Source organism: Molossus molossus, unplaced genomic scaffold, assembly GCF_014108415.1.
Source record: "Molossus molossus isolate mMolMol1 unplaced genomic scaffold, mMolMol1.p scaffold_m16_p_12, whole genome shotgun sequence".
Lineage (NCBI taxonomy): Eukaryota > Metazoa > Chordata > Mammalia > Chiroptera > Molossidae > Molossus > Molossus molossus.
The window spans coordinates 7728064-7792471 of record NW_023425347.1 but is presented as its reverse complement, the minus strand read 5'-3'; the positions used below and the strand labels follow the sequence as shown (position 1 = coordinate 7792471).

The 64408-nt window shown below is 40.4% G+C and overlaps 1 protein-coding gene and 1 pseudogene across 4 annotated transcripts; both read right to left on the bottom strand.

The window, feature by feature from the left end:
• Positions 1 to 8316: 8316 nt before the first annotated feature.
• On the bottom strand, positions 8317 to 9183 carry LOC118626391 (annotated as a pseudogene).
• RIPK1 (receptor interacting serine/threonine kinase 1) lies at positions 8383 to 63311 on the bottom strand. 4 transcript variants are annotated; one of them, XM_036256042.1, is made up of 11 exons: positions 63289 to 63311; positions 54630 to 54851; positions 53406 to 53562; positions 51319 to 51456; positions 49794 to 50022; positions 47934 to 48083; positions 28516 to 28592; positions 17454 to 17544; positions 13577 to 14137; positions 12255 to 12404; positions 8383 to 9867 (listed from the first exon to the last, which is right to left on the bottom strand). In XM_036256042.1, the coding sequence occupies exons 2-11, from the start codon at positions 54779 to 54781 to the stop codon at positions 9581 to 9583; spliced, it is 1992 nt and encodes a 663-aa protein (XP_036111935.1). In that variant the 5' UTR covers positions 54782 to 54851; positions 63289 to 63311; the 3' UTR covers positions 8383 to 9580. The 4 variants fall into 4 exon arrangements, with proteins under 4 accessions (XP_036111935.1, XP_036111933.1, XP_036111932.1 ...); XM_036256040.1 differs by lacking the exon at positions 63289 to 63311 and adding an exon at positions 58102 to 58230; XM_036256039.1 differs by lacking the exon at positions 63289 to 63311 and adding an exon at positions 58036 to 58058.
• Positions 63312 to 64408: the final 1097 nt, after the last annotated feature.

Sequence of the window (64408 nt, the reverse complement as noted above, 5' to 3'; positions counted from 1 at the left end):
CTACCGCAGAGCCAAACCAGCCAGGGCACAAAATACTATTTAAACTATTTTCTAAGAAAAGAATTTTTCTTATTCTTTAAGACCTAACTTCATATTCTGGACCCAAAGAAAGATTACGATCATAGCAACAAGTGAGCAATCTGCCGAGCAAGACTGAGCTGGAAGCCAGTCTTATGTACTAGCGGTTACCTGAAGGCTGAAATATCATTTGGGAACCAAGTATGGAAACTCTTCTTCCTCACTTTGTAGTCTGTTATCTCAGTTAGCTTCTGCTGAAAACTAGTGTTTTTGTGGTGCTTGGGCCTCATACTGAAACTCCTCAGACACAAGTTGGACTCTTCAGCCCCGGTTTTAGAGTGCACAGGCAGAAGGCAAGGCCTCTGAGCCACGTCTGAAGGACAGCAGGAGGCTCTCAGGGCAGCGAGCTTTCATCCTGGGACAAAAAGCTGTTCAGAAGCTTCTCTTTTTACCATCAGCTTCCTCTCTTCTGCCAACAGCAGGCAGTGAAAATAGGACTGTGTTTCAGAAATGCCAACCTACGTAGTAAAGTCCCGGTGGAGAACCCTAAACTGCCTCATTTGTACGAACGCACATCATTTCCATGGCTTATATTTAAGGTACAAAATTTTATTTTTAAAAAGTCAATTAAAATACTTTCCAGATTTATTGAAGAAAAGAAGGTGGTGGGCAGAACTGGAGCGAGGGTGAGTGTGTAAGAGTGTGAGCGAGTGTGAGAGGGAGTGAGTGTGGACCAGCAGCCTCAAGCAGTGTGGAAACGTGGGGCAGAGGGTTCCTGTGCTGTGGATGGGGAGCAGCCAGCTACCGCTGTGCCCAGTTTGTCAGAGCGCTTCTCCCTGCTCCGCGGGGAGGCTGTGCCATTTTGTTTTTGTTTTGTTTTTTAATCCTCACCCAAGGATATTTTTCTATTTATCATCAGATAGAGTGGGAGGGAGGGAGAGAATCATCGATGTGAGAGAGACACATTGACTGGTTGCCTCCTGCATGACTCTGACCACAGCCAGGGATGAACCGCAACCGAGGTACATGCCATTGGTCAGAATCAAACCCGGGACTCATTGGTCCATGGGCTGACACTGTAACTGCTGAGCCAAACTGGGCAGGGTGAAGCTGTGCCATTTTGGAAGGTCCACTGGTCTTCTTTGGGAGGAGGCAGTGGGGAGTGACTAGGCCCCTGTGACCTGAGTCCAGCAGTGCGCCTTGCACCATTGAACCAGTGGATCCCGCTTTGTCAATGCAGACCAGTGCACAATAGTGGCGCTGTCAAGGTACCTGCTGGTAGAAGCAGCAACCAGCCAGGAGCTGAGCACCATCCCCCAAAGCAGCAGTGGTAACTCCAGCTTGGGAGCCCAGCACCCTCCCCGACAGAAGCAGTGACTGGCTTGGGAGTGAAGCCTCAACTCCAGCTTGGGAGCCCAGCACCCTCCCCGACAGAAGCAGTGACTGGCTTGGGAGTGAAGCCTCAACCCCAATGACAGCTGAGGCTCAAGAGCCCAGATAAACCCCCAGCAGCAGAGTCTGGGAAGCAGACACCAATCCCCAGGCAACAGCAGCAGTGCAGACTGGCGGCTGAGACCCATACCCAGCAGCATGAGCAGAGGCTGATCAGGAGTGGTGCCCCAACCCAAGCAGCAGCAAGGCTTGGGCAACCAAGACCCACCCCTGACAACTGCAGCAGCGGATTTGGAGTAGAGCCTCTTCCCCAGCAGAAGCAAAGTCCCGGGAGCTGAGCATCCTCAGCCCCCAACAGCAGCAGAAGGTTAGGAGCTGAGAGCACCCCCTGGCAACAACAGCAGCAGTAGCAGTAGCAGCGACTGATCAAGAGCTGAGCCCCACCAGGCAGCAGTGGTATCTGAGGACCCATGCACTCATGCAGTTCACCAGCTGGACCCACACACCCCAGCAGAGCCAACCACGACAGACTATACCAGCCGCCAGTTGTCAATCTTCCAGGACCCACAGCAGGCAAGAGATGCCACACACCAGAACAGTCTGGGAGGCACAGTGATCTTATTTGATACACACCAACCTGCCTACACTTCCTAACTAACACCCCTCACTAGCCTGAGCTAAAATAGTGAGACAAAGAAACAACCCCCAAATGGAAGAAAAGGAGGAATCACCAGAAAAGGAACTACATGAAATAGAAGCAAGCAGTTTGTCAGATAAAGAATTCAAAACAATGATTTTAAGGGTGCTCAGACAATTTAGTGAGAAGTACAAGCAACTTAATGAGAACTATAAAGAGCTAAGTGGGAACTATATCAGCATTAAAAAAAAAGAGGTAGAAGCTATGAATAAAAAATCAAGTAGAAATAAAGAAGGACATAGCTGATATGAAAAATACACTGGAAGGATTCAATAGTAGATTCAAAGAAACTGAAGACTAAATCAGCGAGTTAGAAGACAAGGTAGAAAAAAACACTCAGCCCTATCCGGTTTGGCTCAGCGGTTAGAGCGTCGGCCTGCAGTCCAGAGAGACCAGGGTTCAGTTCCCGCTAAGGGCACATACCTCGGTTGCAGTTTGTCCCCCACGCTCGTTGGGTCATGCAGGTGGCAACCACTCGATGTGTCCCTTTCACATCGATGTTTCTCTCTCTCTCTCTCTCTCCCTCTCACTATATCTGAACAACAACAAAAAAATGGAAACATGTCATCAGGTGAGGATAAAAAAATGAAAAGAAAAAAAAGAAAAAAAAAACACACCCAAACAGAGCAGCAAATGAGAAAAAAAATGAAAAAGTAAGAGGAGAGTTTAAGGGAGCTTTTGGAACATAAAACATAACAACATTCAAATTATAGGGGTACCAGAAGGAGAAGAATCAAAGAAAGAGAGAACCTTTTTGAAAAAATAATGACAGAAATCTTCCTTAATTTGGTGAAAGAAAAAGTCACACAAGTCCAGGAAACACAGAGAGTCCCAAGCAAGATGAACCCAAAAAGACCCATAGCTAGACACATCATGATTAAAATGGCAAACATTAAAGACAGACAATGAATCTTAAAGGAAGCAAGAGACAGACAGAAAGTTACCTACAAGGGAGCTCCCATTAGACTATCAGCTGATTTCTCAATAGAAACACTGCAGCCCAGAAGGGAGTGGCATGAAGTATTTAAAGTAATGAAAGGCAAATGTCTGAATCAAAGACTACTCTATCCAGCAAGGCTATCATTCAGAATTGAAAGTGAAATAAAGAGTTTCACAGACCAAAAAAACCCCAAAAAACACTAAAGGAATTTACTACCACCAAACCAGCACTGCAAGAAATGCTAAAGGGACTGTTATAAGAAGAAGGAGAGAGAGAGAGGGAGAGAGAGAGAGAGAGAGAGAGAGAGAGAGAAACACAGGCATAAAATAAAAATGGCAACTAATAAGTATATATCGATAATAACTGTAAATGTAAATGGCTTCAATGCTCCAATCAAAAGACATAGGGTAGCTGACTGGATAAGAAAACATGACCTATATATATGCTGTCTACAAGAGACCCACCTCACAACAAGACTCACACAGGATGAAAGTGAATGGCAAATGGAAATGAAAAAAAAAAAAGCTGGTGTAGCCGTACTCATATCTGGTAAGATAGACTTCAAAACAAGGGCCATAATAAGAGACAAAGAAAGTCACTACATAATATCAAAAGGACCAATCCAATAAGAGGATATAACGCTGGGAAACATATACGCACCAAATATGGTAGCACCAAAATAGATTACAAAACTTTTGGAGGACTTCAAGGGAGAGATTAATAACAATATAATCATAGTGGGTGACTTTAACACCCCACTGACAACACTGGATAGATCTTCTAGACAAAAAATTAACAAAGACACAGAGTCCTTAAATGACAAACTAGATCATTTGGACTTAATTGATATTTACAGAACATTTCACCCCAAAGTTGCAGAATATACATTTTTCTCAAGTGCACACGGGACATTCTCAAAGATAGACCACATGTTAGAACACAAAGTAAGTCTCTACAAATTTAAGAATACTGAAATCCTATCAAGCATCTTCTCAGATAAAAATGGCATAAAACTAGAAGTCAATTACAATAAAAACACTCAAAAACATTCAAACACACGGAAGCTAATAGCATGTTATTAAACAACGAATGAGTTACCAATGAGATCAAGAAAGAAATCAAAAACTTCATGGAAACTAATGAAAATGAACACACAATAATACAAAATCTGTGGGACACAGCAAAAGCAGTCCTGAGAGGGAAGTCCATAGCAATGCAGGCCTACCCCAAGAAAGAAGAAAAATTTCTAAAAAAAATAAAAATTTCTAATAAACTAACTTAACAATTTAAAGATTTAGAAAGAGAAAAAGAAAAACCCAGAGTTAGTAGAAAGAAGAAAATAATAAAGATCAGAGCAGAAATAAAGGACATAGAGACTAAAAAATATATATATAAGAGATCAATGAAACTAAGACCTGATTCTTAGTTTCAGAAAATAATTACAGGCTAATATCCCTGATAAAACATAGATGCCAAAATCCTCAACAAAATCTTAGCAAATCAAACCATAGTCAGTTTTGCTCAATGGTTAGAACATCGGCTGGTGGACCAATGAGTTGTGGGTTCGATTCTAGTCAAGGGCACATACCTCGGTTCATCCCTGGCCCAGGTCAGGTCATGCAGGAGGCAACCAGTCAATGTGGCTCTATCACACTGATGTTTCTCTCTGTCTGTCCCTCTCTCTCTCTTCCTCCCTCCCACTCTATCTAATGATAAATAGAAAAATGTCCTCGGGTGAGAAATAAAAAAAAAAATCTTAGCAAATTGAATCCAGAAATATATTTTTAAAATTATACACCATGACCAAATAGGATTTATCCTGGGGATGCAGGGCTGGTACAATATTCATAAATCAATAAATGTGACACATCACATAAACAAAATGAAAGATAAAAACCATTTTAGCATATCAATAGACAGTGAAAAAGCATTTGACAAAATCCAGCATCTATTTTTGATAAAAACTCTCAGCAAAGTAGAAATAGAAGGATGATATCTCAGCATAATAAAGGCCATTTATGACAAACCTACAGCCAACATCTTACTCAATGGGCAAAAACTAGAAGCATTTACCTTAAGAACAGAAACCAGACAGGGATATCCACTTCCACCACTCTTATTTAACATAGTACTGGAAGTCTTAGTCATAGCAATCAGACATGAAGAAAAAATAAAAGGGATGCAAATTGGAAAGAAAAAATGAAACCGTCATTATTCGCAGGTAACATATTATATATAGAAAACCCTAAAGATTCCATCAAAAATCTACTAGACTTAATAAATGAATTTGCTAAAGTAGCAGGATACAAAATAAACATCCAGAAATTACTGGAATTTTTATACACCAATAATGAACACACAGAGAGAAACTTAACATAATCCCATTAACCACTGCAACAAAAAAATTAAGATACCTAGGAATAAACTTAACCAAAGAAGTAAAGGACCTGTTCATAGAAAACTAGAGGAGATTGAAAAAAAATAAAAATAAAGGAAGATATAAAAAAGTGGAAGCATATACCTTGTTCATGGATTGGAAGAATTAACATCATTAAAATGTCCATACTACACAAAGCAATCTATAGATTCAATGCAATCCCCATTAAAACACCAACGACATTATTTCACAGAACTAGAACAAATACTCCAAATAATAGGCACGGCAATCTTGAAAAAGAAGAACAAAGTGGGAGGGATTACAATACTGGATATCAGGTTATACTACAAAGCCATTGTTTTCTTTATCCTCAACCGAGGACATTTTTGCATTTCTTGTCAGACAGAGTGGGGTGGGGGGGCGGGGGAGTGAGAAACATCAATGTGAAAGAGACATATCGATTGGTTGCCACCCACACAACCCCAACCAGGGCCGGGGACAAACCGAGGTACGTGCCCTTAGCGAGAACCGAACTTGGGACTCTCTGGCCCTCTGGCTGATCCTCTAACCACTGGGCCAAACTGGCCATGGCTACAAAGCCATTGTAATAAAAAAACTCCTCGTACTGGTACAAGAACAGGCCTATAGATCAATGGAACAGAACAGAGAACCTGGCAATTAACCCAAGACATTATGCTCAATTAATATTTGACAAAGGTGGCAAGGGCATACAATGGAGTAAAGACAGCCTCTCTTTAATAAATGGCAAGAAACTGAAAACCTATTTGAATAAATAATGACAGAAAACTTCCCTAATTTGGTGAAGGAAACAGACATACATGTCCAGAAAGCACAGAGTCCCAAACAAGATGAACCCAAAAAGGCTCACACCAAGACACATTATCATCAAAATGCCAAAGGTTAAAGACAGAGAATCTTAAAAGCAGCAAGAGAAAAGCAGTTAGTTACCTACAAAGGAGCTCCCATAAGACTGTCAGATGATTTCTCAAAAGAAACTTTACAGGCCAGAAGTATTTAAAGTGATGAAAAACAAGGACCTACAATTAAGATTACTCTATCCTGCAAAGTTATCATTTAGAATCGATGACCAGATAAAGAGCTTCCCAGACAAGAAAAAGCTAAAGGAGTTCATCACCACCAAACCAGCATTATATGAAATGTTGAAGGGTCTTCTTGAAGAAGAACAACAAAAATATGAATAATAAAATGGCAGTAAATACATATCTATCAAAAATGGAATCTACAAACAAAATGAAAAAGCCGAACAGAAACAGACTCATAGATACAGAGAGCTTTATATTTATTTTTTTAATCCTCACCCAAAGATATGTTTCTATTTATCTTAAGATAGAGTGGGAGGGAGAGAAAGAGAGAAACATCGACATGAGAGGGACACACTGATTGGTTGCCTCCCACAGGACCCTGACCAGTGCTGGGGACAAACCACAACTGAAGTATATGCCCTTGACCAGAATCAAACCCGCAACTCATTGGTCCGAGGGCAAATGCTCTACCACTGAGCCAAAACAGCCAGGGCCATATACAGAGAACTTTTTGATGGTTGTTGGATGGGAGGGGAGTTGGGAGATTGGATTAAGAAGTACAAATTGGTTGTTAGACTGAGGAACCTCAAAGGGAAGGGGGCAGTTGGGGCGTGAAGAGATAAACCAAAGAACTTATATGCATATATGCATAATCAATGGGCACAGACAATAATGTGGGGAAGGCAGGAGGGGGACAGAAGTGGGGAGGAGGGGGTCAAAAAAGGGGGACATCTGTAATACATTCAACAATAAAGATAAATTTTAAAAGAAAATGATCTCAAATATCTCTTCTTTCCCTTTCAAAACCCAGTTAGGCTTCTATTTCCTTTTACTTTCTTTTTTTTTTTTTTTTTTTACAATTTCAAAATTTATTCCATAACAAGATAAACATTAACTCTGAGAGAAGACACTGGGGAAGAGCGCTGGCTGGCGGAGACGAGACCTGCCATGCAGCAGGAAGAGAGCTCCGTGCCAACCCAGTGCCGTTTTCCATCCTTCCAAACCTGTATTTTCTTGAGAACCACAACCTTGAGTTACTGCTTAAGATAATCTGATTTCAACAATAAACTTAAGGTATAATTATTTTAACGTGTTCTCTGAAAAATTAGTTGAAAAGGACACAAAACAATTCACAGTAGTTTTCTAGGAGAAAGGTACTATGGTCCTATATATTCGCTTTAAAATTTTGATTATGACAAGCTTCGGGTAAAAGTCATTTTTGAATGGTCAATTTTTCATTTATATATATAACCAATACATCTTATTTATATGTATGACTTAATTTTTATTCAACTTTCTTCATATAAAGTCTGTTATTTTAACTGGTATGTTAATTGTTATACAATTACAGAAATATCCTCTCATTCACAGGCAGATTTGATGATAAAAGTTTGTCTCCATATTGAGAATGAGAATGGACTGTAGTTAAAACCTCGATGAACAACAAAGATGAAGACCCAGCATTAACTTCCTGCCTAGGGCCACATCAGTTATTCAAGAAGTCAATCGCCTTGCCTGCCTGAAGCATAGCTGCAGCAAACAAAGCAAGTATGCTTCTGAAGACCCTGCAAAGACCTCTCACTCAGACACTGACCACTGCTTAATGCTGCTATTGATACCAAATTCTGATACTGGGTTCATTTTATTCTTTTCAAAAAACAAACACACACATTTTTCTAGTGACATTTAATGTTTAAAAAAGTTACCTTAGTTCTTTAACCCTCAGAGAACTGGCATATTTAGGCAACTAACCAAAAATATACTCAGAAGTATGTATTTTTGTCCTTGGTCTCTAAAGGGTTAAAGTGCAGGAATTGTTTATAACCTCTTATATAAGGCACCCTATTCCACTTTTTTTTTTTTTAAAAGAAACTTTTTCTTTGGTTTCTTGTAATTTTTCAGTAAGTCTATCCTTCGTTTCTTCCATTTTCTCTGTGAGAAGTTCCTCTGTCTCTTCCATCCTATCCTGTAGATACTCCTTAACAGGGGGCAGTGTTGACATGTAGCTGTGACTACGCAAACACTCACCGTGAAGAAGGTTCCCCCCAAAGTCACAGTATACCGGGCAGGTGTTGCAATCTTAACCAAGGCATATGCTGTTAGTGCATTTCCACCCTGGGAATTTTTCAGAATGTTTACTATGCTGTCAGGGAACCCAGTAAGCTCTGGAAAAGGAACGATAATCACTCCTTTTATGGCTGCATAATGAAATGTTCCAAACCAAACACCAGAAGTTATTAGATGCACTGGAATCAAAACTTCTCCATATTGTCTAAATGTTTTCTTAAATCATTGATAAAGGCTAATAGATTTGTCGTGTAAAGGATCAGGTTCTTCCCTTTTTTTCTGAAGGAGTTCCTGGAGATGTGGCACTGGATAACATAGCTCTCTTAGAGAAAGTATCTTGCTCCCACTGTTTATGGTGAAGAACCCCCCATTGGGGTGAATGAGCATCAAATGGCTTTCTTTCCTTTGCAGTGCACTGGGCAGCAGATAAATGCAGCCATTGTTTTTGAGGGCCCTATACCAAAACTACTCTGGATTCAGCTATATACAAAAGTAATGGTCCCTTTATATTTTGACAGTGTCCAAAAAGACCAGCTTTATAAGGTTCCATGTATGTCCTATGTGCATCTGGAATAGTCCTTGGTACATTCCATTGCATTTTGAAGAATGCGTGATGGATGGATTTCAGATTCTCTCAGGACGTTGAGGTCACTGCCGCTTCCCGCTGCACAGGCTGGACGACAGGTCCTCAGAAGCCACAGGGTGTCACTCTACAAAGAGACCTGGCGAAGCATGGGTCGGGATGCTGGAACCCGCGGGGATGAGGTGGACACTCACCTCCCACCACCCCTAGCCCCAGCAGCTGCGCCCACTCTGGCTTCTTTTCTCATTCAGGCTCGGCCATTAATAGGTCTTCCAGTTTATCGGGTTTTTTACTGTAGATTTCTTTCCCACTGTCTGGCTATGAAATTCGGGAAATAATTTTCATGGAGACGGAGAACCCATTATCAGTGAGGCAGCACACTTTTAGCGTAACACTCACGAAGTGAGGGGTTTACTTCATGCTGCCAAAGCTCCTTCTGGAGTTAGTTCTGGCTGATATATGCCAGAAAGTTCAAGAGGTCTATGCGTGAACACAGATAGAGCGCCTGGGCCAGTTTTCCCACTGTGGCCCCCTTACTGCCTTCCTTCATCAGCCACTTCTGGAGCATCTGGTAAACTTTCTCTTTCAATCCATCCCGCTCATAGTCATGGTCAATTTCATCAATCTGAGATTCAGTGAAGCCCAGTTTACGGGCACAGCTTTTCCAGGTCTTTCCCAGATTGTCCCTGACTGGGTCCAGGTGTTTATCAGTCAGACTAGTGGTATTATCTGCCAAAAAGAAAAGAGGCATCAAGCTGCAACCCATTTGAACATTCTAGCTTCAAAAACCTGTATAAAGTGAAGAATACCCGGAGTACAGTGGAAAAGATAACTTCGTAATTATATAGGATGATACTTTACGTGTCTGCTAGCCCACTGGAGTAGTTTTTAGGAATTAAAAGAGGGAACCTCTTCCTCCTAACAGACGCATCTCTGAGCCACAGCTGATGGCTTTGGGATTAAAACCCTTGCCTGCCTATTAGGCTGTTTTACACAATCTTAGCCAGTGGCCCTATTTATACTAGACCTTCCTGATGTGAAGGGAGAAAAACACCATTTTTTTCCTTTTGGGCATTTTTCACTTACATATGGCCAGAGTTAAGGTCACTTGACTACTGATCCCCTTCACCCAACAGTCCACCTTCCTTTTAATCAAGAAAACTGAGACAATCAAGTGTGAACCTACCTATTCAATGACAATGCCTTCCCCTGTCTTTTAAGGGATGAGGCATCTATACTCTTCAAGGTCTATATCTGGATTCATCCCTCCCCTGCCCCAACTGCTGTCCTCTCTTATCCTATAGCCATAACCTCTTTCTTTCTACTGGTTCCTTCCCCTTAGGCCTTCACAAAAATAATAAAAGGAAACAAAAGTATAAAATAACCACCACAGCCCTGGCTGGTTTGGCTCAGTAGCTGGAACATCGGCTTACGGACCAGAGAGTCCTGGGTTCGGTTCCTGCTAGGGTCATGTACCAATAAAATAGATAAGATACGATGAGATAAGATAAGATAGGATAAGATAGGATAGATAAAATAACCACCACAAACAAATCATGCTCCTTGATCCTCATTCTACCTCAGTAAGCTGAATATAAGGAAAAAGACATCTCATTTTCACACCTTAACCCCATTCTTTCCTCAGCTCCCCACAATGCAGCTTTTATCATCACCACTGGATGTCAGCAGTCCAAACACCTCCCAAGATACCTGACAGATTCCCTCTGGGAGAGGGAGCTGTGGGTTTCACTGGATTCTCAGAGATATCCCTGTCTCCCCCAAATTTAGAAACCTCTGCTCTAGGTATTTTGTTGTTAATCCTCACCCAAGGATATTTTCTCCATTGATTTGTAGAGAGAGTGAAAGGAAGGGAGGCAGAGAGAGAGAAAGTGGAAGGGAGGGAGACAGAGACAGAGATACATCGGATCGGTTGCTTCCCACATGCACCCCCACCAGAGCCAGGGATCAAACCTGCCACCCAGGTACGTGCCCTTGACCAGGAATCAAAACTGAGACCCTTTAGTGCCCACTCTAGTGCTCTAACCCTTAAGCCACATCAGCCTGGGCACAGGTATTTTTAAAACTATCCTTCAAATGGCTAGAGCAGGGATTGGCAAACTATGGCCCATGGACCAAAGCTGGTTCGCTGCCTGTTTCTGTAAATAGAGTTTTACTGGAACACAGCCATCCATGTACATGTTGTCTGTGGCTGCTACTGCACTACAATGTGAACTGAGTAGTTGCAATAGAAACCTCAAGGCCAGTGAAGCCTAAAATATTTACTATCTAAACCTTAATAGAAAAAAATTTGCCAATCCTAGGGTTAAGCAGAAAGCTGGGTACTTTTTTTTTTATCCTCACCCGAGGACACTTTTGCATTTATCTTCAGATAGAGCAGGAGGGAGAGAGGGAGGAAGAGAGAGAGAAAAACATCGATGTGAAAGAGACACATCGAGTGGTTGCCATACACACGACCCCAGCCGGGGCCAGGGACAAAATGCAACCGAGGTACGTGACCTTAGCGGGAACCAAACCCGGGACTCACTGGTCCACAGACTGATGCTCTAACCACTGAGAAAACCGGCCAGGGAGAAAGCTGGGTTCTTATTAAATCACATTGTTTTGGCCGCATGACTGCTTTTCCCAGGTTGTGTTTTGGGATTACTGTCCTGAGCCTGCACAGTGGAACCCTCTGAGAAAGTCATCGTTTTCATTACAGAAGTGCTGTTGAAGGTACAGTCTCCTATAGTTTACACAATTCCTTTTGATGAGGACCCAAGGAGGTCTCTTACCTAGTCCTGGGTAGTAATATTAGTGACGATGATGATTATGATAACTTAACACTTTTGCAGATCTTACTATGTGCCAGGCAGTGTTCTAAACTCTTTGTACATATTGACTCATTTAATTTTAACAGTTCATGAATTAAATATTGTAATTTTCCCCATATTAAACATAAAGAAATTATATGGATATTACACAGATATTTTGCAGAGAAAACATGGGACAACGTTCAGGGAGAATAATCAGAAAAATTTTAGGATTCCACTACATCCCTCTCAACAAGCAAGAAAGTTCAAGGTTGCCAGACAATGGGCCCTAAAAGGGCATCTTACCAAAGATATGTTGGTACTTAGAAGCTGGCTCTTTGAAGTTTATGTATGTGCTGTCCGGTAATGGTAAACTCATTCCACCAACCTCCATATGATTATTGTCTCCAATCTGAATGCCAGCACTGTTGTAAATGGAACACTTTCCAGCCTCAACTGAATAGAGAGAAGAAATGGGTAAGAACATCTAAATTGAAAGAAAGATGAAAAACACAACACCATAAAGGGTCAGGGCTATACTTCAAATATTTAAGTTAAATTATTTATTCTATGCCACCCTGTAAAATTTTCTTTTTTAAAAGGTGGCTGAACCACCTCACATCCAGTTACTATCATAAAAACAGAAAATAACAAGTGTTGCCAAGGATGTGGAGACATTGGAACTCTTGTGTGCTAATGGTGGGAATATAAAATGGTGCAGCCACTATGGTCAACAGTATGGTGGTTACTCCAAAAATTAAAAATAGAATTGCCGTATGATCCAGCAAGTCCACTTCTGAATATATACCCTAAAGAATTGAAAGCAGGATCTCAAACAGGTATTTATACCCACATGCAGTGTTTACAAAACCAAAAAGTGGAAGCCACTCAAGTGTTCATTAATAGATGAATGGACACCAAAATGTGGTATATACATACACTGAATATGATTCAGCCTTAAAAAGGAAGGAAATTCTGACACATGCTACAACATGGATGAACCTTTAGGACACTGTGCTAAGTGAAGTAAGGATAAATACTGTACGACTGATTCCACTTATATGAGGTACCCACAGTAATTAAATCATAGACATAGAGAGTAGGCTGGTTGCCAGGACTGGGCACAGAAAGGAGAAAGGGGATTTGCTATCTGATGAGTACAGAGTTTCAGTTTGGGAAAATGAAAAGAGTTCCGGAGATGGATGATGGTGACAATGTGGTTTTCATTACAAATGGTAGCCTTTGGCCTATATAAAACTAGAAATAAAAATATGCAAGACTTATCTCTTACCTTCAGAAAAAAAGCAAGTGAAACACAAGCAGATGCCTTCACTTGCATAAGAGATTGGGTATAATGGGACTGTTGTGACTCAGGTTAGAGTAGAAGATGCCTACCTGTTAAAACCCGCAAACCAACACTTGCAGGCAGCTGCACTGTGTCCTACTGAACCTGAAACATCTCCAGGCCACCTGGTCAGACAGAGACTATTCCAAGGTGGCAAGTTGCATCTGGCAGATGAAGACTCTGAACATCTTGCCCTTTGTTATCTATAGTCTACAACAGAGCTAACAGCTGTTTTATTTTCAGAAAAAAAAAAAAAAAGATTGAATTGAAAAGACCTGTTTACCTGTTGGTGTCAGGGAGACGAATGGAATGGTAGGCGTGTTTCCCAGTAGGTTGGTCTCAGGCACTGGAGTTTTATGCAGGTGTGGTATATGGCTTGGATTTGGCCTATACCAAAATTGGGAACCTCCTGTTCCCACACCCGATGGTCTTGTTCTATAACCAAGTGGACTATATGGTCCACTGTTCCAGCGGGGTACTTGGGCTTCGCTGGTCAGTCCAACTGGTTGATGTACTGCATTACCATGACTGGCTGCACCGGAAGAAGCAAGGCCTGGGTTCTGAACAGTTTCATAAGGTCTTGGTTGTGCAAAAGGGTCATGGGAGACTCTTCGTCTCCTTTCCTCCTCTCTGTTGTAAGCCACATTCTGTCTGGGTTGCTGTTTTGTTTGTTTGTCCATGCGGCTGCCAAAAAGATGGTAGTTGGCTTCCTCCTGGAGTTTATTCTGCAGGCTGAGCCCATTCTCCTCCTGCTGGTGCTCTGGGGAGGGAGCAAACCAGGATTCCTCCACAGGACCCGTCCTGAATCCCTGTGAACTATGTAGCGAACTGGGCTGTTCTGTGGCTGAGAAGAAATGATCAATATTGGAGAGAGTTTCATGAAACATTAAGCAATAAAATGAAACCTGAACCCCATAAAGAATCTGTACCTCAGAATAACATACTGAAAACACTGAGAACAAGTAAGAAGCATTTACTAGAGGGCCCTCTTCTTTTAGATGTAATAAGAAGGAGCCCCTGCCTGGCAGTGAGAGAGCATCAGGGAAGTTATATCAAGCAACAGAGCAGTGGGTGGTGCAGGAATGATGAGGAAGAAAGAAACTTTTATTGCAGTAGAGGTGGCTGTTTCCTTGGTGTGATGCAGGGTTGGAAAATATGAGCAACAGCTCTGTGCTAATCACTTTCCATGGATTCGTTCATTCTTTAAAAGCCCTGTGAGTAGGAGCAATTATCATGATTTAATGGATGAGGTTTAAGAAGTTAAGTGATTTGTCCCAGAATAGATAGCTAATAAATGGCTTCCAAAAAAGTCTATATCCATATCTATCTATCTATCTATCTATCTATCTATCTATCTACCTACCTATCTATATTTATTTTTGTTAATCCTCACCCCAGCATATTTTTTCCATTGATTTTCTAGAGTGGAAAGGAGTGAGGAAGAGAAAGAGAGAATGAGAAAGAGAGAGAGAGACAGAGAAACATCAATGTGAGAGAGACACATAAATTGGCTGCATGTGCCCTAACCAGGGATGGGGATCAAACCTGCAATCCAGGTAAGTGTCCTTGACTGGAAATCGAACCCAAAACTCTTTGGTGGGCAGGTGATGCTCTACCAAGCCACACTGGCCAGAGCTGCCTTCCTATTTATTGTAAGAAAAAAGGTATCCCTGCTAGAATCTGAGACCAGTCTCTCTGCTTGTAGTCTGTGTCTAGTCCTCTCTGACCTTCTCAAGAACTTGGCTCCCACATATGTCTCCTTCTTTTTCCTGAACTAACATCTTCTCTCTATCAGATATTTTAGGACTCTTCTGTTCAGCACAGTTTACAATTTTGGTGAACTCAATGTTACTTAACATTTCAAATACATGTGTCTTGACTTGCGAATATATTATAAATTCCATTAAGGCAGGTGTTAAGAGATTTCCGTTCAAGATGGCGGGTAGGTAAACGGGTGTGCATCCTCCACAACCACATCAAAGTTACAACTAAACTACAGAACAACCATCATTCAAAACCACCTGAAATCGTGCTGAATGGAAGTCCTACAACTACGGAATTAAAGCAGCAGCCACATCCAGACTGGTGGGAGGGGTGGGGGCAGATGGCCTGGTCCCACACCCACGTGTGGCGGATAAATATCAGGAGGACACCTTGGCTGGGAAGGTCCTCCCTGAGGACTGAGGGGTCCCCGTCCCACACCAGACACCCCGCTCAGGGTTCCAGTGCCAGGCAGAGAAGTCCCCATAACTTCTGGTTGGAAAAACCAGCGGGAACTGAGGCTCAGGGAAGCTGACGCGGCTGGAGCCCCAGGCAGCTCCCTGAAGGGCCGGCGCACGGACTTACCGGACTCTCTCCCTCTAAGCTTGGAGGGGAGGCAGCTCGAGGGGAGCCAGAGACATACAGGGAAGAACTGAGCTGTTTGGCACTGGAGCGAGGGCTGGAGAGGGGGCTTTTACCAGGACAGACATGCTGTCAGAGGCCTTTATTCCTTTGGTGAGCCCTTCCCTCAGATGGTGGACAGTCACCATATCTGGGACTCCAGCAACCTGGCTCACACTGGTTGCCTCAACCTGGTGATTCCCTGAGGCCCCGCCCCACCCAACTTTCAGGCTCACCCAAGCTGTTGCCAGTTGCTTAACCATAAGACTGGCCTGTCTTGGATCCTGCTTCAGGTTTTCCTAAATTCTTTCAAACAAGCAGCATCTGGTCTCAGATAGCCTCATACCTCTCATTAAGTACTACACAGAAATAAACACAGAGAGGCAGCCAAAATGAGGAGGCAAAGAAACAGGTCCCAAATGAAAGAACAGAACAAAACTCCAGGAAAACAACTAAGCGAAATGGAGATAAGCAACCTAACAGATGTTGAGTTCAAAACACTGCTTATAAGGATGCTCAATGACCTTAGTGAAGACCTCAAGAGCATTAAAAAGGACCAGTCATAAGTGAAGGATGCACAGTCAGAAATGAAGGAGGCACTAACTGAAATAAAGAATAATTTACATAGATTCAATAGTAGAGTAGGTAAAGCCAAGAAGCAAACCATCGATTTGGAATACAAGGAAGCAAAAACCACCCAATCAGAACAGCAAAAAGAATCCAAAAAAATGAGGATGGTGCAAGGAGCCTCTGGGACAACTTCAAGCGTGCCAACATTTGCATCTTGGGGGTGCCAGAAGGAGAAAAGAGAGAATAAGTAATTGAAACCTATTTGAAACGATAATGGCAGAAAACTTTCCTAACGTGGTGAAGGAAACAGACATATAAGTCCAAGAAGCACAGAGAGTCCCAAACAAGAGGAACCCCAAGAGGCCCACACCAAGACACATCATCATCAAAATGCAAAAGGTTCAAGACAAAGAGAGAATCTTAAAAGCAGCAAGAGAAAAGCAATTAGTTACCTACAAGGGCGTTCACATAAGACTGTCAGCTGATTTCTCAAAAGAAAGTTTGCAGGCCAGAAGGGAGTGGCAAGAAATATTCAAAATGATGAAAAGCAAAAACCTACAACCAAGATTACTCTATCCTGCAAAGCTGTCATTTAGAGTCGATGGCTATATAAAGAGTTTCCCAGGCAAGAAAAAGTTAAAGGAGTTCATCACCACCAAACCGTTACTATATGAAATGTTGAAGGGTCTTTTTGAAGAAAAAGATAAAATATATGAACAAACAAAATGGCAATGAATACATATCTATCGACAATGGAATCTACAAACAAAATGAACAGGTAGAACAGAAACATTCTCATAGATACAGAGAACATTTTGTTGGTTGGAGATGGGAGGGGGGTTGGGGAATGGGTGAAAAAGGTGAACAGATTAAGAACAAATTGGTTCCTAGACTGACAAACCTCAAAGAGAAGGGGATTGGGGGGTGGGAAGAAATAAACCAAAGAACTTATATGCATAGCCAATGGACACAGACAACAGTGTGGGAAAAGGCGGGAGGGGGGTGGGAGTGGGGAGGAGGGGGTCAATGGGGGAAAAATGAGGAACATCTGTAGTGCATTCAACAATAAAGATTAAAAAAAAAAAGCAGTGTTAAATTTTATAGCTTCTGTTTCTCATATGGTGGTGAATACTATTTTAGAGAGTAGAGTGCATGAATGTGCAAACAAATTAGTGAATAAACAGATTTTCGATCATAGTATAAGATACCTGAATTGGACCTGCTTGGAGGTATTGCTACACAATCTATTTGGAGAGACTGCATTCTCTTCACAACTTCATTTTGGCTGGGATACTCTTTCTATAATAAAAAGCAGAATGCGTACTTTAGTAAACAGCAGAAAATAATTCTAAAAAATTATTATAAGAATGAATCTTTTTAGAAGGTAGAGAATTTACAAAGCTCTTACAAATAATGAATACCAAAAAAGAATAAATGCTTTTCCCAAATAGTCAACACAATCTTAAAAAAGAAGACAAAGTTGGAGGGTTCACACTTTCTGATTTCAAAACTACTACAAAACTACAGTAATCAAAACACCATGGTATAGCCTAAGGACAGACATATATACCAGCGATTTCAACCTTTTTCATCTCATGGCATAAATAAACTAATTACTAAAATTCTGTGGCATGCCAAAAAAATACATTACATTTTTGCTGATATGATTAAAAAAATAGGTATAATTATGATTCATTCACACCAGACAGCTACTGTTGTGTTGGCTGCTGCCATTTTTTAATTTAGCAATCTAAGGGAAAAGAGGTCAGTGCTCCTGACTATAATCAGGTATTGCATGTTTTAAAAATTCTTGCAGCACACCAGTTGAAAACTGCTGTGCTAAGTGAATATGCTAGACACAAAAAGACAAATATTGTGTGATCATATGTCTATGAGGTCCCTAGAATAGGCAAATTCATGGAGACAGAAAGTAGAATAGAGGTTACCAGAGAGAAAGGAATATGGAGTTGTTTAATGGGTACAAAATTTGTGTGGGATAAAAACAAAAAGAAATGGATACTGGTGATGGTTGCACAACATTGTGAATGTACTTAATGCCACTAATCTACACACTTAAAAATGGTTAAAATGGCAAATTTTATGTTATGTATCTTATCACAATAAAAAAGAAACTTTTTAATTTCCCAATGAAAGTAATAATACTCATAGAAAAGTTAGGGAATTATATTTAAAAAGAAACTCACACATTGCATTTTCACTAAAAGGAAAATATTAACATTTTGGTATCTTCAAGTTTTTCTTGCTAGTCATATTTGCATTTTGCTTCTAACAGACTGCAAGCTACATAGGTAGGTGGTCAAAAATATTCACTGAATGAACATATGAGTTATTTGGGGGAGATTGACAGAGGATATTAATTATGTGTATAGTTTGTAGCATTTGTTTACTTTTTTATTTAACATGATAAGCATTTTAATGTTATTTTAATTTATGAAAGCAATTGTTTTGTTTTTATAGTTATGTTTATTACACAAAATATGTAAGTACAAATTCTTCTTAAAATTCCAATTGTTCAGTCAAAGCAACACTTTAAAGTTGTTTCTTCCAACCCCTACTCTTTTCCATTTAATCCTTATTCACAGTATGGTGTTCAACCTTTTATTCGCTCTAGATATTTGTATATATATTCTGGAAATATATATATATATTTAGCAATCTAAGGAAAAAGAGGTCACTATATATTTTTTTTCCCCAAAAACATGATACTTTATTATTGACTTATTTTTTCATTAACAAGTCATGAACATCTTTCCATATCATTATATGTAGTTTCTACATCTCTTAAATGGTTATATATTCTGTAGCTTCAATGAATCATAATTTATTATATCTACTTATGATTATTTGGGTTGTTTCCAACTTTTTACTCCCCAAAAACTAAGGTGCAAGGAACTCCTGGAGCTAAATCTTTGAGCACACATGTGAGTAAGATAGATTATTAAGAGTAGAATTGTTATAAAAGTTACGTGCTCAGAGGATTCCAAAATGGCAGTGGAATGAATGGAAACTACACAGACCATCTCCCAGGACCAAAATGGAATTACAACTAAAATAGAAATAAATCGTTGGGAAAAAGCAGCTTGTGAGGACCAAATAACCAGGAACACTGAATTGATCTTGGTAAAAATGTGAAGACCCAAGAGGGGGCTGGGAGCCCACAGAAAGCAGTGGTCTTAGCTGTGAGCAGCACCCTTGGGGTTAAAATACTAAGCCCGCTCCACAGTGCAGAGGGCCAGGACAGAGTGCTAAAATAGCCACAGCCACTCACCCTGGGCTCTGGCAGAGGGAGGGCAGACAGGACTGGAACTGTGTGGAGTCACTTGGGATTTGGAGGGTACTCAGAGCTTTTGCTGAGTTGCAGCGACGCAGGGCAGTGGCCATCTTACTCCTTCCCAGGGCTCTGGGGAGAGGCTGTGGCCCCACCCTAGAGATTCAACCCCACGCAGGTGGGCCATTAAAATGCAACTTGAGGCTCATTAACAACAAGCATCTGCCCCATCCTCAGGAAATACTCTTATTTGGAACACCTGAGAGAGTTTTTCATTCAACTGAGAAACCAAGGCTCTTCAAGAAACTGAGACTAGTAGCCTCCAGGCAAAAAGTTAGAGGATAACTGAACCATTCCTGGACTTGCAAATCTATCTAGGAAAGTAAGACTTGACTTGACAGTGGTGTTTAGAGTATGTCCTCCCACGCTCATCCAAACCCAGTAGAGGAAGCAAAAACAGCAGAACACCAACACGCACAGAGAAAATTTGGCAGCCTCCAAAGCCCACTGAGATAGCCAAAATGCTGAAATAAAGAAACAAATGCCAAATGAAAGAATAAGAGACCTCTACTGAAGATGAGATAAATGAGGTACAGTTAAGCAAGTTAACAGAGCTAGAATTCAGAGCCATGATCTTGAGGAAGCTCAACAGCAGGTGTAAGGACATCAACACCATAAGTAAACATGTAGAAACATTGAAAATCAACCAATTGAAAATGAAAAACCACCAAGAAATGAAGAATGACATCGCAGAAATAAAGAACACATTGGAAGGACTAAACAGCAAAGTAGAGGAAATTGAGAACCAGATCAGTGAATCAGAAGACACGGTAGAAAAAAATCAACCAATCAGAAAACAATAACAACAACAAAAAAACAATTAAAAAATAGGAAGACAGCTTAAGAGAACTGTGGGACAACTGGAAATGTAATATATTCGCATCATAGGAATACCCAAAGAATAAGAAAATGAGCAAGGGTTAGAGAATATATTTGAAGAAATAGTGACAGAAAATTCCCTAATTTGGTGAAGGAAGAAAGCATTCAAGTTCAAGAAGCACAGAGAGCCCAAGTAAGAACACAAACAGGCCCACACCAAGACACATAGTAATCAAATTGCCAAAAATTAAAGACAAAGAGAGAATCCTAAAAGAAGCAAGAGATAAGCAACAGGTTACCTACAAAGGAAACCCCCTAAGGCTATAAGCTGACCTCTCAATAAAAACACTATAGGCCAGAAGAGAATGGCATGAAGTAATCAAGGTCATGAAAAACAAGGATCTGAATCCAGGACTACTCTATCCAGCAAGGCTGTCATTCAAAATAGAAGGTCAAATAAAGAGCTTGCCAGACAAAAAAAGGCTAAGGGAATACATTAGCACCAAACCAGCACTGCAAGAAATATTAAAAGGACTGCTGTAATTAGTAGAAGAAATAGGAAGAAAAGTATAACCACACTAAACAAAATGGCAATAAATAAGTACATACCAATAATCATCTTAAATATCAATGGATTAAATGCTCTGATGAAAAGACACAGAGTAGCTGATTGGATAAGAAAGCATGACTCATCTATATGTTGTTTAAAAGAGACCCACCTCGCCCTGGCCGGTTTGGCTCAGCGGTTAGAGCGTCGGCCTGCGGTCCGGAGAGACCCGGGTTCGGTTCCCGCTAAGGGCACGTACTTCGGTTGCAGTTTGTCCCCGGCCCTGGTTGGTCGTGCGGGTGGCAGCCACTCGATGTGTCCCTTCACATCGATGTTTCTCTCTCTCTCTCTCTTCCTCTCTCTCCCTCCCACTCTATCTGTACAAAAAAATGGAAAATATCCTCGGGTGAGGATAAAAAAAATAAATAAATAAAAATAAAAGAGACCCACCTCACAACAGAAGACTCACATAGGTTGAAAGTGAAGGGATGGAAAAAAATCTTTCAAGCAAACAGAAAGGAAAAAATTGCTGGGGTAGCAATACTCATATCTGATAAAATAGATTTCAACATGAAGGCCATAAGAGACAAAAAAGGTCACTACATAATATTGAAAGGATCTATCCAACAGGAAGAAATAACCTTGGTAAACATATATGCACCCAATATAGGAGCACCAAAATATATTAAAAACCTTCTGGAGGACTTCAAAGGTGAAATCGACAGCAATACAATCATAGCAGGGGACTTCAACACCCCGCTGACATCACTGGATAGATCCTCTAGACAAAAAATTAGCAAGGAAACAAAGACTCTAAATGAAGCACTAGACCAAATGGATTTACTGGATATCTACAGAGAATTACACCCCAAAACTACAGAATTCACATTCTTCTCAAGTGCACATGGGACATTCTCAAAGATAGACCACATGTTAGGATACAAACTAAGTGTCTACAATTTCCAGAAGATTGAAATAATATCAAGCATCTTCTCAGATCACAATGGCATGAAACTAGAAATCAATTGCAACAAGAACATGCAAAGACATTTGAACACATGGAGGCTAAATAGCATGTTATTAAACAATGAATGGGTTACCGAGGACATCAAGAAAAAGATTAAAAACTTTCTGGAAACCAATGAAAATGAACACACAACAACACAAAATCTATGGGATGCAGCGAAAGCAGTTCTGAGAGGGATGTTCATGGCACTACAGACCTACCTTAAGAAACGAGAAAAAATTCTAATAGACTATCTAACCTCACAACTTAAAGAACTTGAAAGCAAACAAAAAGAAAACCCCAGAGTGAGTAGAAGGAAGAAAATAGTAAAGATCAGAAAAGAAATAAATGACATAGAGACCAAAAACACAATTCAAAGGATCAATGAAACAAAGAGCTGGTTTTTCGAAAAGATAAAGACTGATGGGCCCTTAGCTAGACTCACCAAGAAACAAAGAGAGAGAACCCAAATACACAAAATCAGAAATGAAAGAGGAGAAGTAACAACTGACACCACAGAAACACAAAAGATCATTAACAACTACTATGAACAATTAATTATAAGGCAACAAATTCAACAATCTATGCAAAATGGACAAATTTCTAGAAACACATAGTCTCCAAAAACTGGACTAGAAAGAGAGAAAACTTGAACAAACCAATGACAACTAAGGAAATTGAAGATGTAATCAAGACTCTCCCAGTAAACAAAAGCCCAGGCCCGGATGGCTTCACAGGGGAGTTTTACCAAACATTCAAAGAAGGACTAACACCCATTCTCCTCAAACTATATCAAAAAATTCAAGAAGGAAGACTTCCAAACTCGTTTCATGAGTCCAGGATAATTCTGATTCCAAAATCAGAAAAAGGCACTACAAAGAAACAAAACTAAAGGCCAATATCCCTGATGAACAATAGATGCCAAAATCCTTAACAAAATACTAGCAAATTGGATCCAGCAATACATCAAAAAAATTATTCACCATGACCAAGTGGGATTTATCCCAGGGATACAAGGCTAGTACAATATTCGCAAATCAATAGATGTGATACACCACATAAACAAAATGAAAGATAAAAACCATATGATCAGCCCAGGCCAGCTTGGCTCAGTGGTTGAGCCTCGGCCTGCAGACCAGAGAGTCACAGGTTCGGTTCCCACTAGGGGCACATACCACCAAAAAAACCCGAAAAAACCCATATGATCATATCAATAGATGCTGAAAAAGCATTTGACAAAATCCAGCATCCAATTCTGATAAAAACTCTCAGCAATGTGGGAATAAAGGGATCAAATCTCGACATAATAAAGGCCATATATGAAATACCTACAGCCAACATCATACTTGGTGGCCAAAAACTAAAAGCTTTCCCTTAAGAGCAGGAAAAAGACAGGAATGCCCACTTTCGCCACTCTTATTTAACATAGTACTGAAAGTCTTAGACACAGCAATCAGAGAGGAATAAAAAATAAAAGGGATCCATATTGGAAAGGAGGAAGTAAGACTGTCGTTATTTGCAGATGACATGATATTATACATAGAAAACCCTAAAGACTCCATCAAAAATCTACTAGACTTAATAAATGAATTTGGCAAAGTAGCAGGATACAAAATTAACATCAAGAAATCGACGGCATTCTTATACACCAATGATGAACTCACAGAAGTAGAAACTAAAAAAACAATCCCATTTACCATTATGGCAAAAAAATTAAGATACTTAGAATAACCTTAACCAAAGAAATGAAGGACCTATTTGCAGAAAACTACAGGACATTAAAAAAAGAAATAGAAGATGATATAAAAAAGTGGAAGCACATACCTTGTTCATGGATTGGAAGAATCAACATCACTAATATGTCCATAGTACCCAAAGCAATCTATAGATTCAATGCAATCCCCATCAAAATACCCATGACATATTTCAAAGAACTAGAACAAATACTTCAAAAATTCATATGGAACCAAAAAGGACCCTGAATAGCCACAGCAATGCTAAAAAAGAAGAACAAAGTAGGTGGGATCACAATACTGGATATCAGGTTATACTACCAAGCTACTGTAATCAAAACAGCCTGGTACTGGCACAAGAACAGGCATATAGACCAGTAGAACAGAACAGAGAACTCAAAAATGAACCCAAGACATTATGCTCAATTAATATTTGACAAAGGTGGCAACAGCATACAATGGAGTAAAGACAGCCTCTTTAATAAATAGTGTTGGGAAAATTGGACAGCTACATGTAAAAAAATGAAACTAGACCATCAATTTACACCGTAAACAAAAATAAACTCAAAATGGATAAAAGGCTTAAATGTGACTTGTAAATCCATAAAAATCCTAAAAGAAAATGTAGGCAACAAAATTTCGGACATCATATGCAGCATAATTTTCACTGATACATCACCTAAGGCAACAAAAACAAAGGAGAAAATGAACACATGGGACTACATCAAACTCAAAAGCTTCTGCACAGCAAAAGAAACAACCATCAAAATGGAAATAAACTGTATGGGAGAACATCATTGCCAATGACATATCAGATAAGGGGTTAATTTCAAAAAATATATAGAGTCCTCATACAACTTAACAAAAGGAAGACAAAGACCCCAATTAACAAATGGGCAGAGGAACTAAACAGACACCTCTCCACACAAATGGCTAAGAGACATATGAAGAAATGCTCAACATCACTAATCATCAGACAGATGCAAATTAAAACAACAATGAGGTATCACCTCACACCTGTCAGAATGGCTGCCATCAACAAATCATCAAACAACAAGTGTTGGCGAGGGTATGGAGAAAAGGGGACTCTAGTACACTGCTGGTGGGAATGCAGACTGGTGCAGCCACTATGGAAAACACTATGGTGTTACTTCAAAAAATTAAAAATTAAATTGCCATTTGACCCAGTGATCCCACTTCTAGGAATATACCCTAAGAAGCCTAAAACACCAATCAGAAAGAATATATGTACCCCCATGTTCATAGCAGCACTATTTACAATAGCTAAGATCTGAAAACAGCCCAAGTGTCCATCAGTAGACGAATGGATAAAAAAGTTGTGGTACAACCCTGGCCGGTTTGGCTCAGCAGTTAGAGCATCGGCCCATGGACCAGAGAGTCCCAGGTTCGGTTCCCGCTAAGGGCATGTACCACAGTAGCAGTTTGTCCCAGGCCCTAGTTGGAGTTGTGTGGGTGGCAACCAGTCGATGTGTCTCTCTCACATCGATGTTTCTCTTTCTCTCTTCCTTCCTCTCTCCCTCTCACTCTATCTGAAAATAAATGCAAAAAAAAAAAAAAAAAAAAAAGAAGTAGTGGTACATATACACAATGGAGTACTATGCAGCTGTAAGAATGAACAATTTCTTATCCTTTGAGACGACATGGAGGGACCTGGAGAATATTACCCTAAGCAAAACAAGCCAAGCAGAGAATGACAAATATCACATGATCTCACTTATTTGTGGAATATAATAAACATAACAGTCTGAGGAACAGGGTAGAGCCAGAGACGTGGAAGTAGGGTACAAACTGACAACCCTCAGAAGACGGGGGGCAGGGGGGAGAGATAAACCACAGAACTTACATGCATGTATGCATAACCGATGGACATGGACAACAAAGCTGGGGACAGGGTGGAGAAAATGGGGAACAGAGTTTCAATAGGGAAAAATGTAGAAACATCTGTAACAAAAATCAATTAATAAAAATAAAAAAATAGAGAGAAAAAAAAAAGTTATGTGCTCATCCAGCCAGTGTGGTTCATTAGATTCAGCGTCGCCCCATGGACTGTGAGGCCCCGATTCGATTCCTGGTCAAGGTACATGCCCAGGTTGTGGGCTCGATCCCCAGTGGGGGGTATGCAGGAGGCACAGATCGATGTTTCTCTCTGACATCCATGTTTCTATCTCTCTCTCTCTCTCCCTTCCTCTCTCTTGGGGATTGCCTGTTAGTCTGCATTTTCACCAACACTTGATATTATCAATCTCTCAAAAATATTGATGTAATAGATGAAAAATTATAATCAATTAATTTTCTTTTCTCTGTTAGTGAGGCCAAGTATCTTTTCCATTGTCCATTGATGGATCAATTTTGTCATATTTTATTCAGGATTTTTGCATCTATATTAAGTGAGCTTGGCCCGTAATTTTCTTTTCTTGTCCTTCTTTGAGCTTGGGAATCAAGGATATGCTAGTCTCATAAAATGAATCTGGGAGAGTTCCCTCTTCTCTATTATCTGGACAAATTTATAAGATTGAAATAATGTATTCATTGAATATTTTGTAGAAATCACTGATGAAACTATCTGGTTGTGAAATTTTCTTTGAGAAGAATTTTCATCACTGATTCAATCATTTTTTTAATGATTACAGGAATATTCAGGTTTTCTAACTCTATTTGAGTCAGTTTTGCTAAGTTAATACTTTTTCCCTAGAAATTTGTCTATTTTATCTAAGTTCTAAAATTAGTTAGCAAAAAATTGTTCACAATACCTTCTTAAGACGAGTTTGATGTCTATAGGAGCTATAGTGATGCCTCTTTATTCATTATTTCAATCTTCATTATGTTTTCCTTAACCAGCCTTAATTAGCTGATTTCATTAGCCTTTTCAAAGAACCAACATTTAAATTTTTTGATCCTCTATTAGTCACTATGTTACTAGTTTATGCTCTTTTCTTACCACTTACTGCTATTTGTTCTAGTTTTATTTTGTTACTTTCTGCAGATGAATGTTTGGCTAATTCATTTTCAGCCTTTCATATATATAATATGACATATATACGACTATATTTTACTAGTAAGTACCCCGTTGCAAATACTGTAAGTTTTAATATGTAGTTTTGTTAGCTCCAAATATTTTCTATATTCTAATATTTTTTTTACTCAAAGGGTATTTAAAAGTATATTTTTAAATTTCTGATAGGATTTTCTAATTATCTTCTAGGATTAATTTCTAGTATAATTGAAATGCAGTCAGGGAATGCAATCAGTCTATATGATTACAATCCTTCAAACTGGTTGAGACTCGTTTTATTTTGTAGTACACGGTCAACTTTTGAAAATGTTTTTTATGTTCTTGAAAGGCCTTTAAAGGTAAGTATTCTGCAATTATAACATACACTATTTCATATCTTTCCATTAGGTCAAATGTATTAATTATGTTCTCCAATTTTCTATATCCTTACTGACAAATTTTTGTCTGTCGGTCTATCAATTAGAGAGAAATCTGTATTAAAATCTCCAACCATGCCCTGGCCAGTCTTGCTCAGAGGTTAGAGCGTCGGCCTGCGGTCCAGAGAGACCTGGGTTCGGTTCCCACTAGGGGTGCACCTCGGTTGCAGTTTGTCCCCGACCCTGGTTGGGTTGTATAGGTGGCAGCCACTTGATGTGTCCCTTTCACATCGATGTTACTCTCTCTCTCTCTCTCTTCCTCTCACTGTATCAGGACAAAAAATGGAAAAATGTCCTTAGGTGAGGATAAAAAAAAAATCTCCAACCATGATTGTGGATTTGCCTATTTCTTCTTTGAGTTCTGCCAATTTTTGCTTTCTGTATTTTGAGGCCATGTTTTTATGAGCATATACACATTTAAAGCTATTATTATCCTCCTCGTGAACTGAACCTTTTGTCATATGAAATATTACTGATTACTATGGTAATGCTTTTCTGCCTTAGTGACTATCTTTCATGATGTCCCTTTGATTTCTTTCTTGGCTTGCATTAGATATCTTTCTTCTAAAGAATAAAAGTTTGGCAATTCTTGACTATCCAAGTGTTTTTCTTTTTTTGTATTTTAAAATTGCTGTTTGCCTACCTGTTTCACTTACTGCAGTCTCCTCTTCATGATTCTAGCAGTATGCTGCTGTGAGACTAATGCAGTAGCTTGTTTCCTGAGTGTGTATGTATGGCAGGCCTCTGTGTTCCTCCTTGTTGGTTAGTTGGTAATGGTCTTTGACATGCCTCTCGGACTACGGACTTCAAACTACTGCTTCAAACCAAAGCAGACATTGTTCCCATTTGTTGCTTAGCACAGGGAATTGGGAAGAGGAGCCAAATTTTATGGCTGGTATAACTGTGATCCCAAATAACTCTCCCTGTCAATGTTGCAGGTGACCTTGATGTTTCTCCTCTATATTGACTCAAGACTTGCTCCTTTAGTACTTCTTTTTCTGCATTATGCTCTGGGTTAGCGTTTCTTTTTGTTACATATTCAGCAAATGTAATTCTTTTGGCCTAGCTTTTAACACTTCCTCAAAATGACTGACTCACCTAGGACACTTCCTATTCTATTCTAGAGAAGTTGTGCTTTTGTTTTCAGATTGCTATGTATATTTTCTCTCATTTCATTAGTTTGGAAGGAGGAATGGGTTCAGGATGCCAAGTTGATAACTGCATAAAAATGCTAATTTTGTTTTATGAGGTTACCAAACTAGCTTACCTCAAATCTCAGTAACAAATTATATTGCTTTGGTTTTCATGACTGAAAATATATATGCTTTGATATGTTAACATTTTTAGCATCTGCTATATTACCTACCTTTAAACTCTTCACATCTTCTTCTACATGTTCTTCAAAATTACAGAAATAAAAAGGCTTAAATTTTTCTTCAATACCTATATAAGAAAAACAGTACTATAAACTTAAGTATTTTCTAAAATGAAATTAAAATATTAGCAATCTATTATCTTTGAATTACTTACCTTGATCTGTGGGAAAACAGTAAAATAAAAATTTAAAAACCAAATCACCGACTTTCAGGAAAAGACTAACAAGATTAATTACTAGGCAGACAGAAAAGGGATAGTATAACACTGGAGACAAAGAGCTCCTGTCTAATAGGATGTAGTTTCTCTGGCTACACAGCACAAAACCCAATCTAATGTGAGTTAATCTCCAAGTGAATAAGGATGGGTGGACTCTGCTTCTACCCGCCTGGCATCAGATTTATATAGGATGGAATACTCATAATAAGGATTTGGTATAAAGACTTAGAATCGTTGGCCTTAAAAGAAAAGGCAACTACCACTCTCTGGAAGATGCAGTAGATGTACTTTTCCTTATTTCTCCTGCTAAGCACAACAAGAATCCCTAGATATTATATATAAAGCAAACATAAGAAGACTTTGAGAGGAGGAAAGACAAAGGTGGACCAGCTAGAGACTTTGGGATCTGAGAAAAGCCAAGACAATGAGTGGACTGGGTTTTCTTTTTGCCTCACAGATTCCAGACTTAGACCTGACGAAGCTGGCAACCCAACAAAAGCCTGCTCTTTCTAACCAGAGGATGAAGCAAGAGGCAGAAAACCTTTAGTCAATAACCACATCGCAACCAAAAGACAAAAAAAAAAAAAATCCCCCACCCCTACAGGCAAAGGCTGAGTGTGAGCTGAGACATCCAACCTCATGAGACAGTAACAGGGTGCGCCAACACACCACAGGATGATGTCAGAGAGGTCCAAATAGGAAGCCGGGACTTTGTGCCAGATGGTAATGAGCCCTTCACTCCTGTGGTGTTAGTTGACTGCAAGAACAGACTGGACTTGCAACCTCACCTAACAAAATGCCCCTTCTCCATCCCCATGGAGAAATAAGGCATAGTGGGGAGTCAGGACTTTCACCCCAATGCAGTGTCCATGGAACCTCTGCGGGAATTCCCACCTCCAACCAGTAATAACAAGGAGCCCCTCTACCTCAGATGTCAACAGGGCTAAGTGAGGAACCTGGACTCCCCTCAATCTTGTACTAATAAGGTGGCAAAACCATTCCACTGCCAAAACCATGTCAGATAAAGCCAGCTATAACTGAAGACTTAAAGAAGACCCAGAACCTTCTAACACATTAAGAAAAAGAAACGCCAACTAAAGTTTCAATGCAAAAATCACTCATCATACTAAGAACTAGGAAAATCTCAAACAGAATTTTTTAAAAAGACAATCAACAGATGTCAACACTAAGATGACAGAAATTTAAGAATTACCCGTCAGATTTTTTAAAATTTATTTTTATTGTTGAGGGTATTTACAGATGTCCCCCATTTTCCCCTCCTTTGCCCCACTCTGCCCAGCTCCCACTCCACCCTAGGCCTTCACTGCATTACTGTCTGTACCCATGGGCTATGCATATATGCATATAAATTATTTGGTTAATCTCTTCCTGCCACCCACCCTACTTCATCTTAAAGTCAATAGTTTGTTGCTTGGTTCTGTCTCTGGACCTATTTGTTCATCAGCTTCTCTTGTTCACTAGATTCCACATATAAATGAGATTGTGTGATATGCATCTTTCTCTGACAGGCTAATTTCAGTTAGCATAATAGTCTCCAGGTACATCCATGCTGTTGAAAAGAGTATTCCATTTCTAGTATTCCATTGTGTAAATGTACCATTTTTTTTATCCACTCATCTACTAATAGGCACTTGGGCTGTTTCTAGATCTTAGCTATTATAAATAGCGCTGCTATGAACATAGAAGTGCATATATTTCTGATTGGTGTTTTGAAATTCTTAAGATACATTCCCAGAAGCGGGATCACTACGTCAAACTGTAGTTCCATATTTAATTTTATGAGGAAACTCCATACTATTTTCCACAGTGGCCATATCAGTCTGAATTCCTACCAGCAATATACTAGGGTTCCCTTTTCCTCACATGCTTGCCAGCACTTGTTGCTTGTTGGTTTATTGATGGCAGCCATTCTGACAGGTGTGAGGTGATACCTCATTGTAGTTTTAATTTGCATCTCTCTGATGATTAGTGACATTGAACATTTTTTCCTATGTCTCTTGGCCATCTATGTCCTCTTTGAAGAAGTGTCTATTCAGATCTTTTGGCCATTTTTTAATTGCATTGTTTGTCTTCCTTTGGTTGAGTTGTATGAGTTCTTTATGTTTTGGAAATTTCAGATGTATCAGAGGCGAGTATGTTCTCCCATGCAGTGGATTCTCTTTTCATTTTGAGAATGGTTTCTTTTTCTGCGCAGAAGCTTTTTAGTTTGATGTAGTCCCATTTGTTTATTTGTTCCTTTGTTGTTCTTGTCCTAGGAGATGTATCAGCAAAAATTCGGCTACATGAGATGTCTGAGATTTTACTGCCTAAGTTTTCTTCTAGGATTTTTATGGTTTCATGTCTTACATTTAAGTCTTTTATCCATTTTGAGTTTATTCTTTTTTTTTTTTTAAAGGATCTTTATTGTTGAAAGTATTATGGTTGTCACCCCCTTTGATGCTCTCCACCCAGCCTGTCCCACCCCAGTCTTTCACCGCACTATTGTGTGTCCATGAATTATGTATATATGCATATAAGTTCTTTGGTTAATCTCTTCCTACCCCTCTTCCCTCTGAGATTTGTGGTCTGTTCCATGCAATTTATTTTTGTATGGTGTAAGTTGGTGATCTAGTTGCATTTTTTTGCATGCAACTGTCCAATTTTCCCAAACCATTTCTTGAAGAGACTCTTTACTCCATTGTATACTCTTGCCTCCTTTATCAAATATTAATTGACCATATTGGCATGGGTCAATTTCTGGGTTCTCTGTTCTGTTCCATTGATCTTATATGCTTGTTCCTGTGCCAGTACCAAGCTGCTGTGGTTACAATGTCTTTGTAGTACAGTTTGATATCCAGTACTGTGGTCCCTCCAACTTTGTTCTTTCTCAAGATTGCTGCAGCAGCTATTTGGGGTTTTATTTTGGTTCCATATAAATTTTTGAAGTATTTTTTCTAGATCTCTGAAATATGTCATTGATATTTTAATAGTGATTACATTGAATCTATAGATGGCTTTGGGTAGTATAAACATTTTAATAATGTTAATTCTTCCAATCCATGAACACTGCATATGGTTCCACTTGTTTGTATCTTCCTCTATCTCTTTTTTCAATGTCCTATAGTTTTCTGAGTACAGGTCTTTTACCTCCTTGTTTAAGTTTACTCCTAAGTGTCTTATTTTTTTTTCATTGTAATGGTAAATAGGGTTGTTTTTTAGTTTCTCCTTCTGGGAGTTCATTATTGGTGTATAAGAATGCCATCGATTTCTGGATGTTAATTTTGTATCCTGCTACTTTGCCAAATTTATTTATTTAATCTAGTAGTTTTTTGGTGGAGTCTTTAGGGTTTTCTATGTACAATATCATGTCATCTGCAAATAATGAACAGTTTTACTTCCTCCTTTCCAATTTGTCTATTTTATCCAGGTTGTCCAGTTTGTTGGCATATAGATGCTCATAATATTTTCTCACCATCCTTTGTATTTCTCTGGTGTCAGCTGTTACTTTGTCTCTTTCATTTCTGATTTTGAGTTCCTCTCCATTTCTTGATGAGTCTAGCTAGCTAAAGGTTCATCAATCTTGTTTATCTTTTTGAAGAACCAGTTCTTGGTTTCATTGATATTTTGTATTTTTTTTTTCAGTCAGTATGTCATTTATATCTACTCTGATCTTTATTATTTCCTTCCTTCTACTTCCTCTGGGTTTTCTTGTTCCCTTTCTAATTCTTTTAGCTGTATGGTCAGATAACTTATTTGAGCTTTTTCTTGTTTTTTGAGGTTGGCCTGTAAAGGTATTATTTTTCTGTCAGGCTGTTTTCACTGTGTCCCATAGATTTTTCATTGTTGTGTGTGGTTTTTTGTTTTTCATTTGTTTCCAGAAAGTTTATTTCTTCTTTGATCTCACTGGTAACCTATTAACGGTTTAATCACATGCCGATTAACCTCCATGCATCTGAATGTTTTTGAGGGTTTTTTTGGTAGTTGATTTCTAGCTTCATGCTGTTGTGTTCTGAGAAGATGCTTGACATTTCAATCTTCTTGAACTTGTAAGAGACTTGTTTTGTGTCCTAACATGTGGTCTACCCTTGAGAATGTTCCATGTGCACTTGAGAGAATGTATATTCTGCTGCTTTGGGATGAAATGTTCTGTAAATATCAACTAAAGCCATCTGATCTAGTGTGTTGTTTAAGGTTGCTGTTTTCTTATTGATTTTTGTCTGGAAGATCTAACCAGTGATGCCAGTGGGGTGTTAAAGTTTTGTAATATAACTCTATTGCTGTCTCTCTCTCCCTTACAGTCCTTTAGGAGTTTTAAAATATATTTAGGTACTCCTACATTGGGTGAATTAATGTTTACCAGGGTTAAATCCTCTTTTTGGAATGATCCATTTAGTATTATTGTAGTGATCTTTGTCTCTTGCTATAGCCTTTGTTTTAAAGTCTGTTTTGTCAGATAGAAGTATTGCTACCCCTGCTTTTTTTTTGTTTCCATTTACTTGGAAATTTTTTATCAATTCCTTCACCTTCCATTTGTGTGAGTTATTTGTTCTGAAGTGGGTCTCTTGTAAACAGCATATATATGGGTCATGTTTTCTTATCCATTCAGCTATCCTATGTCTTTTGATTAAAACATTTAATCCATTTACATTTCAAGATATTGATAGGTACTTATTTATTGCCAGTTTTTAAAGCCTATGTTCCTCTTTCTGTATATATTTGTTGTTCTGTTTACAACAGTCCCTTTAGCATTTCTTGCAATGCTGGTTTGGTGGTAAAAACTTCTTTAGCGTTTTTTGTTTTTTTGTCTGAGAAGCTCTTTATTTTACCTTCAATTCTGAATGACAGCCTTGCTGGATAGAGTAGTCTTGATTTCAGGTCTTTGCTTTTCATTACTTTGAATATGTCATGTCCTTCTGGCCTATAGTGTTTCTGTTGAGAAACTGACAGCCTTATGGGTGTTCCCTTGTAGGTAACTGACTGTCTCTTTCTTTCTACCCTTAAGATTTCTCTTTGTCTTTAACGTTTGCCAATTAAATTATGATGTGTCTTGGGGTGGGTCTCTTTGTATTCCTCTTAACTGAGACTCTCTGTGGTTCCTGAACTTCTGGGACTTTTTCCTTCACCCTGTTTGGAAAGCTTTCTGTCATTGTCTCTTCAAACAGATTCTCTCTTACTCACTTTCTTCTCCCTCTGACACCCCTATGATGCAGACGTTGCTCTGTTTCAATTGTCCCAAAGTTCCCTTAAACTCTCCTCATGCTTTTTAAGTGTTTTTATTTTCTTTTTGCTGCTGTAATTGAGTTTTTTTCTACCCTGTCTTCCAAATCACTTATTCAGCCCTTTGCTTCATCAAGCCTGCTTTTAATTCCTTCCAGTGTATTCTTGATGTCAGATACTGTATTCTTCATTTCCACCTGGTTCTTATTCATGGTGTCTATGTCCTTTTTCACGTTGAGGTAGTTCCCACTATGTTCCTTGTTTCTATTAAGCTTCTTGTAGTTCTAAGTTCCTTGAGTATCTTTATAATCAGTACTCTGAAGTTGCTTACCTCCATCTCATTTTGGTCTTTTTCTGGAGATTCTGCCTTTTCTTTCATTGGGGGTTGTTTATTGTCTCCCCATTTTGGTTGTCTCTTTGTGCCTGTTTCTATGTATCAGATATGCCTGCTATGACTCCCAGACTTCATGGGGTGGCCTTTTGTAGTAAATGTCCTGTGGGACCCAATAGTACAATCTCCTTGAACTCCTGAGCTGGATGTTGCAGGAATGACCCTTTTGTGGGTTAGTTGGGTTCTCCTATTGTAACTGGGTCTTGACTATTGTTGTCCCATTCATGGGTGGGATCTCCTCTCAGGCTGGCTAACTATGAGTCTCAGCCCCAACCACATTGTGCAAGCTGTTGTATTGGTGCTGACAGGACAAAACAAACAGGAAACAAATGAAAACATACAAAAGATCCCAACAACAGCAAAATCAACCACAAAAGAAAAGAGAGTTAAGAAAGAGAAGACAGGAATAATAAACTAAAATGAAAGAAAAATACACTACTACTAATAATAAAATAAAAAGGATACTAGAAGAGAAAAGGGGCAGAAAAAAGATTCTGAAAAGAATGGAGAAAATAAAATAAGAGTAAAGAGTAGGAAAAGGAAAACAGTAAAAAGAAAAGAAAGAAAGAAATTAGACAAGAAAACAAGAGAAAGTAAAGAGAAAGAAAGAATAAGAAAAAAAAAGAAAAAACAGAGTAAGAAAAGGAAGGTGGAAAATAAGAGATATGAAAGAAACAAGAGAGAAAAGGGAAAAAGTAGTAACGATAATAATAATGCCAAAGCAATACAAAAGAAATATTGGGGGAAAGAAAAGAAGCAACCAAGTGAAGTTCATCTCAGCAGATTTTAGTGCCTGCTAGGATTTCCCTTTGGATCCTGTTCTTACGTTGTCTGAGGCTAACTGTTTTGTATGCTAATTTCAGGAGGTACTTTCATGCCAGCCAAAGTCAGAAGCTGTCCAAGTTTGGCTCTTGGCATCCTGTTCAAAGCTGTAAGCAATCCAAAGCTTGCAGCTGCTTTCCCTTGGCTTGTCTGCCTATGGGAGGGACAAAGCTGAGCTCCTAGATCAACTTTATAGCAGCACAGGGCCCCAAGGTAGGTGGAGGGTGTGCACCTGAACTATTTCCCTGTTCTGAGCTGTGCAGAGTCCCTCACAGACAGGCTGGCTGGGTCTGCTGGAAGCCAGGAGTTCCTATCAGTTCTCCCTTGAGAGGGAAGTACCAGCCAAGTTCCTGGGAATGTAGGGAAATGTCTCCTTCCTACAGCCAGTCACCAATGCTCCCTGAGACTGCTGCTCCCTAAGAATGCTGACTCCTCTGCTGGGTTTGTGGTGCAGGGTCCAGTGAGGTGGGTTCCAGAGGGTAGGGAGAACAGGATTCCTTAGGGTACGGCAAGCTGTATCCCAGGGTCTGGGGACTTGCCTTCCCCCAGGCTTCAGCTATTGGGAGGGGCTTGTCTCTCTCAGGATAAATGGCTTCTGAAATATCAGAGGGATGACTCAAGACAGGTGTCCCAGCAGCCATCCTCCCCACTACTTTCCTCAGCTGTTTCCACCCATCTCACCTCAGGCGACTCCAGTCCATACCACCCTCCCTCCAGTGAAACTGAGGCTAAGTGTCTGGGAATAAAAATCCTGTGTGTCAGCCCTTTAATAAAAGTGGCTTTGCCTCTAGGCAGCCTAGCTGTGGCTGGTAGAAGCCCTGCAGCTGTTTGCTATGTGGGCAACTGTGCCAACTCTGCCTATCCCAATCGGGGTGCCCTACGTGGGGTCCCAGCCTCTCTCCTTTCTGGGAGAACCCTCTTCATCCCTGGGCTCCTGAGAGCTTGGCCAGCACCTCTCACAACACCACCCTTTCTACCAGTCTCGAGGTGGCTTCTGTCTACTTGTCAAAGATGTTTAAACAGCCACAATATAAATGCTTCAATAATCAAATATAAACAAGCCTGAAACAATTAAAAAACCAGAAAGCCTCAATAAACAAATGGAAGATATAAAAAAATTTCAATGAAATTATAGAACTGAAAAATGCAGTAAGCCAAAATTAAAAGCTCGGTGAATTAGCTCAAGAGCAGAATGAAGGGGACAAATGAAAGTCATGAATTGGAAGAGAGAGTATAATAAATGACCCAATCTGATCAAGAGAGCAAAATAAACTGAGAAAAAATATGTATAGGGTCTCAGGGACATGTAGAACAAAACATCTAGTATTTATGGCATCAGAATCTTGGAAGGAAAGGCTAAAAGAGTAGGGTTGAAAAAGTATTCTAAGAAATAATGGCTAGAATGTCCCAAATTTGGCAAGGGAAATGGACCTACAGATTTGAAAAGCTGAGCAAAGCCAAAAAGAATACACCCAAAGAAATCTATAACAAGACAAATGATAACTAAACTGCTGAGAAATAAAGGCAAAGAAAAAACCTTGAAAGCAGTCAGAGAAAACTAATACCTATAAGAAAAAAATAACAACAATTAGATTGACAGAGGATTCCTCAATTGAAACCATGGAGGCCAGATGACATGGCACAATATGGTTTAAGTGCTAAAAAAAGAAATGAACTATCAACCCAGAATCCTACACCCAGCAAAAATATCCTTCAGGAATGAAGAGATCAAGACATTCTTAAATGAAAAAAAAAAAAAAACAACAGAATTTTTTCCCAGCAGACAGCATAAAAGAATGGGTAAAGAAGTTCTCTAAACAAAAAGAAAATGATAAAAGAAGACACCTGTGAAAGAAGAAGAAAGAAAATGTGTGATGTGATAAGAAAAATATAAATTTGGTTTTTTTCCCCAGATGTGGTTGGCTCTGGGCAAGGAGCTCTCCAAATCTCTGGAATCTCCTAAATGATGAAAATGTCTTTTGTATGCTAATGAGATGGCTCCTGGCTGGAAGGGTGAGGGGAAGATAGGTTCAGAATGGGAGCTGATCACCAGAAATGCCTTGCCATGATTACAGGGTTGGAACATTGAGCACCACTCCCTGACCTCTATGGAGGGGAGGATTGGAGATTGAGTTCAATCACCAATGATTTAATCAATCATGCCTACCTCCTGAATCCTCCATGTAAATCTCTAAACAACAAAGTTAAGAGAGCTTTCAGGTCAGTGACTGCATTGTGGTTCTGGAAGAGTAGCATGTCCAGAGAAAGCATGGGAGCTCTGTGGTATGCCCCGTACCCTTCAAGTACCTTGCTTAATGCCTCTCTTTCATTTGGCTGTTCCTGAGTTGTATCCTTTATAATAAACCAGTAAATGTAAGTAAAATGTCTTCCTGAGTTCTGTGAGTTGTGCTAGTGAATTATCAAACCTGAGTGAGTATTGTGAGGACTCCTGAATTTGTATTCAGCCGGGAGGAAGTGTGGGTTGCTTGGGCACCATATTTATATCAGGTCTCTAAAATGGAGACAATCTTGCAACAGGAGTAAGCCCTTAAATCTGTAGACTATGACAATAACTCTGGGTAGTTAGTGTCAGAATTCAGTTGAAGTCTAGAACACCCAGTTAGTGAAACATTTGGTGTCAGTAGCAATATTAGAAAAAAGACACCACTAGCCCTGGCTGGTGTGGCTCAGTTGGTTGAGTGTCATCCCATACACCAAAAGGCTGCCAGTTCAATTCCCAGTCAGGGCACATGCCTGGGTTGCAGGCTCAATCCTCAGTGGGGGGCTATATAGGAGGCAGCTGATCCATGTTTTGCCCTCACATTGATATTTCTCTCTCTTTGTCTCTATGCTTTCTCTCTCTCCAAAAGTCAATAAAAATATTTAAAAAGAAAAAAGATACCAGAACACAGCAATAAAAAATATGGGTAAAGACAATAGGTCTTTCTCCTTTTGCATTTTCTAAACTATATTTGACAACTAAAGCATAATTGTAACACTGTTTCATGTGTTCAGAATGTATGTAGAGGAAATATTTAAGGCAATTATATACAAGGGAAAGTAAAGTGAAGTTTTTGTGCTTCACTTAAATTGGTAAAATAATATTAGTAGATTGTGATAAATTATGTATAGAATATGTAACACAGCATTGAACAGAAACACTATACTTAAAGGTACTGCAGATAAGTCAAAATGGAATTCTAAATAATATTCAAGAACCCACAGAAAGGCAGGAAAAAGAAAAACAGAGGAAAAAAATAAAAGACAGATGTGTGTCCTTCTAACATATCAATAACTACATTAACTGCAAATAGTCAAAAACACCAAACAAAACACAGAGATTGACAGAATATATTTTTAAAAAGCATAACCCAACTCTATGCTCTCATAAGAAACTCACTCCAAATATGATTACAGGCAGCTTAACCTAAAAAGATGAGAAAAGATATATCATACAAACATTAATAAAATGAAAACAAGTGGCTACATTAATAACCAATAAACTTGATAGCAAAAAGGATTACTACACACTGAAAGGGACATTTATATAATGATAAAAGGATCAATCCATCAAGACATAGCAATCCTAAATGTATATGCACCAAAAAACAGAGACACACAAAAATGAACTCAAAATGGACCATGGTATTTTTCCAATAAGATGTAAAATGAGTACCTGGCATGAAAAACAACCAAATATTTAGTTCTGTGCTATTGTTCTTCTGTTAGCAATGAAGAATTTTCCTTGACAATCATAGAAAAAAATTAATTTAACACAGACCTAAAAGTAAAATTTTAAGAATTTTAGAACAAAACAGAAGAAAATCTTTGGGATCTAACCCTGACAGTGTTCTTAGAATTGACACTAAAAGTACAATTCATAAACAAAAAAATTAATAAACTAGACTTTATTGAAATAAAAAAACTTTTACTCCGTGAAAAACCCTACTAAAAGAATGAGAAAACAAGCTACAGGTCAGGAGAAAATATTTGCAAACCACATATCCAACAAAATAATACTATATAGAATATATAAAGAACATTCACAATTCAATAATAAAAAACAAGCAATCTAATTAGAAAATGGGCAAAAGACATAAAGCGACATTTCACCAAAGAAAATAAACAGATGGAAAATAAGCTCATGAAAAGATATTCAACATCACTAGCCATTAGAGAAATGCAAATTAAAACCACGATGAAGTATCACTACATATATATCAGAATGGCTAAAATAAAAAATATTATAACAACCCTGGCTGGTTAGCTCAGAGATTAGAGCATCAGCCCTCAGGCCAGAGGGTCTCAGGTTCAATTCCCAATCAAGGGCACATACCTGGGTTGTAGATTTGACCCCCAATTCCTGGTTGGGGTCAAGTGGTCAAGCAGGAGGCAACCATCGATGTGTCTCTTTCACATCAATGTTTCTCTCTCTCCCTTCCTCCCTTCTACTCTATCTAAAAAACAATGGAAAAATATCATTGGGGGAGAAATAACAATAAAAAAAAATATGGCAACAAATGTAGACAAGGATGCCAAGAAACTAGAGCAGTCACACATTGCTGATGGGAATATATAAAACGGCAGAGCCACTCTGTAACAGTTTGGCAAAACAAAAAAAACTAAACATGAAAATACCACACAACCTAGATATTTATTCAAGAGAAATAAAGACTTGTACTCACACCAAAACCTATAACATGAATATTTACAGCAGCTTTAGTCCTAACAGCCAAAAATTGGTAACAACCAGATGTTCTTCAAGGAGTCAATAAACCAACTGTGGTACACCCAAACCATGGAATAGTATTGAGCAATAAAAAGCAAATCACTGATACATAAACGTGGATGAATCTCCAGGGAATTATGTAGAGTGGCAAAAAGCCAATCCTAAAAGGATCCTAAAATGTATTTTATAATTCCATTTATGTAACATGCAAGAAATGACAAAATTATAGAAATGGAGAACAGTTTAGTGGTTTCCAGAGGGGAGAGAGAGTAGAACTAAGGAGGAAGGTAGGTGTGGCTATAAAAGGGTCATGTGAGGGACTTTTGTGGTGATGGAAGTATTCTGTATCTGACTGTATCAATGTCAATATCTTGATTGTTAACACTGTACTATACAGTTTGGCCAGATGTATCATTGTGGGAAACTTGGTAAAGGGCACATGGGATATCTCTATGTTATTTCTTACAGCTGCTATAAATCTACAAGTATCTCAAAATAAGAACTTCAGTTTTAAAAAAGGGAAAAAAGGCATGAGAGAAAAGAAATCAATCCAGGAGAAGCTTCAGGCTGACTGAGCAAATAAGAAATTAGTCACAAAATCAAAGGACCCTTTTAATCCTTTGGTGGTAAGTGGTAGGTAGGGCTTCATTTGTTTTCTCGTAGCAGAAATATAAGGGCAAAATGCTTTAAAGGTTATTAAGTGCTTTCCAACTATTTATTTTTTCTTCACCCAATTTTTTTCTTTCCTCTGCCTTAAGATCTTAGCAAGATCCTTGGTAACACAGAGGACGGGAATTAGAGCAAGTATGTGACAAACCCATGCCCTTTCCTTCTCCCTCTACTACAGGCCAATCTACAGGACAAAATACATCTCTAAAGATGCCAGCTGTACAAGGGAAGGGAAAAGAAATATAAGAAACTAAGAAACAAGAAAGCCTGGCCCTAGCCGGTTTGGCTCAGCGGTTGGAGCGTAAGCCTGCGGTACAGAGAGACCCGGGTTCGGTTCCCGCTAAGGGCACGTACCTCAGTTGCAGTTTGTCCCGGGCCCTGGTTGGTCATGTGGGTGGCAGCCACTTGATGTGTCCCTTCACATCGATGTTTCTCTCTCCCTCTCTGTTCCTCTCTCTCCCTCCCGCTCTATCTGAACAAAAAATGGAAAAATGTCCTCGGGTGAGGATAAAAAAAAAAAAAGAAAAAGAAACAAGAAACAAGAAAGCCTGTGCAAGCAACCCAAGTGGTATCCATTGACAGATGAATGGATAAACAAAATGTGGCACACACATACAGTACAAGACCACTCAGCCCTCAAAGAAAATTCTGACACCTGTCACAACACAGATGAACCCTAAAGACATTACGTTCAGTGAACTATGCCCGTCACAAAAGGAGAAATATTGTACGATTCCTCTTATAATGAGATACCCAGAGTAGTCAAATTCATAGACACAGAAAGTAGAAAGCAGTTGCCAAGGGCTGGGGGAAAAAAGCATTGGAAAGTTAGTGTTTAATGGGTACAGAATTTCAGTGGGGAAGGAGAAAAAGTTCTGGAGATGGATGGTGGTGATGGTTGCACAACACTGTTGATGTACCTAATGCTACTAAACTGTACACTTAAAAATGATTAAAATGGCCATGGCCAGTTTGGCTCAGCGGTTGGAGCGTCGGCCCGCAGACCAAGGAGGCCCAGGTTTGGATCCTGCTAAGGACACGTACCTCTGTTGCGGTTTGTCCCCCCTGCCCCCACTGGGGTTGTGTGGGTGGCGGCCACTCAATGTGTCTCTCTCACATCAATGTTTCTCTCTTTCCCTCCCTCTCTCCCTCCTGCTCTATCTCAAGATAAATGCAAAAATGTCCCCGGGTGAGGATAAAAAACAAAAACAGATTAAAATGGTAACATGAAAAAATGGTGGCAGAGTGAATGGAAGCTTCACAGACCGTCTCCCAGGACCAAACTGGAATTACAACTAAAATAAAGACAAATTGTCAGGAAAAAGCAACAGAAAAGCAGCTTGCGAGGATCATATAACCAGGGACACTGACTGAATCCTGGTAGGATTGCAAAGACGCAAGAGGGAGGCTATGAGGCCACAGACAGCAGCGGGTTAGCTGTGAGCAGCACCCTGGGGTAAAACTCCCAAGCGGCTCCACAGCCCAGAGCTGGGACAGACAATAAAATAGCCACAGCCACTCACCTTAGGCTCCGGCACAGGGAGGGCGAACTGGACTGGAACTGTGTGGGGACACTCGTGATTTAGAGGGCACTCAGAGCTATTCCTGAGTTGCAGCCACGCAGGACGGTGGCCATCTTACTTTTTCCCAGGGCTCTGGGGAGAGGCGGCTGCCCCTCCCTCAGAGATTCAACCCCACCCAGGTGGGCCATTGAAATGCAAATTGAGGCTCATTAACAACCAGCATCTGCCCCACACTCGGAAAATCCCCTTACACTGAGCACCTGAGGGAGTTTTTCAACTGAGAACCCAAGGCTCTTCAAGTAACTGCTACTGAAAGCCTCCAGGCAAAAAGCTAGAGCATAACTGAACCTTTCCTGGGCTAGCAACTCTAACCAGGAAAGTAAGACTTGACAGTGGTGTTTAACGTGGGTCCTCCCTTCCTCATCCAAACCCAGGAGAGGGAGCCACAAACAATAGAACACCAACACCAAAGAGAAAATTTGGCAGGCTCCAAAGCCCACTGTGATAGCCAAAATGGTGAAACCAAAAAAATCAAAAGCCAAATGAAAGAACAAGAGACCTCTGCCAAAGATGAGATAAATGTAGAGCAGTTAGGCAAATTAACAGAGCTACAATTCGGAGCCATGATCTTGAGGAAGCTCAACAACGTGAGTAAAGACATCAGTACCATGAGTGAAGACATAGGTATGTTGAAAATCAACTAACTGGAAATTAAAAACCACCAAGAAGAAATGAAGAATCACTTATCAGAAATAAAGAACACATTGGAAGGTCTAAACAGCAGAGTCGAGGAAGCTGAGGACCAGATCAGTGAATTAGAAGACAGGGTAGAAAAAAAATCAACCAATCAGAAAACCAAAAGAGAAAAACAATTAAAAAACAGGAAGACAGCTTAAGAGAACTGTGGGACAACTGGAAACATAATAATACTCACATCATAGGAGTCCCCGAAGAAGAAGAAAATAAGCAAGGGTTAGAGAATATATTTGAAGAAATAGTGACAGAAAACTTCCCTAATTTGGTGAAGGAAGAAGGCATTCAAGGTCAAGAAGAACAGAGAGCCCCAAGTAAGAAGAACCCAAACAGGCACGCACCAAAACACATAGTAATTAAAATGCCAAAAATTAATGACAAAAAGAGAATCCTAAAAGCAGCAAGAGATGAGCAACAGGTTACCTACAAAGAAACCCCAATAAGGCTATAAGCTGAATTCTTAACAGAAACACCACAGGCCAGAAGGGAGTGGCATGAAGTAATCAAGGTCATGAAAAACAAGGATCTGAATCCAAGACTACTTTATCCAGCAAGGCTATCATTCAAAATAGAAGGTCAAATAAAGAGCTTCCCAAACAAAAAAAGACGAAGAGAATACATTAGCACCAAATGAGCACTGCAAGAAATGTTAAAAGGAATGCTGTAATTAGTAGAAGAAATAGTAAGAAAAATATAACCACACTAAACAAAAATGGCAATGAATAAGTACATATCAATAATCACCTTAAATGTAAATGGACTGAATGCTCTGATAAAAAAAGACACAGAGTAGCTGATTGGATAAGAAAGCATGAATCATCTATATGTTGTTTACAAGAAACCAACCTCTTAAAAAAAGACTCACATAGGTTGTAAGTGAAGGGATGAAAAAAATTTTCCAAGCAAACGGAAAGGAAAAAAATGCTGGGGTAGCAATACTCATATCTGATAAAATAGATTTCAAGCTGAAGGCCATAACTAGAGACAAAGAAGGCCACTACATAATATTGAAAGGATCTATCCAACAGGAAGATATAACCTTGATAAACATATATGTACCCAATATAGGAGCACCAAAATATATTATATAAATAAAAACCTTCTGGAGGACTTCAAAGGAAAAATCGACAGCAATACAATCATAGCAGGGGACTTCAACACCCCGTTGACATCACTGGATAGATCCTCTAAACAAAAAACTTAGCAAGGAAACAGAGACTCTAAATGAAGCACTAGACCAAATGGATTTAATAGATATCTACAGAGAATTACACCCCAAAACTACAGAATTCACATTCTTCTCAAGTGCACATGGGACATTCTCAAAGATAGACCACAAACTAAATCTCTACAAGTTCAAGAAGATTGAAATCATATCAAGCATCTTCTCAGATCACAATGGCATGAAACTAGAAATCAATTGCAACAAAACATGCAAAGACATTTGAACACATGAAGGCTAAATAGCATGCTATTAAACAATGAATGGGTTACCAGGGAGATCAAGGAAGAAATTAAAAACTTCCTGGAAACCAATGAAAATGAACACACAACAACACAAAATCTATGGGATGCAGCGAAAGCAGTTCTGAGAGGGAAGTACATAGCACTACAGGCCTACCTCAAGAAACAAGAAAAATTTCTAATACACTATCTAACCTCACAACTTAAAGAACTTGAAAGCAAACAAAAAGAAAACCCCAGAGAAAGCAGAGGAAGGAAATAGTAAAGATCAGAGCAGAAATAAATAACATGGAAACCAAAAAAACAATTCAAAGGATCAATGAAACAAAGAGCTGGTTTTTCAAAAAGATAGACAAGATTGATGGACCTTTAGCTAGACTCACCAAGAAACAAAGAGAGAGAACCCAAATACACAAAATCAGAAATGAAAGAGGAGAAGTAACAACCAACACCACGGAAGTACAAAAGATCGTTAACAACTACTATGAACAATTATATGGCAACAAATTCGACAATCTAAGCAAAATGGACAAATTTTTAGGAACACACAGTCTCCCAACTGGACTGGGAAGAGATAGAAAACTTGAACAGACCAATAACAACTAAGGAAATTGAAGAGGTAATCAAGACTCTCCCGGCAAACAAAAGCCCAGGCCCAGATGGCTTCACGGGGCATTTTACCGAACATTCAAAAAAGAACTGACACCCATTCTCCTCAAACTATTTCAAAAAATTCAAGAAGAAGAAAGACTTCCAAACTTCTTTTATGAGGCCAGCATAATTCTAATTCCAAAACCAGAAAAAGACACTACAAGAAAGAAAACTAAAGGCCAATATTCCTGATGAATATAGAGGCCAAAATACTAGCAATACGTCAAAAAAATTATTCAGCCCTGGCTGGTTTGGCTCAGCAGTTAGAGCGTCGGCCTGCGGTCCTAAGAGACCCGGGTTCGGTTCCCGCTAAGGGCGCGTACCTCGGTTGCAGTTTGTCCCCGGCCCTGGGCAGTTGTGCAGGTGGCAGCCACTCGATGTGTTCCTTTCACATCGATGTTTCTCTCTCTCTCTCTCTGTTCCTCTCTCTCCCTCCCACTCTACCTGAACAAAAAATGGAAAAAAAAAAAAAAATTATTCACCATGACCAAGTGGGATTCATTCCAGGGAGCACAATATTCACAAATCAATAAATGTGATACACCACATAAACAAAATGAAGAATAAAAATCACATGATCATATAAATAGATGCTGAAAAAGCATTCAACAGAATCCAGCATCCATTTCTGATAAAAATGTTCAGCAATCTGGGAATAGAGGGATATCTCGACATAATAAAGGCCATATATGAAAGACCTACAGCCAACATCATACTCAATGGGCAGAAACTAAAAGCATTTCCCTTAAGAACAGGAACAAGACAGGGATGCCCACTTTCGCCACTCATTTAACATAGTACTGAAAGTCTTAGCCACAGCAATCAGACAGGAAGAAAAAATAAATGGGATCCGAATTGGAAAGGAGGAAGTGAAACTGTCATTATTTGCAGATGACATGATATTATACATAGAAAACCTTAAAGACTCCATCAAAAATCTACTAGACTTAATAAATGAATTTGGCAAAGTAGCAGGATACAAAATTAATGTCAAGTAATCGACAGCATTCTTATACACCAATGATGAACTCACAGAAAGAGAAACTGAAAAAACAATCCTATTTACCATCGCAGTAAAAAAATTAAGATACCTAGGAATAAACTTAACCAAAGAAGTAAAGGACCTATTTGCAGAAAACTATAGGACATTGAAAAAAGAACTAGAGAAAGATATAAAAAAGTGGAAGCACATACCTTGTTCATGGATTGGAAGAATTAACATCATTAAAATGTTCATATTACCCAAAGCAATCTACAGATTCAATGCAATCCCCATCAAAATACCAACAACATATTTCACAGAACTAGAACAAATACTTCAAAAGTTCATATGGAACCAAAAAAGACCCCAAATAGCCACAGCAATCTTGAAAAAGAAGGACAAAGTAGGTGGGATCACAATACCAGAAATCAGGTTATACTACAAAGTGATTGTAATCAAAACAGCCTGGTACTGGCATAAGAACAGGCATATAGACCAGTGGAATAGAACAGAGAACCCAGAAATGGACCCAAGACATTATGCTCAATTAATATTTGACAAAGGAGGCAACAGCATACAATGGAGAAAGGACAGCCTCTTTAATAAATGGTGTTGGGAACATTGGACAGCTACATGCAAAACTAAGGCAACAGAAATAAAGGAGATAATGAACACATGGGACTACGTCAAATTCAAAAACTTCTGCACAGCAAAAGAAATAATCATCCAAATGGAAAGGCAACCCACTGTATGGGAGAGCATCATTGCCAGTGATACATCAGATAAGGGGTTAATTTCCAAAATATATAGAGTGCTCATACAACTCAACAAAGGAAGACAAAGAACCCAATTAAAAAATGAGCAGAGGAGCTGAATAGACAGCTCTCCAAACAGGACATACAAATGGCCAAGAGACATATGAAGAAATGCTCAACATCACTAACCGTCAGAGAGATGCAAATTAAAACAACAAAGGGGTATCACCTCACACCTGTCAGAATGGCTGCCATCAACAAATAATCAAACAAGTGTTGGCAAGGGTTTGGAGTAAAGGGGACTCTAGTACACTGGGGGTGGGAATGCAGACTGGTGCAGCCACTATGGAAAACAATATGGTGTTACCTCAAAAAATTAAAAATTGAACTGCCATTTGACCCAGTGATCCCACTTCTAGGAATATACACTATGAAACCTGAAACACCAATCAGAAAGAATATATGTACCCCCCATGTTCATAGCACACTATTTACAATAGCTAAGATCTGGAAACAGCCCAAATGTCCATCAGTAGACGAATGGATAAAAAAGCCGTGGTACATATACACAATGGAGTACTATGCAGCTGTAGGAAAGAAAGATCTCTTATCCTTTGAGACAACATGGAGGGACCTGGAAAGTATTATCCTAAGTGAAACAAGCGAAGCAGAAAAAGACAAATACCACATGATCTCACTTATTTGTAGAGTATAATGAACATAACAGTCTGAGGAATAGGGTAGACCCAGAGACGTGGAAGTAGGGTACAGACTGACAACCCTCAGAAGAGGGGGTGATGGGGGGAGAGAAGAGATAAACCACAGAACTTATATGCATGTATGCATAACCCATGGACATGGACAACAAAACCCGGGATGGGGTGGGGAGGATGGGAAGGAGGGTGTCAATGGGGTAAAAAAGGAGAAACATCTGTAACAAAAATAAAATTGAAAAAAATAAATAAATAAATAATTGAAATAAATAAATAAATAAAATGGTAACAGATGTGTTATATTTTAACACAATTTTTTAAAAGTTAATTATGCAAAAAAATGTGCTTTTGGGAGGGATGGCCTCTTTTCATTGAAAAAAAAAATGTTTGAAATCTAGAAAATCAGTTTCAAATCACAAGTGGAACTCAGTTTTTTGAAGACTCAAAGAAACTTCCTGACAACATCTTACTAGGAGAATCACCACTTCAGTGACTGTACATAGTCCTAAAAGATGTTCTTACCAGCAAATGTTGGCCGTTCTTCTGGATCTGCTGCCCAGCATTGCTTCATGAGGCTGATAATCTCCTTTGGGCAGTATTCAATGATGATGTCCACATCTGGCCTGTTCCCAGATTTAATGCATATTATCATCTGCTGCTCAGAGATAGCATCTATAAAGCAAAGAAGAGCTTAAGTTTAGACTTTCAGGACCTTGAATTTCAGGTCCTGCTTCTTTCAGGCATGGAGGTGACAGAATGTGGACACCATCACTAATCTCTCTCTGCCTAGGACATGGTTTTAGTAAAGCTGCCGCGGTTGGTAGGGGCAGAGAGGTCCTTTAGCAAGCAGCCACACAACATTTTAATTTCTGTAGATGAAAGACAGACTTCACAAGAAAGCTGATAGAACAAATGGCATATTAATGAGTGGCTTAAAATGTAGTGATGACTGCTACTCAAGAAGTAAGTACAAGGATTTCTGAGAACACAACCTTTACCAGAAGTTCAGAGCAGGCTTTGTTGAGTCCAGAAAAATAAGGAGTTACCCAGGTAAAAAATGGGGAGGGACTGAGAGAGAATGATTATGGGCTAGGGAAGTACGATATAAATATACTGGAGGTTCCATAAATCATGATGTATCCAGAAATTATGAGTAGTTCAGTATAACAGCATACTGACTAAGGAAAGAGAAGGAATAAGGCTAGAGAAAGAAGGAAAAGCCAAATCAGAAAGGGCCTTGAATTTCATACTAATGCATCCTTGAGGCCACAGAGAGTGTAGGAAGGATTTTAGATGCATGAGTGAGATGATCGTATTTCCTTTGGGGACGACCAGTGGGGCTGCAGTGTGAACAGTGGATGCATACGAGGAGCCTACTGCATAAATACAGAGGGTTTGACTAAACAGTCCAGTGGTGATAGAAAGAAGTGGGTGGATTCAGGATGTATCAATATGCACACTTTGACTTCGTAGGTTTTGATGTCTGATTGAATATGAAAGATGAGGAACAAGGCTGAGTCTGTGATGACTAACGTTTCTGGTTGGGCAACTCAGCAGATGGATGGTGATGCCACAGCTAAACATAAAAAGAGTTGCAGAGCTGAGTGGGCTACAAGGAAAGCAGGCAGAAGATGAATTTGTTTGGGGGATGTTGCTTTGGGGTTTCTCTGGTACATGTACTAAATCTGACTGACAGACAAGTGGGTATCTAGGCCAGGGCTAGAGATAAGGGATTTGAAAGGCATGGGCAAACAGGTGATCATTAAACCATGGGAGCTAATAATCACCCAAAGAAAAATAGGTAGGCAATGCCCATTAGTTTAGGCATTTAATAAACTGAAGAATGACTATTTATGTATCTGTTCTCTTGCACAAATCTGTTTCGTCTTTACATTCTCAATTCTGATTAAAGTGCCCATATAAGTTCTGAAATGAAATAATTCTTGAATGAAGAAGGATGTGAATGGATGAAAGTTGGGCATGTATGCCTTGCAGCACAAAAGGGAAAGTCCTCATACACAGAAGCCATCAATCTTTCCTGTTCAGGAAGAACCCTGAACTTTTATAGCACCTCCCAAGCTTAGATGCATTATCAAGGCTCCTATTTGTCCCATGACCCTGATTCCTAAACTGACAGTCATTTAGTTAACAAAAATTTGTTGAGCACCTACGATGTTCCTGGCACTGTTTGTGTAGCTACTGGGGAAATAGCAATGAAAAAATCAGATGCAATCCTAGCCTTGTGGAGCTTATAGTCTAGTGGGTAAGAGAAACATGAGAGGAACAAACAATTATAAATTTCAACTGACTTCATTGAAGGCCATTACTTCATTTAACAATTCTGATTAATACCCAAATCCCACTCCTTTATAAATGTCTTACTTTCATATGGCTCCTTGTTTGCAAATATTGCCCACAGGACTATGGCAAAGCTGTACACGTCTGACTTCTCCGAGGGCCTGGCATTGATATCATTCAGGTGCTCAGGGGCCATGTAATAGAGGGTGCCGCCATTTTTCTTAGAAGCACTCTTCATTTCCTTCTGCTCGTTCTGTTCCACTTTAGTCAGCTTACTCCATGTCTTAAAGGAAGCAACGCCAAGATCAGCTATCTGCAAGAGGTTAAACCAATGGCATTGTTCTGTGAAGATTACAAGCAAATAAGATTTGTCTTTAAATTTGGGGCTTATCATATAGACGTGAGGTACAGTGAATTTTTTCAGAAATGGTTGCAGTGGATAAGGTTAAAACAGCTACTTCTAAACAAACTTAGAAACTCTATTTCCTCATCCATCTGGAAAATCTCCCCTAAGAAATGTACATGTGAAATGTTGGTATCTCAACTCTTATGTAATTAAAACAAAACAAAACAAAACAGGAAAACTGCAGAAGAGGATGGTAGGAGCGGAAGAAAGGAGGCAAAACAGAAGACATTTCTGACATGAACAAAACCTGTTTGCTCTAATTCCTCCTTGACTCTGCATGTGTTTTTCAACTATTTCTGGAGGGAAAAAGGATTTTCTTCTCAGCAGACTTGTATAGCAGACAGTGACGTATAGCATTTTCCCAAATGGTGTCCAAAAGCCCACGGATTCGAGTTTCCAAGGATTCCAAAGACACCCTGAGGAGGAGGGCTGTGCTGTTACTGGTTTTAAGTTGGAAGCCTCAATCTAAGAGAAGATGGGAGGGGAAGGAGGAGAAAAACACAAAAAGCAGAGAGAAAAACAGCAAGGTCAGACACAAAACGCAGAGAGACGTGGCACAGCAAAACGACAGAACAACACAGTGAAGCAGAAATCAAAGGTGACAGCTTCACTTTTGCCTCTAGGAATCCAAGCATTTGGAGATGAATTTTGGCTTGTGGTTATGTAAAATCCACAGATTCTAACCCAGAAATATAAAAGATATATTATTAATGTAGATTCCCCTTAGGACAGGAATAAAAACCTGTCCAAGACTAGGACGAAGTGTTGGGCACAGACCCTCTGGCAGAGGGATGCCTGTGAGCGCAGTCCCAGGTCCTCACCCCCAGGCTCTTCCCCTTTCAGATTTCTGCACTTGGTCCGCTGCCAGAGCCAATTAGCTATGATGACCCCACTTACTTAAATATAAAGTGAACAACAACAAAATATCTTTCTACTTTCCAACTCAATGAAAAGAGTTGGAGTAAATTTTAAAAAGGAAATATAAAAAATGCAGGTGAAAGTACATGACTACGTGAAAAATATAAACTCCATCAAGTCTGAATCTTCCTTTTCAGTCCTTGGTAGAGCCTTTCGGCACCACCCTCACCAGTGAGAAACTGAGCTGGGGCTTCCTTTGAGTCACCAGGCACAAAAATGGATTCCCAGCGAAGAGTTAAAGTAAAACTACCCCAATCTTCTCCAAGCCTTTCGGTTATGGTTTACCTTAATGTGAAAGTTGTCATCAACAAGGATATTCTCAGGCTTTAAGTCCTTGTGTATCACACCTTCTCCATGTAAATAGCACATTCCTTCAATGGTCTCCATAATTATCCTTCCTTTCACAGAAAGGGGGATACTGGTCTAAAACAAGTAAAATTAGGTGCATGAAATGGAAAGGTAATCAAACAGGCCAAAGCAACTGTCTGGTTCGAGAGCAGTGGGGGCCCGCTCGAGGACACCCAGCCACCAGGCTGCCTCCTCTCCCACCTGCAGCACTGCTGACATTGTGAAGCAAGCCCCCTTCGGAAGCAGGAGTTCACCGCAGGTGCTAAGGGTATTAATGGTGTGCTTTTCAGAGTAAAACTGAAACTTCCATGACAATATGGTAATATATAAAAATGCTATACAATTACACTCCTTGAGAACAAAAGATTATTATTACTATTATTATTTAGGATGTAGGCTTACTACCTAGCATGGTGCCTGGAATGTTTGATGAATGAATGAATAAATATGCCAAAAACAAATATTATCTATGGTGTATTAATATGATATTCTATTTTGTGTTAAATATGTAAAAAATGTTATGGAAATGTGTGTATGAAATAATGTTAAGAGAGCGTCGGCCCGTGGACTGGAGAGTCCCGGGTTGGGTTCCCACTGAGGGCGTATGCGTCAGTTGCGGTTTGTCCCCGGCCCCAGTTGGGGTTGTGTGGGTAGCGGCCACTCCATGTCTCTCTCACATCGATGTTTCTCCCTCTCTCCCTCCCACTCTGTCTGAGGATGAATGCAAAAATGTCCTCAGTGAGGATAAAAAAATAAAGAACACCCTAGTGCCAGAGAATGCTACAAAAAAAAAAAAAAAAAGAAGTAATGTTAAGAGAAAAAAAGAATACAAGGGAATGTGCTCACACTGATTAGAACATGCAAAGATTAATCTATAAGATAACATAATGTCAGCCCAGCTGGTGTGGCTCAGTGGTCGAGTGTCGACCCATGCACCAAGAAGTCGCAGGCTCGATTTGAGGTCAAGGCACATGCCCAGGTTGTGAGCCTGATCCCCCCGGGGAAGGCATGCAGGAGGCGGCCAATCGATGTTTTCTCATGGATGTTTCTATCTCTCTCTCCCTCTCCTGATGTTTTCTCTCATCAATGTTTCTGTCTCTCTCTCCCTCTCCCTTCATCTCTTTTTAAAAATCAATAAAAAAATTTTTTTTTAAAACATCACACACCACTCTAATTCCCATCTGACCCCTTGACATGTCTGTCATATTTGCTGCTGCTTCCTGAGCAACTAGCATAATGCCTTGCTCTTAACAGGTACAGAAACTTAAAAAAAAATTTTTTTCGTTACTGATTTTTAGAGAGAGAGGAAGGGAGAGCGAGAGAGAGATAGAAACATCGATGAGAGAGAACATCAACTGGCCACCTCCTGCGTGCCCCCCACTGGGGATCAGGCCCACCACCTGGGCATGTGCCCTGACCAGGCATTGAACTGGCGACCTCATGGTGCATGGGTGATGCCCAACCACTGAGCCACACCGGCCAGGCGGTACAGAAACTTTTAAAAGTGCTTTAGAATTGTTAGGTTTTGGTAAACTTTTTATTTTCCTGTTGTAAAGTCTTACTTATCCAGTGTTGTTGCCTCTCTGATGTTGTACATTTAAGGTGTAAGTTTCTTAAATGCTACCAATGTGCAATCATTAATACTCCTTCTCATACAGGCCTTTACAGAACACATTCTTTAATCAACCAAACAATCCATCTTTAATTGTTATCCATTGTGCATATACCCGACATCAGACCATGTGCTTCATGCAGACAGGGCCTGTCTCTGCACTGTAGACCTCAGAGTGGCTGGCAACAGGGGCACAGCGACTGTCTGCAGGGATGAGAGAAGGGCCCGGCCACCCTCTGCGCAGGGAAGTCAGGGAGGATTGAATGAGGGATTGACCAGAAATCCCCAAGTATCTAGCAATCCACAAAAGGATTATTTTCACCAACAAGCTACGAAAGAAGAGAAAGCAATAACCATCTCAGACAAGTGCAACCAGTCGCCGTACACACCATGCGTAGCACAGCCCTCATACCTTGGCTTTGAGCACGTGCATGAGGTTGCCCTTCTCCATGTACTCCATGACGAGCGAGTAGTTCCCCTCCTCCATAATGATGCCCAGGAGCTTCACCACCCGCTCGTGCCTCAGCTTGTGCATCATCTTGCCCTCCTCAAGGAGGGACTCATTGTACCTGTGGGAGGCAAAGGTGCTGTGAAGATGGGCAGAGTAAGCCCCCTTCCCTTTGTGCCCCCACAAATGCAGTCCACATCTTTAAGGCACCCGTTGCACATGCTTGTGTCACTACTTGTTCGTGTACTGGTCTCTGCCAGGCACTGACTACAAGCTTTAGAAGGCAGAGTGATTCCTCCTTCCCAGCGACTGGCAGCGAGAGCTCAAATGTAAACGTGAGGAGCAAATGAGTGAACAGTACATGAAGAGCAACAATGGCACATTGCCTGAAAAGAGAACTGTGCTGGACAGTATAATAAAACATGCAGCCTCTCTCCCAACCACTCTGGCAAGAGAGAAAGAAGAAAAATGGCACTACCAATTGTTTTAAAGAAAGTGTTCCTGGAACCGCTAATGAATGAACCACCTTTTTAAAATTTTTTTATTTATTTATTTTTATCCTCACCCGAGGACATTTTTTTCCATTTTTTGTTCAGATAGAGTGGGTGGGAGAGAGAGGAAGAGAGACAGAGAGAGAAACATCGACGTGAAAGGGACACATCAAGTGGCTGCCACCCGCACAACCAACCAGGGCCGGGGACAAACTGCAACCGAGGTCCGTGCCCTTAGCGGGAACCGAACCCGGGTCTCTGTGGACGACAGGCCGACACTCTAACCACTGAGCCAAACCGGCCAGGGCTGAACCACCTTTTTTCTTCTCCATACTTAAGGCTAGTCCTTCCCAAACTGTGAAGCAAGTCTATTTTCACCGATCCCTCCCATTTCCTTTTCATCGCCGTCCTCATCACCCTTGATCTCCTTCCCTCTCTATTTCCTTCCCTTCATTTCTTGTCCACATTTACCAGCTGTAAACTTTCAACAGCCTCAAATCCTTGTCAGCTATACAGGGGTAGTAACCACCTTGCAGGGTTGTCTGACATGAAGCCCATGTACTGACACTTACACAGCAGTCTGCCTCATTCTGAAGCCTGTGCCAGCCTTTCCCACCACCCACTCCTGCACCCCCACAACCCCTGCTCCCTGGGGCCAGCCCACAACTGGGTCAGCCTGCCCCCGCTCCCTACTCACTCCATGCGCTTTGGCCCCGTGTACACCTTTTTCAGTATTACGAGTCCATGGGATCTGTGTAAACACAAAGACACCTTCCCGAAGCCCCCGCTGTCTAGATACTCCTTCTCCAGGAAGTCACTGGGTTGCATCTTAATGTCATCCAAAGACATGTCTGGCTTCCTTCCAAATGCTCAGAATACTCAAAATCACACCACCTTTTCTTCAACTCAGAGCTGTGCCCTGTAAAGAAAACAAGAAAACATCTCAGTGCCAAAAACTCATTGTTCAAAAAACCATCTACTTGGTGTAACTTTATTTTTTGAGGATAGACTTATAATCTCTATGATAAACTTTTTTAATTCTAAGAATCACAGAAGACCACAATTTTTATACCTTAGACTTTCATTTCTGGCAACACAGAGGACTAGAAAATTTTGAAAAACCTCCTGCTACAAAGGACCCATACATCAGGTAACATGATACAAATACCCATTCAATGCACAGCCAGGCTCAGCAGGAAGGAAAACCCCAGAGACTGAAAACAGAGCGCTGGCCACAGGGCCATGGCCCACACAGGAGCTGCTATGGAGTGAATGTTGTGTCCACTCCCAAATTCACAGGTTACAGTCCTATCTCCAATGTGATAGTATTAGAAGGTGGGGACTTTGAAAGATAATTAGATCATGAAGGTGGGGATTTGGATCCTTATGAAAGACAGGAGGGAGTTTTCTTTCTCCACCATGTGAGGACACAAAGAGAGGTGGCCCAGGAAGGGAGACCTCGCCACAAACAGGTCTGCTGGCACCTTGATGGTGGACTTCTCAGCCTCCAGAATTGTGAGAAATAAATGCCCATTGTTTAAGCCACCCAGTCTGTGATTTGTTATAGCAGCTAAGACAGTGGCCGTCGGAGGCACTACTAACCTCTCGATCCAGAGGCCAGGGTTTAAAGCCCAGATAGGGACAAGAGCTGAGGTCAGGGAATGCAAGAAAAGAGGGTTGATAGAAAGAATGTGGCACTCCTCAGTGTGCCCTTTACCCTTCCTTGAAAGGATGGACTAGGAAAAAAGTAGTCCACTAGCAAAGGAACTTGTCATAGACTGAGCCTGAGGAACAAAAAATGTCTCTGTGTGAATGTCTAACCTTGGGCCTGTCTTCAAATAGATTTGAACTTTGAATTTACAGTCCTCTTATAGCTAGGATCCCCCAAACTAAGCTTTTACATAGAAAGTGATCACAGACTGATGGCATCCCTCGATTATAAGGCTAAAACGGAACAAAACACAATCCAGCCAGGCCAGACAAAATTCCTAGAAATAAAGAACTAAATTAACATGAGCTCCTTTTCCAAAATTATAAAACACAAAGAAAAAGTTCACCATGAACCAGACTCAGCAGATATAACAAATAGCAGTATTAGACACTGCAGGTAATTAAATTAATGAATAGCCTTAAAGTAATCATGAGCAAAAGAAGGAATTTGAAGAATATAAAAAGAACAATGAACTATTTTAAAAGAATAGGACAATATGAAAAGGATGAGGATGTGGATAATTTGTACATCGGAGCTATGAAATATGCAAAGCATAAATTTCAAAGCAGAACTATTTGCTTCATCCTTTTACTCTTCTTTCATTCACTCATATTCATTCAATTTCCTCAAACTGAAATAAAGAATAAAAATCCACAGGGAAGCACAATGAGATACTACTACACAACCACCAGAATATACAAATAATGGTGAAGATACATAGCAACCAGAATTCCCATACATCGTTGGTGGGAGTATAAAACTGTACAACCACTTTGGGAAAAGGTCTGGCAGTTTCTTATAAAACTAAACATGTACCTACACTATGACCCAGCAAGTCCAATCCCAAGAGAAATGAAAATGTATGTCCCAAAAGACTTGTGCAATGGTCAAAGCAGCTGACTGGCAATAGCCCCAAATTGGAAACAGTTGTCCATCAATAAGAGAATGGGTAAAAACAAACTGTGGTATGTTCACACAATGGAATACTACCCAGCAGTAAAGAGAAACAAGCTACTACTAAATACAACAATGTGAACGAGTCACAAAAACAATGTGCTGAGTAAAGTAAGCCTTTTACAAAGAATACATACTATATAATTCCATGTACATGAAATTCTAGAACATTCGAACTAATCTGTGTTGTTGAAAAAAGACTGATTGCCCCAGGACAGGGTAAGGACTGAATGGGATGAGGCATGGGGAGCTTTCTGGGGTGAAGGTAATGTTCTAGCATCTCAGTGGGAGGTTAGGATTTACAGGCATAAGCATTGGTCAATACTCAGCAGGTAATACTCTTAAGAATTACAGGTGAATTTTATATCAAAAGAAAAATCTATAAGCATATTGAACTCTAGCTAGTGGTCTATATGCTGAAATATTTAAGGGGAAGTATACTGGTATCTCTGATTTACTTTGCGGACAGACTGGTGGATAGAGAAAAGAATAAGTGATAGATGGTTCTGTGATGAAGCAAGCAGAGTACAATGATATAAATGTTGGATATATATGAATTCACTGTACAAACTTTTTAACTTTGCACTTTAAAATTATTTTATAATAAAATGTTGGGGGTGGGGGTGTAAAAAAATAAAAGTACCTGGAAGGGATTTTCAAAACACCTAGGCTGACGGTGGTCTTGTGCAATGGTCTGCTGCAGTCAAACTCACATAACCACCCTTCCACACTTGTACAAAGGCTGTAGGTGGGCCTTGCTACCCTGGTCACATCAGAACAGTAGAGGATACTATGGACCACCTTCCTGTAACATGAGACACTGCCAAACAAGAGGAAGTACCCTCAAAAAAGTAGCACATTTTGGGGCAGAGGGTGGTGGGATGAGGTTGCCCAGATAAAGGCCATGAGGACTGAGGGGACCCGGGGGTCAGGAAGGTATTGAAGGTAAGAGAGTGGAAGCCATAATGATGGTGGAAAAAACACAGAACTTTCTTTCTACTGTATGAATTCTAGCTCTGTAATTTATTAGCCCTATGACTTGGGTACTTGACATAAGCCTCGATTTTCTCATTTGCAAAAGGAAGTAATGACTACTTCACAGGACTGGTAAGAATTATATCAAAACAAATATATATATATATATATATATATTTTTTTTTATCCTCACCCGAGGACATTTTTCCATTTTTTGCACAGATAGAGTGGGAGGGAGAGAGAGGAAGAAAGAGAGAGAGAGAGAGAGAAACATCGACGTGAAAGAGGCACATCGAGTGGCTGCCACCTGCACGACCAACCAGGGCCGGGGACAAACTGCAACCAAGGTACATGCCCTTAGCGGGAACCGAACCCGGGTCTCTCCGGACCGCAGGCCGATGCTCTAACCGCTGAGCCAAACTGGCCAGGGCTCAAAACAAATATTTGAAAAAACATTTCTTGCCTCCTTTATAGCTCTAATTCTGGTTGGCGCAGCTGCCCACATTCATCCACATTTATCCCATTTTACCAGGCTCTGCAAATGGAGTGACGCCGGGATCGCTCTTCTCAGCAGTTTTCTACTGACCAAGCCTTGTGCGAATGGGGGTGTGGTGGAGGGTGTAAGAAATAAAACATGTTTGGCATTTGTGTTAGGCCTCCTTTCCCATTTCCTACAGATACGGAAAATACATCTTAGAAGGGTATTTTACATCCCTCTTCCCCTGCAACCCGTTTTGGTACGTTCTTCTCCTGGCCAGATGCCGTCCATCCTTCGCTGTCATAGCCTCAGGGAAGCCACCCTACGTCTTCCCATTACACATTTTCACAGCACCCTGTATGTCTCCCTTGAAACAGTTAGGACAGCTGTAATTTGAGAATTATTTCTAAGTAAGCTCACAGAAGGCAGGAAATTCTTGCATAATGTCTCCAGAGCTTAGCACAGAACCTGACACATGGCAGTTGATCATTAAATGGACAATTATTATTTTTTTTTTTTTTTATAAATTTTTTTTTTTTAATCCTCACCCGAGGATATTTTTCCATTTTTTGTACAGAGAGAATAGGAGGGAGAGAGAGAGAGAAACATCGACGTGAAGGGACACATCGAGTGGCTGCCACCCGCACGACCAACCAGGGCCGGGGACAAACTGCAACCGAAGTACATGCCCTTAGCGGGAACCGAACCCGGGTCTCTCTGGACCGCAGGCCGACGTTCTAACCGCTGAGCCAAACCGGCCAGGGCGACAATTATTTTTTTAAAAGAACTATTTAATTGCCCCCAAAATAAAGGACTCAGTTAAATGAATTATGGCACATTCATAAAGTGAAATATTCTATGGCCATTCAAAATTTTGGTCTGTAAGTTAGATATATATATATGTACCCCCCCCCCACACACACACACAAACAAAAAAGACATAATGAAAGATACCAAAATGTTAGCAAGGATTATATCTGGATGACAAGATGAGTTTTACTTTCTTCTTTACACTTTTATTCAATTTTCACAAATTTTCTACAATAAACACAAATTACATTTATAACAAAATTTATTTTTAAAGGAATGAATTCCTCCACTCAAAAGTTCTTTATTCTGAGCAATCAAATCAGAGATGCTGATAAAAATTAAGTACGTATAAGGATGTTCCCAGTGACATTACAAAGAACAAAAAGCATATAGCACAATTTACATATACAGAAGAATACCTTGTGACCCATCCATACTCTGAAATACATCCAGCAGTTTTCAAAAATATTGCATGTGAATGTTTAAAAACATTTAAAAAATACTCAGAGTAAAGAAACAGAAGGAATTACAATCATGTCCTGAAATATACCTACTGGAGTATAAAATTTCAGTTTTATGAGTTCTATTTGGGATCTCTCCTTCAGCCCAAGTCTTGCCTCTTAAAATCTGCCAAGACAACTAAGATCTGAAGTGTCTCCTGCAAGCATGATTTTAGCTCAGGCGAAGCCCTCCAGGTGGGTCTGCTGCACTTTGTGAGGTTGGTTCCCAAGTCAATTCTCCTTATAGTCCTGCAGGTTTAGTCTGTTCTTTCTTAATCTTATGCATCTTTCCACTGTTTCCAATGATTTCTTGTTTTCACTCTTCCTCCCCTCACTCCCCATGAACAATTCAACTTTATGAGCACTGAATATCTTAGGCCCTGTCAGTGGTTTAGATATTCAAAAGCCACAAAAACACTACATGGAGGAAGGTAGAAACCACATCATAAAGCCAGGTTACACAATAATCAATGAAAGCACAATGACCTGTTATATTATGTTATGACACCTAATTTCATCAATTGTGTCCATTTTAATGGGATAAATGGATATTAATTCAGGAATTCAAAGAAGCAATTTTTCCCCCATTGTAATTGATTTAAAATTCCAAGAAATTTTACAAATTATCTATAAGGCAGGGTGAGTCTATATATCAAAATACTCAGTTCTAGCCCTGGCTGGGGTGGTTCAGTGGTTAGAGTATATGCCTACCCCCCAAAGGGTCACGGGTTTGATTCCTGGTCAAAGGCACATACCTAGGTTGCAGGTTCAATCCCCAGCCCTGGCTGGGACTCGTGCAGGAGGCAACCAGTCGATGTGTCTCTCTCACATCCATGTTTCTCTCTCTCTCTCTGCTCCCCCCCTTCAACACTCTCTAAAAAAAACCCAATCCTCCAGTGAGGATTAACAACAAAATCACATCTATATTCAATTATATTTGTCAATTATAACTCAATAAAACTAGGGAAAAATATAAATGAATAATAAATAATACTCCCAAAACAGGCAGAATTAATTGAAATTAATTATCTGACTAGAGTAGTGGTGACTATTGGGTGGGAGACAGGAGGTAGTGAATGAGAGGAGGCATAGGGGGGCAGTTCAGGACTGACAAATGATCTATTTCTTACTCTGGGTAATGTTTACTTTGTGATATTACACAGAACTCTACAGTTATGATCTGTGCATCTTTCTACATATGTTATGCACTAATTAAAATGTTTTTGAAAAGCTTTTAAAATATTCATATTTATCTTTCACTAGTAGAGGATTTTTTCAATTCAATGATGACCATAATGAGTCTTTCAAAAAAATGTTGGTTGCCTATTATTGGCCCCCTCCCCACCCTGCACCCTTTTCCTGCTAATAGAACTCTGATTTTACTCATGTATCTAACATGGACTTCTCTCAAGTTTTTTGATTATACAGCTTGATGTTTTGCCCAGATAAATGAGTTCTGAGCAAGGAAGAGCCAAATGATGAACAAGAGACAAGGCTGAAAGAGTTTAACTGCATTAGCACATTGTGATACTGTGAAATAAGTTTTAGTCTCATCCTTCCAAATTACAAACAAAGGAACTAAAGTTTAGAGTTGAATAACTCACCTAAAGTGGCAGATCCTGGAACCAAACCTTTAACTCTACACTCAAACTTCCACTATCAATTCACTAACACATGCTATTTCGTCTAGATAGCAAACAATAATCTGTCCTTGTTAAAATCATTTGCAAAGCCCTGGCCGGTTTGGTTCAGCGGTTAGAGCGTCGGCCTGCGGTCCTGAGAGACCCGGGTTCGGTTCCCGCTAAGGGCATGTACCTCGGTTGCAGTTTGTCCCCGGCCCTGGTCGGTTGTGCGGGTGGCAGCCACTCGATGTGTTCCTTTCACATCGATGTTTCTCTCTCTCTCTGTTCCTCTCTCTCCCTCCCACTCTACCTGAACAAAAAATGGAAAAATGTCCTCGGGTGAGGATTAAAAAAAATAAAATAAAAAATAAAATCATTTGCAAAGACCGCCCTGGCTGGTTTGGCTCAGTGGTTAGAGCGTCAGCCTGCGGTCCTGAGAGACCAGGGTTCGGTTCCCGCTAAGGGCACGTACCTCAGTTGCAGTTTGTCCCCGGCCCTGGTGGGTCGTGCGGGTGGCAGCCACTCAGTGTGTTCCTTTCACATCGATGTTTCTCTCTATATATCTGTTCCTCTCTCTCCCTCCCACTCTACCTGAACGAAAAATGGAAAAATGTCCTCTCCTCGGGTGAGGATAAAAAAAAAAAAAAAAATCATTTGCAAAGACCTAATCTTATAGTCCTGTTCAGCTATATTAAATGAATATGCTACACTCAGAAACATGAGGAACGTAAAGACTAAATTTTTAAAACATGAAAATATATGGCTTAAAATCAATATTCTACAGATTAATAGAATCACTTTTGCCAGAGTATAACATCCAACCAAAGCATGGATATATTTTTCAAACTCCCAGATCATACTGGTGGTATTAACATGTCATGGGTTAATAAGCACCAAATAATGGTTTGCTGTTTTGGAAGTTGGTATTTTAAGAATTTTTATTAATAATATTGACAATCCTGAAAGTAGACCATATCTCTGATGGTCAATATAGTTCAGATTGAAGAAAATGAAATTATCATCAGTAATAATAACGATGACGATACGCCCTAAATTTAAAACATAAGGGCTTAGTCTTCCCTTTTTGTGTTTAGAAGAGCTGAGGTTTTCCACATCTCTGACTACAATTTCCTTTTTAATCTAGCACCTACCGGATAGTTACAAACTGCAAAGCAAGTAGTAAGTCACTCTACATTCCAAAGTTCACTCAGAGCCTTGATTTCTTCAAGTGTAAAGCAGAGAAGAAAGGACTTCTGCGAAATTGGCTGATTATAACAGCCTCGGGTTTCGTCCAAAATAAACCAGAGTTCTGAGCAAGGAAGACACAAACCATCAGCAAGACACAAAGAAATGAACAGCCCCCACCCAAACACCCCTTGCGGATTTTCGTCAAATGTTTAGAAGGATGGAGTTAATTCTCTCCAAAACCCTGCAGAGATTCTGTAGCGCTTCATAAAAGCAAATGCCACTGACCGCCGAAGAGGCCTCCTAGGGTTATGACATTCGTTCCTTTTGTCAGTGCGGCTGCCGACCATTTGCTAGCTCACGTCTAAGAAGCGGAAATGCTTTTGACTGTGATTGTAACCCGCTGCGGCCCCAAGTGCCACAAAAAGGTCCTTTCAAGTAAGTCCCGGCCAGAGGCACCACTCACCCTATTATGGCAAGAGCACACACGACTGCAACCTACCGAAACTGCAATGAAAATGCATCATCCCTACCCGAGTAACAAAAAGGCCGGGTCTGCTGCGACGTCACACCGACGTCACCCCGTCACCGTGGCCGGGAACAGGCCTCCGCCCTTGTTCGGAGAGACGTGTACCCGAACCTCCCGCGGGCAGCAGAGCGGCTGAACCTCGGCCAGTCAGCAATTCTGCGCCCGACTTCCAGGAACTCTGGCAGATGTTTCTAGGACTGGACAACATTTCTTTTCTTTCTAAAGTTGTCCCCCAACTTTAAAACAGAGTAAAGCCGGAATCTTTGGCTGGAAGATCTCTGGGACTTTTTAAGACTGAGTACAAGACCCCACAAGTCGAGTCCTCCCGAGCGGGAAGAATCGGGAGCAACTGGACCCACCGCCCTAATTCCAGGAGTACGGTTCGCTCACAGTCGAACTTCCGAGGCCGCGCAGGCCCCGCCCACCACCCAAGAGGTCGACCGCCGCCCAACTTCGGACCCCCCCCACCCCAAACCCAAGAGGTCGACCGCCGCCCAACTTCGGACCTCCCTCCCCCCAAACTTGTCTCCCGTCCCCGCCTACACGCCGGATCAGAAGCCCCGCCCCTACCCGGAAGCCGAGTCGGACGAACCTGGCCGCCGCCGCCGCCGCGCAGACGCACCCGAGGTATTTACTTTCGTTTCCGCGACGAACTTCTCCAGGCCCGGGGAGGAAAGGAACGGCGGTGGAGGTCAGGAATGACTCCGATTTCGCTCCAGTCTTGCAAGGGCGGACTGGGAAAGGACACTGGAGCCTGACGGGGTTCAACGGGGACCGAACTTGGCGGGCCCGGGGGGACCAGACCGCAGTGGCCGCCCCGCCCCACGCTCACCGCCCAGCTCCGCGAGCCCCGCCGTGGCCGCCCTTCCTCGCCTGGTGGGACAGCCCTCGCCGCTCGGCACCGGAAGGTGTGGGCCGGGACGCCGCGCTGTGGAGGCCGGTCCGGTGTCTGGTCCGCTGTCCCGTCAGCTGCCCGCGCCGTCTGACGCCCGGTGAATGAGCCGTGGGGCGGGCGACGGGGCGTGGACTGCTCGCTCTGCCTCCACCCCCTGCTCCCACGGAGGAGGATGGGGAGAGCGCCGCCCTGGGGCCGCGGGGACTGGTACCCCGAGATCCGCCAGTCAAAGCTTGCCGGCCTCACTCGGAAGCGGATTGGGAGGCCAGATGGAAAAAGGAAATGTTACGTAGTCCTGGAAACCGCTGCGGGCGGCTTGGTGGAGTGAACAGCACTGGGTGGGTTTCTCAAGGGGTGGGATGCTGAGCTCTTCGTTTAGCAGCCCTAGGCTCTCAAAGTACCCTTATCATGCCTGATATTTATTTTGCAGCCCTTTAAAATGGTGATTGGGAAGTCCAAGCAAAATGAGAAATGCTATAGTGCTATATTAAAAAGCAAATCATACACACTGCGTGTTTACATACTGTAAAAAGATACAGAGTCAAGTGAATGAGAAGCCACTAACGAAGAAAATATTTGATACTTTCAACAATAAAGATGTTTTTAAAAATAATAAAAAGCAAGGAAAATAAATTATATAAAATAAAAAAAAATTTGCAAAAGACATATCTGATAAAGGACTGTTATCCAAATACATTTCATCCTTAACAACTTGGCTTTGTATTGTGTGGGTCTAATATGGGGATTTAAAAAATCTGTTTTTAAGTGGACCCACACAGTTCAAACCCACTTTGCTCAAGGTCAACTGTATTTACAT

What these genes read in the sequence shown, in the direction of transcription:
- RIPK1 (XM_036256042.1), bottom strand. Translation starts at nt 54,781, where the DNA reads ATGTCTTTGGATGACATTAAGATGCAACCCAGTGACTTCCTGGAGAAG. An exon ending in TCCAAGCAGGTCCAATTCAG is followed by an intron (nt 14,138 to 17,453) that starts GTATCTTATACT and finishes ATTTCTTCTCAG; the next exon opens with CCACAGAACAGCCCAGTTCG. An exon ending in CGTCTCCCTGACACCAACAG is followed by an intron (nt 12,405 to 13,576) that starts GTAAACAGGTCT and finishes CTCTCTATTCAG; the next exon opens with TTGAGGCTGGAAAGTGTTCC.